This window comes from Delphinapterus leucas, chromosome 12, assembly GCF_059928025.1.
Source record: "Delphinapterus leucas isolate spDelLeu-1000000601 "Yukka" chromosome 12, BTC_Dleu_Yukka2, whole genome shotgun sequence".
Lineage (NCBI taxonomy): Eukaryota > Metazoa > Chordata > Mammalia > Artiodactyla > Monodontidae > Delphinapterus > Delphinapterus leucas.
Genome location: NC_143140.1, coordinates 83,781,558 through 83,842,505, shown reverse-complemented (window position 1 = coordinate 83,842,505; position 60,948 = coordinate 83,781,558). Strand labels below are relative to the sequence as shown.

General features: G+C 36.7%; 1 protein-coding gene across 1 annotated transcript; it reads right to left on the bottom strand.

Annotated features, from left to right (window-relative positions):
- Positions 1-4,949: 4,949 nt before the first annotated feature.
- OPRM1 (opioid receptor mu 1) lies at positions 4,950-41,403 on the bottom strand. The gene is given in 5 exon segments (XM_089922178.1): positions 4,950-5,365; positions 5,367-5,405; positions 7,062-7,582; positions 8,492-8,844; positions 41,061-41,403. Coding segments are annotated over 5 exon segments (1,350 nt in total). The 5' UTR covers positions 41,354-41,403; the 3' UTR covers positions 4,950-5,221.
- Between the last annotated feature and the right edge of the window lie 19,545 nt (positions 41,404-60,948).

The following is a 60,948-nucleotide window of genomic DNA, read 5'->3' as shown; positions in this document are numbered from 1 at the left end:
AGGCGATAGCTGAAAAGACTGAGTTCTTGCAAGATGAAGGGTTTCCTCCATCACATGCTGGTCAGGGGCAGCACGACAACTAGAACATTCAACCGACTCCCTGTCCTGGTCCCTCTGGCACCACCAGCCCACCAAGCTGCCTTCTCTAGTAGGATAGATGTGATTTTGGACTCACAATCCTAAAAGTCAGTTTATGAAAATATTAAATGAACTTCTCTGACGTTAATCAAAAATCTTAACTGTGGAAAAGAAAATTCTATCATTCAGTAAGAGTCAATATGACTTTACTGACAGCAAAAGATTTTAGTCAAATAATTTGAGCTCATATAATGGCAACCACGATCCCCATTATTGGATTTCTAATTCCCCGTGATAGTCATTAATCTATGTGAGCGTTTACTTTTATATACAGATATGCAAATACACTAAGAATACATCTAAACAAGCCCATATAAAGGCCTTATGGCATTCAAACTGTCAGTATATAAATGTTAAAATTTAGTTCTAGGAGGCACCACTGAGCGTAGTGAAAACCAGACTAGGGGGATAGTAGGGCACATTAATTAAAAGTCTGGGTTATAATATCAAATTCAACTGGGTTCATTCCTCAGCCACTGCTCTTTACCTATGACCTTAGGCAAGTTAATTCCTTAAACATTGGTTTCCTCAGCTGCAGAGATAATCCATACCTCATATGATTAAATAAGACATACTGGATACAAACCAGTCAATAAATGTTATTACTAAAGTCTTTTTTTTTACATAAACCTAAATTTATTCAATGCAAATATTGTAATTCCTTTTTTTAACCATTTTTTTATTGAAGTATAGTTAATTTACAATTTTGTGTTAGTTTTAAGTGTGCAGCAAAGTGATTCAGCTATATGTATATATATATTCTTTTTCAAATTCTTTTCCATTATAGGTTATTACAGGATATAGTTTCCTGTGCTATACAATAGGTCTTCTTGTTTACCTATTTTATGTATAGTAACGTGTGTATGTTAATCCCAAACTCCTAATTTATCTCCTCCCTCCCATTAAACCCTTTGGTAACCATAAGTTTGCTTTCTATGTCTGAGTCTGTTTCTGTTTTGGAAATAAGTTCATTTGTATCATATTTTTAGATTCCACACATAAGTGATATCACATGGTATTTGTCTTTCTCTTTCTGACTGACTTAGTATGGTAATCTCTAGGTCCATGCTGCAAATGGCGTTATTTCATTCTTTTCTCTGGCTGAGTAATATTCCATAGTATGTATGTACCACATCTTCTTTATCCATTGCTCTGTCCATGGACATTTAGGTTACTTCCATGTCTTGGCTGTTGTAAATAGTGTTGCAGTGAACATTGGGGTGCACGTATCTTTTCGAATTAGAGTTTTGTCTGGATATATGCCCAGGAGTGGGATTGCAGGATCATATGGTAACTCTATTTTAGTTTTTTAAGGAAACTCTATACTGTTCTCCATAGTGGCTGCACCATTTTACATTCCCACCAACAGCGCAGGAAGGTTCCTTTGTTTCCACACCCTCTCCAGCATTTATTATTTGTAGACATTTTAATGATGGTCATCCTGGCTTGTATGAGATGATACCTCATTGTTGTTTTAATTTGCATTTCTCTAATAGTTAGTGATATTGAGCATCTTTCCATGTGCCTGTTGGCCATCTGTATGTCTTCTTTGGAGAAATGTCTATTTAGGTCTGTTATTACTAATAGTCAAATATTTTGTGGCAATAAACATATTTCCAAGTAAACAATATTTTCTCATCCCAGATTGTAGCCAATTTACAGAAACATATTAAGCTCTTCTGCTATATTTATGAAAGGGATAATTCATTTTAAACTTAGATATACTCTAGTGCTGCACATGCATAGAAGCACGCCTATATCATGCACGTGTATGCTCTCTCTCTCTCTCTCACACACACACACACACACACACACTCTTAACTGGAACTGTTTTCTTTTTAAACCAAAGAATTGAAAGAATAGCCACTTTGGCTTCATTCACAAAATATGCATTAATGTGGTCAAACCTGGTAATTTTGTGAGCTATCCTCATTTGGGACTTTTGTCATGGAATTGAAATGCTTTTCCTTCTCAAATTGGTTCTCCACAGATGTCTTGTAAAAAAGTCGAGAGCCAACTTTTGGGAGTGATTTGACAAATTAGGCTTCTGCTTTTAGTTTAGCTGGGGATAATATAGTTTTTTAGTTAACGCAAATGCAAAGCATCTCCTCATTTCTTGACCTGCTACCTTGATCAAAATGTCAAGAAGCTGCTTAAAAAATAGTAACCTAAGGGTTTAGGAATGGGCTTGCCATATTGATGTGGAGTTAGCAGGAGGTACCATAATGTTAGCTTTATCATTGTTATATTACTTTGTTCTATAAGACTCACTGATTGATATATTAGAAAGTTAAGGCTTTGTCACAAGATAACTACATTGTTTTGCTAAACACAAGATTCATTTGGTGAAAAAAATTAGTATCAATCAGCTTGACCGAATGGGTTACTCAGGTTAGACAAAACAGTAACTTTGGTAGTGTTTGGATGAAGTTACCTTTTAAATCAGCTTTCAGTTTAGTGTTTTGTTCAAAATTCAGATTATTGGACCCTACTTTGGCTCAGTGAACCAGATTTCTTAGAGTTCCTCAAAAGTTACAGTTTCTGGAGCTCACTGTAAAGCCTGAGGTCCTCTGCCTGAGACCATATACTAATATTCGAGTGCAAAGTGGTATTTTGTGGGATAGCAGAGAAAAGTTTTGGATTAATATGAGAAGTCTAGATATTTGTCTGGGTTCTGCCTCTTACTGGTGGTTTGATCTTGTATAATCATTTAACCTCCCTGAACATTTTTTTTTTCATGTTTACCCATTAGGGTTATTATAGGAAGCTGATGTGATAAAAGCACTTTTTAATCTTCATGCTATCATATAAGGGAAAGATAGCATTATTATTATGGTTACAGTTAATGCAAACTCTTTAAATAATAATCTAACTGACATAACAGAGTTTTCTTTTCCCATATAATGTTATACATTAAAAAATAATCTAGGTGTCAAAAGTAAAAATACATTAGAGAACATGATCAGGGTGGAAACCAAGCAGTGAAGGCAGGCCAGCATCTCAGGTCTGAGTTGGACCTGGACTGATTTGAGCAAATGATGGAAGTGTTTTGAAGCCAAGTGGAATCCAATGAAGACAACAACAGGGTACAAAGAAATTAAATTGCATTGAGAGCAGATGGAAAATGAATGCCTTTGCCTAAGTCTACCTACCAAAGATCAAGAAGACATAAAGACAACAAGCTGAACATAAATCAGGCATGGAACACTACAGCTGGAGCAGTATGTTGGACCCTGGAATGCATAAAAGAATATGAGACCATCTTTTTTTTTTTTTCCACATTGAGCCAGGGTATGAGCTCTTTAGGGCACTGAGTCTGGTTCTTGACCTCCTTATCAATAACACTTATTAAAAATAAAATTAGAAGGCAAGCACCAATGTAAGAAAATTTTTGAAAAGTGTAACTTTGGATCAGAGGACTAAAGGCTGGAGAGAAAAAATGAAGAATCCCTCCTGTGAATATTATTTTTACTGAAAGGTAAGCCTGAAATAATGTCAGGGTATTACACAATCCTTTAGCTTGTCAATCAGTTGCAAGAAAGGGGTCATTCCTACCCCCTCCAGGTCTCCTGAAATATCAAAAGATATTTATTCAATCATTTATTTATTCAACAGATGTTTTTGGAGTACACTTTACTGTGCTAGGCAGATACTGGAGATACAAGAAGGAGCAAGACAGATATAATTTGTGCTCTCAGGGAGCTAAGGCTAACTTGTCCCATGCACCATGTGCCTACTGTAGATGGTTAGCAAAAGTGGCCACAATGACTTCCCTCCCTACATCCACACCCCTTTGCAATGTGACTGCAGCTCCATCAATAGGTGGAGTCTGTTTTCCCAGCCTTTGAACCTAGAACCTGTGATGGCCATGAGAACAAGCCTGGGCTAACACGGATGATGGAAGATGAGGATCCATGAGGAGCTAGCCATTCTTGCTATGGCCACCTTAGATCAGCTGGCTGACAGCCGATAGAGCAGCTCACCAGAGTGAGCCCAGCTAAGACTGGAAGAACTGTCTAGCCCAGCCCAGCCCAGCCCAGCCCAGCCCAAATTACTGATCTATAGAACTGTAAACTAAATAAATGGTTCCTTTCATCCATTAAATTTTGGAATGATTTGTTATGCAGCAAAAGCTGACCAAGTAGCCCTTAGCTATGTAAGTATGACTCAAAGTTTATCTTGGGCACATAATTTTCTTATATGATCAAATTACCTTGATAACTGCCAACTCTCCACTTGACTTTGCGTTGCATGGACATGATCTCAGTGTACAGTTTCAGAATACAGACACCCTGGGAAGGTTTGATATTGGATCTCTGATCTGCAGAATATGAAGTTGACTAATGTGCTTGACATGTGACACATACAGTACAACATGTTTCTTGGAGAAAATACAAATACATAGATAGGCAGGACATAAACATCTACAATGGTACAGATAGCAGTTAAACAGTTAATGCAAGTCCAATTAGCTTTGTTTCCTAACATGACGGTTCATGACTTAAAAAAAAAAGAAAAAAAGAAAATAACACCTCCCTGTCAGATACTGAATTTGTAAGCGAATCAATGACCTATAGACACAGCCGTAAAATCTCCAATTTTTCCCCCAAATAATTTTATTATTTTGATATATTAGTGAGAAGATCACCAAAGACCCATGTATTGTTCCAGATGTCTGTGTGTAACTGCCTTGATTCTAATGATGACACCTCAGTGGAGATTAGTGAAAGGGATATTTGATTTATCTTAATTTTCAAATATGTCAGAGTGTCTTTTCCTCTTTTCCTGGCATCCACTCTTCTGTGTCCAGCTCTCCCAGTTGGGCGTTTTGGGAAAGCAGCCAATTCCAGGGCTAATGTGTTTCTGCTGTTATCTGACACTGATGCTGCTTCACAGAGGCAGCAATGAAGATAAGCCCCATTTGGATGTATTTTTAAAGCGAACCTTTTAGTTGCTTAGACCAGAGCTTCCCCAGTTAGCTTCCTTTCTCCTCTCTCTGGCTGTGCAAGAACCACACATGTGGCTGTGAAGCTGCTGGATTTGGAGGGGAGTCAAGGGCAGTGTCGGGGCAGCCGAAGGACACTCATGCTGAACTCAGGAAAAACACTCCACCAGACAAGCTGGGAGCTGTACTTCCAGGAAAGCAAGGCAGGTGAAGGGTTCTGAGAGGATCAAATATGACAAGAGACCTCGGCAGTGGTACAGGGTACAATACCAGCAGCCACTCCCCGAAGTGCCTGAAAGGAGAGGGAGGGTATAAACAGGTGCTTAAGGAGAGAGAACGAATCCTTTACAACAGCCATCATTTTGCTCCAGTGGTAAATATTTTAACCTTAGTTTAGGACTGAGGGTTTTAAGTTGCATTCTTTAACGTATTATCTTCAGGTTAGAGAAAAATCTATTTAAATTCCTACCCTCTTTAAGTTATTCACAAGATTTCCAGAATCACCGAGAAGGAGACCTGCTTAGTAAAAGGAGCAGGCTTAGAGGTCTTGATGTGAAAAAAAAAAAAAATTAAAGAAGCAGAGTAGAAAAACTGTTCTTTCTGGCTTTTGTTTCTGAAATGGAATTAGAAGTGAGACATAATAAGTTAATAATTTCCCTTTGGTTGGAAATAGGCCTGCCATCATTACCTCATGCTCCCCAGGGCTTGCGAGTTCCTGGGTTCATTTTAACATTATTTAATATCAAGAGTATGAGGGTTCATTCATGTCGCCATGGCAGATCCTTCTGGACCATATTACATTGGTCCTGTGGTCAATTAGAAGGGGTGAGCCTGGGCTGGGTTGGGTGGCAGTAGTGGCCACCACAAGGGACAGCGAGGAGTGGGGAACAGGAAGCAGAGAGGAAGCAGCTGTATCCTAAGGGAACCAGGCTCTCTCTCTGGCTCCGCGACTTGACTTCCTGATGATTTTTAGGGAGCCATCTGTCCCCACTGTTCTGCTCCCTGACCCTAGAAACTTTACCTAAGATTCTGACATGAGGATTTACTTTCACAGGGAGTTTGAATTTGAGTTCTGTGTTATAAAATTACACAGGCTGTGATTTTTGGATGCTGGCACCATCATTCAGAAATTTACTTACTTAAGTTAATTTTAATAATTCAGTGACTGATTTACTTTACAGGCCAAACTCCAAAATTTCCAAACCAGTGGCTTAACAAGGCAATATTAACTTAGAGACAGACTTTTTTTCTCTTTCCTCCTTTTTGATTTCTCATGTGATTACTCTGTTGTGTGTAAACCTTGCATCTTCTGTGCAGGCTCCCATGTGTGCTCTTCTGTGCACAGGGCTATATCTTCCAACAGATAGTCACTCCTCATTATACTAACCTCAATTGGTGTGATGACTGTTGCAAAACTAATTTAGTTCTAATAATTAAGTAATAAATTTGATGTTTTCTCTAGAGTTCAGGTATAAAAATTTATAAATCAGTGACTCAACAAAGTTAAGGACGGGCCATTGAATCCTCTTTTCTCCTTTGGTGTGACAGTGAGTTGCTGGGAACATGGTCACCCATCACTACAGTGGGCAAAGTGCTGACACTTTCTCTGTAACCATAGATCCAGAGCAGGACTGGCTTTTGAGAAGTGACAGGGACATTGGAGTGATATGCATGAAACACCTAACATTGGGGGGAATGAGAAGAATTCTAGATTAAGATTACTTCCACAATATGCTGAAGTCATTAATTTTGCATAGAAGCAAAGGCTGTGAAGGTAGTAGAGTTTTAGTAGATTTATGGATATCTGATGATATCTGATTGGAATGTCTCTATATCTGAATGCATAGGTACAAAATACATAGAGCGCAGCCTCAATCCCCTCAATCCTTTTCCAGTGGATTCAAATCTTGGCTTTTAAGAAGCTCTATAATTTTTCTGTCATCCCCAGGAGGTACACCCAATCCTAGAAGCTGCCTACCTGATGGTTAGTCCTATCCACTGTGTTGGCCGTGGAGGGGAGGTCTCTGGTGTTCTGACGCATTCTAGTGGAGTTTTGCTGCTCAATGGTGGAGGACGTTGGGATGCAGAACTCTCTGAAGCATCGTTTGAAGTTTTCATCCAGAAACGCATAAAGGACTGGGTTCAGGCAGCTGTTTGTGTAACCGAGAGCAATGCAGAAGTGCCATGAAACAGTCTGGAAAGTAGTTTCTGGGATTGTGATCAAGGCTTTGACGATGACGTAAATGTGAATGGGGGTCCAGCAGACAATGAACACAGCCACAACCACCAGCACCATCCTGGTGATTCTTCGCAGGTTCCGATCCTTTTCTTTGGAGCCAGAGAGCATGCGGACGCTCTTGAGGCGTAAGATCATCAGTCCGTAACACACCGTAATGACGAGGACAGGCATGATGAAAGCAAAGATGAAAACACAGATCTTCAGCAGGTTTTCCCAGTACCAGGTTGGGTGAGAAAATGTTAGAGTGCAATCTATGGAACCTAGAAGAAAAGAAAGATAAGGAAGAATTAGCAGCAACTTTTAATGATGTCGTTAGGTGTTGCGTCTGCCATTTTGCTCTCTAATTTATCACCTTGACCTGGGTTAACTTCTGGCTATTACTACACAGGCCAGAAAAGGAAGATTTAAAGAAATCATGGAAGAAACTCAGTTCTCTTTTGATTTTCAGGGAGAGTTATTTTTTCCAGATACGTCATTTAGGTTCTCCACTTTGATGACGTTAAGCTTTCATTCAGTCAACAATTATGAATCTCTCACCGTGAGCTAGATCCTCTATGGGGTCTAGGCCGATAGAAAAATATAATCACTGTCCAGATTCTATAGGGGTTTCCAGCTAATGGATGTCTTCACTCCATTTTCTGGGGTTTTTTTTTGGCCACCCATGTGGCTTGGGAGATCTTAGTTCCCCAACCCGGCCACCACCGCAGTGAAAGTGCTGAGTCCTAACCACTGGACCACCAGGGGATTCCCTTAACTCCACTTTTTGATGGGTGATTTATCATTCTGAAATGAAGTCTAAAAAGATAAATTTGTCACATAGGCAGCCACTTGAGATTTTAAAACAAGCCTCCACTTAATGTTCTTTGGGTTTAAGCTCTAATTACTCTTGAAAGAGCCGTGTTCTTATTTTCCCGTCATTTTGGTGAAGTAAGTGCAGAGAAATCAGGAACCAATAGATTATGGTTTATCTTCTCTTTCAAATGTTTACTGGACTTAAAATTATAGGGGAAAATTCCTATTTCAAAATATTCAAAACTATTTTGCTAAAAAGAATCATTAAAATTACAGTTTGTCTACAGCATGGGACCACTCCATAACTTCTACTTGGCTTATGACTTCACTAACATATCTGTATTCTCTCTATCCCTCAGGCCTGCAGCCATACTCACCTTGCCGGTACTTTGTTGTCGCCATGAACATCACAGGCAGACCAATGGCTGAAGAGAGGGTCCAGTTGCAGATGTTGACGATCTTGGCATTGCGGGGGGTGCGGAAATCCAGGGCCTTGACGGGATGGCAGACTGCGATGTAGCGATCAATGCTCATGGTGCAGAGGGTGAATATGCTGGTGAACATATTATAGTAATCTATGGAGATCACGATCTTGCAGAGGATGGTTCCAAATGGCCATGTTCCCATTAGGTAATTGACACTCTGGAAGGGCAGGGTACTGGTTGCTAGGGCATCTGCCAGAGCAAGGTTGAAAATATAGATGTTGGTGGCAGTCTTCATTTTGGTGTACCTAAGAGATGAAGGAAGAGCAGTGGCACCGCCAGAAAAAAATAAAACCATCAGGGTGAAATGTAGTTAAGCTTTCAATTAAAAAGCAAAAACTAAAAAACAAAAAAACAGGACAAAACAAACCCCCCAAAAACCAAAGCAAAAACAATTGCAAGGATTAGTGGGAAGCGTTTGAGATTAGATACAGAGGAACCCTTTCACAGTAGTAGATTGGCCATTTAGAACCATGTGCCTATGGGCTATACATATAACTTCTCTACCTATCAGTTTCATTGTCTGAAAAAACGTTATAATAACAGCTGCCATACTGATTTATTGGTTTATTTGCTCTTTTAAAAAATGTGCCGGACACTGTGATAGGTGTAATAGACACAGGGAGCGCTCAGTCAAGTATCCAGACATGGGGTAATAATACATTTTAATTCTAAATATATGAGAAAAATTTCAGCTATATAGTTAAAATTATGGAACGATGTAATCGTGCAAGAGTGTATGTATATGTAGGTGTATACACATACACATGAACACACACACAAATATACAGGCTACTATGGAGTCATAGAGATGAGGGAAAGGGAATAGTAGGGTTATCATAAGGAAAGAAGGAATGCATCTTGAGAGTGTACATGCGCAAGTTTAATCTTACAGTTGGTAGGAGTAGGTCATTCAAGACAGAGAGAAAGCTCGAGCAAAGGCATAGAGGTGAAATGGCATGATGTGTATGTTTGGCACTGAAAGAGTAAAGATGCCAGAAGGAATGACAATGAATCTGATAGGGGAGGAATATAGAGGCCAGTTCATAGAGGGACTTGTATACCATGGTAAGAAGATTAGACTTTATCCACTTTGTGATGGGGAAGCTAAGGTTGTTTGTCTTGTTTTTATTATTTAATAACTTTATGGAGGCATATAATAAAAGTATACAATTTGATGTTTTGCTATATGTACACACTTCCGAACCCATCACCATAACCAAGAGCAGGGATTGGCTTGCACACTCAATTAGACTGCACCTGATTTTGTAAACAGTTCTATTGGTACACACTCACACCCATTTAATTACTTCTTATCTATAACTGTTTTGATGATGCAATGGCAGAGTTGAGTAAGAGACTATATGGTTTGCAAAGCCTAAAATATTTACTATCTGGCCCTTTACAGCAAAAAATGCCAACTCTTGATCAAGATGATGAACATGTCAATCACTCCCCCCTCAATGCTTCCTTGTGCAGCTCTCTAATCCTTCCATCTTGCCCCTCCCTGCCTTGACCCCCACTCCCACTGTTCTATAGGCAATTACTGATCTTGATCTCCCTTCCGTCATTATAGATTAGTTTGCATTTTCTAGACTTTTTATGTAAATAGAATCACCCAATATGTACTCTTTTTTTGTCTAGCTTCTTTCACTCAGCACAATTATTTTGAAATTTATTCACATTGTTGCATGCATCAACGATTCATTCCTTTTTATTGTCCAGTGGTATTCCATTGTATGGATATGCCATAACTTGTCTATCCACTCACCTATTAATGGGAATTGGGTAGCATCCACTCTTTAGATATTACTAATTAGCTGTTATGAACAGTTTTGTACAAGTGTTTGCATGGACTTATGTTTTTCTGTCTCTGGGTTAAGTATTTAGGAGTGTTATGTGTCCTCAAAGCCGCAGAAATTAGAACTACCAAGTAGAAGACAAACAGGTACGGCGAGACACTAATGAATTATATCTGATGGTGGAAGAATATCTTGCAAATATATTGTCAAATTGTCAAATATATTTGACACTCCATGTCTATCTGCTCTGCTGTTGGTAACGGGACCTCAATTTCACTCTAAGGAGCCACTCATTTCCCATTCTCAGTCCATGTGCTTTGCGATGGGCTCCATTGCTAGTCCAAGGCATGAAGATTTAAAGTGAATGCCCAGCAATCGTCTCATGTTTCAACTAGAGCCAGTGAGATTTGGGGGGGACTTCTGGGGAAAGAGTATATTAGTTTTAAATAATTAAACCTGAGAGGATGCAAGGCATGTAGTTGTTGGAAGAGCCTGTCTGAAAATGGATTTAACCCATAGCATGTGGATCTGAGAGAGTGAGAGAAAAACCCATACCTAAAGCCTGCATGATGTAAAGGCACACTCGACACTTCCCAGCCAGCAGACCTTACATTTCACATCTTATCTTTAGCAGAATGTTTTATGTCAAATAATCAGGTTCTTTACTGTCAGTTTATGCCTCATCATACTTTTAACATTTTCTTCAGGCTCATCTTAGCACCAGGTACTTATGGATGCATGATTGTTCCATTAAAAAAAAATCCTTTCCTCCCCCAGAATGAGATGTTTGTGAAGCAAAATTAGGTTAGGTTTCCACATCACAAAAGGAAAAGTGAATATTTATCTATAAAAGCTATGTCAATTGGCATTTTACAGGAATAATGCTGTTTTCCTCCATTTATCCAAAGAGCTTTCCTCTAAAGATAGCCAGTATTCATATCCCAATTACTTACCCTCTGAATCACAGCACCATATAAAAGAGGGTTCAGCAGTTTCCAAAATATGTGGAGGAGAATAATTATACAAGACTAAAGGTTTGGGAATTCCACTTGCCTCTGGCATATCTCCAAAGCCTTCCATCTGAAGGGATAGTCTGACCAGAAAAGGGGTCATGCTGTCCAGCAAACATAGGCTTTTCATTCTGTTCTGTTCTGATGTGGTGGGATGAACATTGCTCCAGGAAAGTTACAGGAACAATCAGAGTCACACTATAAGTTATAGGAGTATACGAACCAGAGTTAGCAAGCATGCCGAAGAGGTGAGCCGGAGGAAGGATTACCTTTGGGCTCAGTTTACCTGGGTGGGTCTGAGTAGAACTCCTGGATGTCAACACACAATCCTTTTTCCATCTTTTGTATCTATGAGTTCTTACTGTGTCATAGATGAGTTTAGTGGCAAAGTGGGCAAAACAAACTGGGAGGGATAGGTGACTCGTTCTCAGAGTGTCTCACCTGTACTACAGGACCTTTTTGACATTGACTGTTCCTGCTATGCTCACTGAATTAGATCTTTTCCTCTAGGCGGTGAGCCAAACTATTTTTTCCTTTCTAGTTAGCCCACTGAAATTTTCCTAGTATGTATTTAAAAAAATTTGTTCTAAATGACCGAGTGGTTTATTTGCTATATGAATCCAAATGAATTGCAATGCAACTATTAAAAAAAAAATTCTTCTCAGGACCTTCAATGCTTGACCCGTTAGAGTGATTTTATGAAGCCTCCAGATGCTGTGTTGGGGAAGGGGCATTATAAGCCCATTTCATTGGCAGCTCACCTATTCTCCTGTGTTCCATACATACCTTTGGTTTGTAAGTACCCTTCCTTTTTTGTGGTTATAATTCCTATTTATCTTCAGATGCATTCTTTATTCCATTTCTCCAAATATTACCACTTACCAAAACATCATTGATTTTTGACCCACTTGTGCTAAATGAAGCCAAACCGAATAAATTACTCTTGTATACCAATGGGATGGGCTTTGTAAACCTTTTGTTGTTGTTGTTCTATTTTGTTTTTGAGTTAATTCTTGAATTGTGATGACCCTATCTCTGTCCAGAAAAAAAAAACAGACCAAGGATGCTTGAAAAGAGGAAGAATGTATTCCAGAATCCAGCTTGTCAGTTTTGTACCCCATCATGTGCTTCACATGGCTCTCTACCTATTTTAGGAGTTCACAATAGAACCAGCTGGGATGTACAGAAGATTTTCACCTCTTTTTGGGCTGATTTCCTGCCCTTTGATGTTTTACCAAATGGAGGTTTTTTTTTTTTTTCTAATATCAGTGAAGAGGAAAGATGTCTAACTCAGTAAGGATTCAATGAGCCCCTTTTATATGTTCAGCATTGTGCTTGGAAAGATACCTTTTTCACATCTGTCATGACTTTTATATCCACTTACCCTCATATAGAGAAATTCACATTTTTAATGGAGAAGAAACCTCCTTAGAGTGTTGTCTTTTAATACTCATGATTAATTGGATAAATCCAATGAAATAAAGGCACTTGTCCTACATTTCAGTTATTATTTAGATGAAGAAAATGGTCACATTAGTACCTACCTGAATCTCTCCTTTATTATCCATTCCATCCTGTTGTCTCAGGCAAACATACGTGTGTGTGTGTGTGTGTGTGTGTGTGAAAGAGAGAGAGAGAGAGAGGCTGAAAACAACCAAAACCTATGATACATTCTCATTAGGTATTAACAGAGAAAGAGACCATATATTAGTTTATTATTCTCTGTTATCTTCTCAACTAGCTTAGTGGAGGGAACAGGGGATTTCTCACTTTGCTATAAAATATTCTAAAACATTTTACTTACATTTATTTTAAAGTGGTTTCTGTGGTCAGTGACCAAATTTCCAATGAGTTTATACTAGCAAAAGAGAAAGTAGTATTCTGAGATCTCTGAGCCCTGCAGACAGAAAAGTGATTATTGTTCACTAATTTGTCTCAGAAGAGAAGACAGAGAGAGGTTTACAGGAAATTAAACAGAGAGGCACCTCCTTCCAGAGGTCAGTTACCTCTTTCTGTCTCTGTGCCACCGGAGTGTAACAACCATCAGAGTCTTCTTCATGGAGTGGTACTCTTTTTTTTTCATCCATACTGCCTTTTTGTTGTTGTTGTTTTTCTCTATATTCCTACTTTCCTCCTACTCCATGCCCCATTAATGAAAATTCATGAAAAAAATAGCCTTCGGATGGAACAAGGACAAAAATCTGCTTTCTTCAAGCAGTGGATGAACTTTATAAATAGAAAATGCAAAACGAGTAACCGATCATATTTTTATTTTCGCATTTGGTGCTAGAAAAAATCAGAATAAAATGTGTGGCTCCTTTTAATAATTGCATAGAATTCTAATGGCACTAGAATCTAATATACTTCTATTGTGCTGAGCATCCTGTGAGCCTCATCATTTGATTCTCTTTTGGCTTCCAATTTGTCTATTTTCTTCTTTATTTTTCTTATTTTGCTGCATGCATTTTTGTAAGGCTCTTTAAATCCTCTTGTTAGAATTGGGAACTGAGGTGGAGGATGGGGAAAGAACAGGCCCACACATCAATGGAGAGGGAAGGAAATGAAAAGAGAGACTCTTCCATTATGGCCAAGAGACTTCGCTTGACCATTTTTTGCATTACACCTTTCGGAAGTGCTTGTTTTCTGCTTTATTTGATTTCTGAGAATTTTATATACTTCAGGATATTTATTTCATCAGAAGTTTATATGAAAAAAATAATGTTTTTTCCTTGATTCCTGTATTCTGTGATAAATAAAATTTACCTATTATAGAAACATATTACCATGCTAAATCCTCTGATGTACGTAAACCATTAAAATTTGGTGAAATATTCCTATCTGTGACTTTAGATTTTTGTTTCCTGAAATATAGATTTTTATCTCTTTAGACCAAATTGCTTCAAAAACAGCATCAGAATATCTGTCTCAGCCTTTTGCTTCTTAGATAACAATGTTTTATTTGTATTCTAAAGGTCTGGTTGTTAAAATTTAGAAATACTTTAGGGACTTCCCTGGTGATGCAGTGGTTAAGAAGTTGCCTGCCAATGCAGGGGACACAGATTTGATCCCTGGTCCGGGAAGGTCCCATATGCCTTGGAGCAACTAAGCCCGCAAGCCACAGCTACTGAGCCTGTGCACCACAACTACTGAACCCACGTGCTGCAACTACTGAAGCCGCACGCCTAGAGCCTGTGATCCACAACAAGAGAAGCCAATGCAATGAGAAGCCCACGCACCGCAACAAAGAGTAGCCTCAGCTTGCTGCACTAGAGAAAGCCTGTGAGCAGCAATGAAGACATAACACAGCCAAAAGAAAAAGAAGAAATACTTTAGCTTCCAAACTTGGGAGTTCTAAGAGAAAAGGAAATTCCTTTTATTTTAGGATCTGAAAGTTCTGAATGTAAAAAATAATCAAAGGTGAATTACCACTAACATCAAATAATAATATATCCCTAGGCATTTCTTTAATATTGAAGGGACAAAAGAGAAAACTTCAAAATATAATAAAACAATTCTACTAATGTCAATATTAGAAAATTGCTTTTTGAAGAAGCTCAAGTGTATGCTGTAGATTATAAATTTTTAGAGAGAGTAGACTATGAGTAGAATTATTATCTACTGCACTTAGTGCAACAAATTTAAGATTTCATCTATAGTTTTGGTGATGATGTTGTGCGTATAATCACTCAATACAAGTATAATATGAAAGATAGCATAAACAGAAAAGTTAAAAAGCTATAATTAAATTATCCGTTCAAAACAAAATCCAGCACAAGATGGTCACCAGTAAATGGAATTGAATACAGGAAGAAGGGTTTGGATTATAATTATTTTTCTTTATGATAACATGAAACAACCTTTTTTTTTTTAAGGAACCCGTGGCTTTTGAAGTAAACAGAGAATATTCCTTTTTGCCTTGTCATTTTGTTGTCAAATTAAAAAGAACTTTGGTCATAGAAGGTCATGGAATGATGAGGAGTAAGATCTGAAAGGGGTTTTCAAGACCACACAGTCTGATCACCTTTTTTTATGGTGGAAGAAACTAAGCACAGAGAGACGTACAAATGTTTGAGAACTTTTCCCCCCATTTCCCTAAGCTTCATTTAAAACAGAAATGTACCTTCTGTGCTGTAACTGCATTGTGGGCCATGTGTATTTCTAGATGTTCATTGCTGATATACTCAACCCACCGTGTAGCTAAAGCAAGGTAGGCATGCAAAGCTTCTTAATCTTCTTTTCAAAGATGCCCATGCTGGGAATATCTTGGGAATTTTGAGATATTTTCTCATTATATCGAATGTTGTAACAGAATCATATTTTTTAAAGGAGAATTGAGTTTGCTCCATTTCCTTTGCTTTACTCTTTCACAATCCATGATTTAAGCCTATCATTTCTATGTAGTTGACACACAACCTCTCTCTCAAATTCCATGACTACCTTTCCAACTCTCTTTGGGACATCTGTAATCTGCTATTGACTTCTCAAATGCAATACTTGTCAAAGTGTGCTTATTCTTTCTTACCCACCACCACCAACACTACCATCACCATCATCACAATCAATAATAGCAAAATAATCAATAACATCATTGAAGAAGATGTAACAAATGGAGAGTTGAGATAATTAGGAAGACAAAAGTTAATTAAATTTTTAGAAATAGGGAGTAGAAGGGGAAGGGTGAAATACGACTCCCAAATTCTAGCATGGAAGAATGGACAGATGGCAATATCATTGTTTAACAGAGAAGGAAGAGAGGAAAAGCAGTTTTAGTGTTGATAGAAAGTTCAGTTTTGAGTGTACTGTGTTGTGGGACAAAAGGAAAATGACTATTAAGTAGCCAAATATATGTTTGCCATTCAGCTGGAGCAATTTATTTATGTCATCAGCCTCTAGATGTTAATTCCAGTCAGGCAAGTGGATGAGATTGCCTTTTTGTATGTTGCAAAATGTGAAGAATGTTGAAGTCAGAGAAGAACAAATTTCCATAAAGGGACAGAAAAGAAGAGAAGGAGAGAACAAGGGAGAGACAGAAGGTGTGAATATGTTATCCATGATGCACCAGAATGTGAATGGGAGAGAAATGAGTTGTAAAATGTCAGAGCTAGAAGCTCTTCTGTGGAAAACTCTTCTAATCAGGAGACATACATTTCTGTAAATGGGAGGTTTGATTTTTATCAATAACCAACAAAATAGTTATTTTCTATCATGACTATATTTGATTATACAATGTAAAATGCAATTATTCATAGACTATAACATTGATGGCAGTTGCTTGAAATAGAATTTATCAGAATTCTTGCTTTTGAAAACACAAGTTTGTAGCAGTACCACAGCCATGAGTATGTCTATATGTGAACTCACATATTTTATATATTCTAATAGATTAGATCATTTCTTACTTATATGATACATATTTCCCTATAAATCTTATAGCTCATATAAGAAATTTGATAGAAATTTCCCCAAATTTGATCATCTTAAAAATTTACATTACAATTCCAATATAAATTTGTAGAATGGAAAGACATTTTTCTATAGTCCTAATAAAAATAAGTAAATTTTTATCAACTAGGATAGAGAAAAAATTAAACTATTTTCTACTTACCTATAAGAAATGACAATGCAAAATTGTTAAAAAACTTTAAAATATCTACCAATCTATGAATGACATGTAATATGTCATCATTTTAATTAACACTTTACTGATTACTCTAGAGGTTGAAAATAATTTTATGTATTCCTTGGTCAATTATACTGCCTCTTCTATTAATTTGCTTTCATTTTTTGCTCATTTTTTCTTATTAACTTGTCAGAGATTAAAATGTATACTGTAACTATAAATATTTATTCTCAGACTGCTACTGTTTAAAAATATTCACCATGTTTTGCTGTTCCTTAAAACTATCGAATTTTAACTTCCTTGATGGTGTGTGTATGTGTGTGTGTGCCCATTTTTCATTAAAGGCCTTTCTTATTATGAGGTTATTAAAATGTGACTGAAATTTCCTTTTAAAAATTTTAAATATAGATTTTTCAGAATATATTTTTAATTTAAAAAATATGATGCATGCTTATTGTAAAAATAAATAATACAGGAAAGCACAAAGGAAATAGAAACCTGGAACTCTACCACCTGGAGATAGCATTTGAGCCAACATCCTTCTAAACATCTTCTTATACGTGAGAAGAGTAACGTTTATTAATACTGGCTACTGACCTGGCATTGCACGAAGTAAATTTACAAAATTGAAGGGAGAGGTACTTCATCATCCCCATATTACAGATGAGCAAACTAAGCCTCAGAGATCAGCTACCTTACCCAAAGTTGTAAAGCCCATAAGTGACAGAACTGGTGTTACCTCAGGTCTGTTCACTGCTCCATGCTGCCCGCCTCTAATGTATCAGAATGTCACAGAGGTAGGATTTGAGTCTTGTTACTCTTCCAAGCCCAGCATATAGGAGATGCTCAAAAATGCTAATTATATTTGGTTATCTAAAACTATATTTAATCTTTTTTTAAAAAATTAAAATTTTATTAGTTTTTTAATTTTAGAATTTTATTTATATTTTTATACAGCAGGTTCTTATTAGTTATCCATTTTATACATATTAGTGTATACATGTCAATCCCAGTCTCCCAATTCATCGCCCCCCCACCCCTCCCACCACTTTCCCCCCTTGGTGCCCATACCTTTGTTCTCTACATCTGTGTCTCAATTTCTGCCATGCAAACTGGTTCATCTGTGCCATTTTTCTAGGTTCCACATGTATGTGTTAATATATGATATTTGTTTTTCTTTTCTGACTTACTTCACTCTGTATGACAGTCTCTAGATCCATCCACATCTCTGCAAATGACCCAACTTCGTTCCTTTTTATGGCTGAGTAATATTCCATTGTATATATGTATCACATCTTCTTTATCCAGTCGTCTGTTGATGGCCATTTAGGTTGCTTCCATGACCTGGCTATTGTGAATAGTGCTGCAGTGAACATTGGGGTGTATGTGTCTTTTTGAATTATGGTTTTCTCTGGGTATATGCCCAGTAGTGGGATTGCTGGGTCATATGGTAATTCTATTTTTAGCTTTTTAAGGAACCTCCCTACTGTTCATACTGTTAATCTGTATTCAAGAAACACCTGAACATAATTTCATCCTTGTGATGAAAAATGTCAGTTCCTCTTCTCCTATCTCATTCCTATTGCTTATGTGGTCATTTTCAGTATTTGTAACTGATTGTCTAATCTTTACTTCAATATCTCTAAATAACATGCTTCTAGAGTATGTTGAGGGAGTTACCTCTGAAATATCTACTTTGGCTTGACATTTGGCTCACTTTATTCCATCCGTCTTCTTCTTTACTCCAATGGTGTTGATGGAAAATTCTGGTTTTCTTCCTTTGCAATGAATTATCCTTTCTCTGTCTTGCAATTTTATCTCTTTTATGTTCTGGAATCTCATTAATATACGATGAGACTTTTTTTTAAAAGATTGATTGTGCTTGTCACTCAGAGAGTCCCTCCAGTTTGAAGTCTCATCACTTTCTTTAGTTATGGGAAATGTGGGGCTATTATTTCTTCAAATAGTGCCTCTCTTCCATTCCCTCTGTTGTTTACTTCTAATGGATAGCTTTTCTCCATCTACACTTCTGGTATTGCATTTGTTTTTTCATCCTTTCCATTTCTATCTCATTGACTACATTCTTCCAGCTCACGAACATACTCTTGATCTTCCCTCTTTTTGTGTTACACATAGAATATTGAATGCCAAATATTGTGGTTGTTATCTTCAGAAATTCAAATTTGGTTTCTTATGTAACAGACTTATATGTAGGCTATTGCTCTGAGTGCTCTACATTTGTTAAATAATTAGGTAAGTGTTATGATTATCTCCATTATACAGATGAGCAAACTAAGGCACAGACTGGTTAGATAATTTGCCCTAGGGACCCCTGACTGGCAATTGTTGGAGGCAGGGTTTGAGCTCACATTATTTGGGTCCTTAGCTGCTATGCTTTGCTTGTTAATAATCATCTCTTCTTATTTTCAGATGGCTTCTCCTTGTTTCATGGAAACAATACTTTCTTTCACCTCTCTGAAGATATTAAATATAATTTATTTTAAAGTCCTTATCTGATACTTTTTAATTATGTTTCCTCAAGTGTAAATTCTTCTGTTTGTTGTACACCCTCTCCCATCTCTTTCATGGTGTAGTCACTCATTAACAATATGGTGACCACTGATTTTGAGTTGACCCTTAAAGTTAATATTCCTTCCTAGACTGTTCACTGACGGGACAGGAGTTGGAATCAGCTCCTGAGGCTTGTGTACCATACTGTTCTCAATAAGAATGGAGGATGGGGTGGGCTTGAGGTCGACATAGTACACAGGTGGCTACCTTCTAATCCTCCAGAGCGTTGCTGGTCTCCAGGTGCAGCCTAGTATCTCTGTGCCAAGCACTGCACCAGTTTTCAAATGGACATTATTGCTTCTGTGTAGCTTGTAGACTGGAAAACACACAAGGGTCAACCCACATGGCCTCCACCATTGTGGACATCTACCCCATTATGGAACCCTCAGGGGGGTCTCCATGCCTGCCTCTGTACCAGGCATCCTTTTGGCATTTTAGTTTATTTGAAGTGAAAGGATCTCCTTTCTTCTGAATTCATAATTCAAGAGTAAAGTCGTCAGTAACAGTATTATGATCTTAACATTATTGATCTTTCTGTGCATCATTCACTCTTTTCAGAAGAAGGAATGACTTATCTAGTTTATGTTTAGGATAAAGAGTTGGTTATGTACAGCTCTGCTCCTTTTCCTGTTGCTTTCTGAGATTCAGGTGCTCAAAGGAAATGCATGTTACATCCCACTACTCCAGCTTCCAAATTTTAAAGGAGCTGGTCCCTGTATGGAGAAGTTGCTGGTGGTCCAGACCTGTGGGTTAGTGTATTTCATTCTGGGATTTAATTAAGAAGCCATTATTACTGTACAGCTATGTCACATCAGCAAAGTATTTATCAGTAATAAAGCTGACATGTTTTTTCTCTGCTGATTCATTTTGCGTTATCTCTCAGTTGGTTCAAACATCAGCAGAGAAAGTAGGAATGACATTGAATAAGACCATTTAGGGACTTCCCTGGTGACGCAGTGGTTAAGAATCCACCTGCCAATGCAGGGTACATGGGTTTGATCCCTGGTCGGGGAAGATCCCACATGCTACGGAGCAACTAAGCCTGTGCACCACAACTACTGAGCCTGAGCTCTAGAGCCCATGAGCCACAACTACTGAGCCCGCGTGCCACAACTACTGAAGCCCATGTGCCACAAACAAGAGAAGCCACCGCAGTGAGAAGCACGCATGCTGCAACGAAGAGTAGCCCCTCTCGCTGCAACTAGAGAAAGCCCTTGTGCAACAATGAAGACCCGACGCAGCCGAAAATAAATAAAATATAATAAATCTATTTAAAAAAAAAGACTGTTTAAGCATTCATATTGCCTACCAAGAATTTCTCTATCATTTTCAAAAATTTATGTATGGCTCTTCATTGATTTATTGATTTAATTTGTGTTCTTTTAAAAGATAATTTCTGAAAGATATTCTGGAGTTCAGGGGTCAGAAGTAAAGTTTTGTGCCTGTTCTCGATCATCCTGAAAATGAAAGATTGTTTCATATTCACTTTTAGTTTGAGTATTTAATAAAGGGCAATCTTGTGCTATTAATGAACTTAAAAAATGTCAACCTTTTGTATGCTTGCACATGAAATCTCAATGCTATGTAACACATGTGTGGATTATATTAGTATTATCTGTTTTGTTGGTTTGTTTGTAAACCTGTGGAGTATAGAGACCAGGACCAATCTGTACTCTGCTACGTGCTTGTCTGAATGACAGGATCAATTCTCCTGACCCTAATGCCCACATCTATATAATTTCTTTAAATATGAAATTCCTATTCATCTCATGTTCTTAAAGCATTCCCCACCCCTAAGAATAAATCATACCTCCCCATCCTATGTCATCTTATCATTCTCACACTGATCTACATTTTTACCCCTCCCCTCTTGCCAGAGGAGAAGAGGGTATGGCATGTGAGAGTAGTGAGGTTGAGTAATGGTGAGAAAGAAAAAAGCCCCTGAGAGCTTTTAGGGAACAAGTCTAGTTGCTAACAGCCAGGTTGTGATATTCCTTTGTGGAACATAATTCCATAGAATATCAACCTCAGATGAAGACTTTGTGACCGTGATGCCACAAGACAAAAACAAGTGGACTCTATAACCATGCATGATCAGAGATAAAACCAAGATCACCCATAACCATAAAAATAACAAACATCTCCCTTTCCTGATTAACATTAAGTGACCGCTGCTTACTATTCAATGACAACTCTAGCCCTACTCTATTAATTCTGTCTCCTAGATTAAAAAAAAAAATCTTTGATGCCCGTGTATCAAATTCCTCTTGCTTTGAGACAGTGACCTATCTAAACAGACCTCTGCTTCCTTGAATCCTCTTCTAAATCACGAAATATAAATAAAAATTCCTGTGATGTTGTCTTCCTTGTTGTAACAAACTTAACAAGACAAATTTTGTTCCCAGCAGTGTTCCTGGTGGCTTTGGCTGGTGAGCATTGATAGCAGAGCGTGCTCGCATCAGGAGGGGCCAGCAGCGGCAGACCAACAGCAATCAGCGACTGGCGGGAGGCGTTAGTACCTTCCAGTGGTGTCCACAGATGGGTATGGGCCACTTAGAGGGCATGGTGGCCACAGAAGCTGCCTGCACCACTGGAATCTTGGCAAATACATTCACCCAGTGTCTATCTGTAGCAGGCAGAATCTATTGCTGGTGGAACTGGGGGCTGTGAAAACTCACATTCCATACTATCTCCCCTTTTTGCAGGGCTGCTCCCCTCTTTCAGAGGCTACAACCAATGCTGCATCCTTAGCTGCATCCTCATCAGGCTGCAGGTTAACTCCCCTCACCTATTATGCATTCCATCCCTTCAAGTATTGCTGAATGTACATCTTTAGGTCTAGAAGTCATCAAAGCAAAGACCTGCTTGCTCCATTGTAGTCATCTGGTTTATATTTATTGTGTTTATTTTCAATATCTTTTAGAGCTATTTTGAATTTTAAAATGACTCTCTGATGTTCCCTTAATTAAAATCTTAAGTGTTAGGAGATTAAAGATCAAAAATCTTACCTTTCAAGGCAGGACCATTCATTCGTGACAATTCTCCAGTCATACCAATGCTTACTTAATCTTAAGAGCAAGGCCAACCCTATTAAAATGCTATGAACCCACACAGCAGTGAGTAACTAAAAGTACCTTGATCTTGTTAATTTTCTCCCACTTTGGCTTTTTAATCAAGTTAGGAGTAAAACTCTCCAGCATAGCCTAGTAGGAAGAATATTGGATTTGGAAGTACGATACATAGGTCTAAGTGCTATGTCTTGTGACCTTGGCCACGTGGCTGAGCTTCAATTTCGACAACTGTGAAGAGGTGATTATATCACCACTAAAAATTACCATTAAAACAAATTAAATGATGATGGTCATAGGTGCTGTTTTTTGAGGGTTGCGACTACAGCCGACATTTACTGTACACAGTTCACTTGATTACTTAATCTTCGTAACACACTTGTAAGTTGCACATTATCACTTCTTTTGTAGATGAATAAACCAACTTTTATGGAGGTGGAGTAACTTGCGCAAGAACAACAGTTGCAGAGGCAGAATTTAAGTCCACACCTATTTTTTATAGTTCATGCTCTTTGTTATTATGTTACACTACTACAGTATGCACCATGTAATATAAGCTGTCTGTATGATAAATAATAACTTTTATAAAGTGCAGTAGGGTTTACAAACACTTATATATACATTTGTGTAAACTGATGCTCACAAAAATCCTATTACTAGCTAAAACAACTGTGAGTATTATCCCTATTTTAAAGAGAACTGAGGTTCGGAACAGCTGTCAAGGACAAAAATGCTTAACATAGTAAATTTGAAATACTTGGGTGTTTGCTGCTATGAAAACGAAATGCCTGGATAGGTTGGATATTTTATTGTGTGTGTGTGTGTGTGTGTCCCGTGGATTGAACCATTAGCAGTGTTTAATATTAGCACAACACGTTGGAGAGAATTATACATTAGGATACTGTGTAGGGAGTTGAAATAAGAATGTCCTCATTGCTCCTGGGTTTTGCAGCAGAGATTTAATTAAGATCCATGAAGACTTAACTTCAAATTTATTTGTCAGAACTGTTGATGAGCATTCCCTGTTTATCTCTTTTAATGTGTCATAGCACCTCCTGATATCTAAATATTTTCACATTCAATTAATTCCTGCAGCAGAAGCTGTCCAAAAATCTTTTAGAACCAACTGAAGGAAAAAATAAAAGTAATGCAATTAGTGCCTGTAGATCTTGGCATATATAAAATCGTGTATTTATAATAACTGTTTTCCAGCCAAGAATTATATAATCCTTTATAACTTAACTATCATGCTGACCTGGGATTTTTCTAGGAAACAAAAAGCAATTTGTTGAGATTTTTTTTTTTTTTTTTTGCGGTACGCGGGCCTCTCACTGTTGTGGCCTCTCCCGCTGCGGAGCACAGGCTCCGAACGTGCAGGCTCAGTGGCCATGGCTCACGGGTCCAGCTGCTCCACGGCATGTGGGATCCTCCCGGACGGGGGCACGAACCCGTGTCCCCTGCATCGGCAGGTGGACTCTCAACCACTGTGCCACCAGGGAAGCCCTGTTGAGAAGTATTTCAGGCAGAGAGATTTTTTGGAACGTATTTTTCCTTCCCTTGTGGAGAATTCAACAGCACTTGTTAGGAGAAAATATGATTCATGAATAAACCAGTAATTTGGTAAAGCAAGGAAGTCCCTTTAATTTTTAAAGATTGAAATTTTAGACTTATGGTGCAATAAGGGTTATTAAATCAATATAGAATTGTTCTCCACTTGGAATAGAATCACTTGGCACTGACAACATTTTTAGTCACTAATTAATGTATGTAACAGTATTTTAAATAGGAAAACTGCAAACATGACCTTGATTTATATTTTAGTGAAAAAAACTCTCAAATGCAATATTTTATTACATTTCAGGATCATCTATTACTTTTGAAATGTTCTCCCCTTTTATTTTCATATTATTAATTGTGGTTTTCCTCATTATATCACTGCACTTCAATTTGTTTAGAATCTGAAGAATATAAAAAGTAAAATACAAATCACCATAAGCTTAATAGGTAGAGATAAACTCATAACATTGTATGTTTAATGCTCTAACTCTGTAATCAAAGTTATATTTCACATTTCTCCTAGCTTAATAATTATATTGGACTTTATGTAGGAAATAGAACATCTTAAGAATTATACACGTTTTTAATTTTCATAAATAAAAAATATTCACATTTGTATTTTTCTAATTACTTTTTCCATCATAAAACCCTCTAAGTGTCAACACTGAGTCAAGCATACCTTTATTTAACACCTTTTTTTATTTTTGCCAAGTACTGTGCTGGGCAGTGGTTCTCAACTGAGACATATCTTGGAAGGCCCTTCAGTCTGGTGAGAGACCAGAAACAAGTGCTTTCCAAACAGTATGTTAGGTATTATGGCAAGGTAATGGGTGATATGGCAATGTTGAAAGAAGTGCTAAACTTGTATTCAGTTTTCAAGAAAGTTGCAATTATTCGACATTTGTTTCATCACATGGACAGTGTCCGTGAAAGTATTAAATTTGTTTCTCGGAGTTATATGACGGGCCCAGGCTGCCAAGGATTTTGTCTCTGATGGTGGCAGGAAGGGATTAGTAGAAAGTTGACCCCAAATAAGTCTATCTATTGTCTGTTTTCCAGAAATAAATGTAAATCTAGTTTCTCCAATTAGTCTATCATGTACCTGTTTTCCAGAAACAAATACAAACCTCTGTTAAATACATTTAAATTGGCAAATTTTACTACCATTTTACTGATAGTGAATAATTATCAAATTTTACCAGTTTATTTTCTGCTCAGTGAAGTAGAACGTCTTTTTCTTGGCCTAAACTTTGTACTTTTAAATGTCTGTGAAATGCTTGGTCCATAGTCGAGACCAGAAAAGTTCCTTTAGTCACCTAGGGTGACTTCTTGTGTGACACATCGCTGAGATGGATCTGGATTCCTTAGTCACATGTTATCTTGTGATTTCTCTCTTTCTATGTCCTGGGAAGAACCCCACTCCTGTTATTCTCCTGATATTAGGGCTATTGTCACCTCGTCTTTCTTCTCCTGGGGAGGCATATGTCCGTTGATTTTTCAGGGAGAAAAAAAATCTCTCCACTGAGAATTCTTCTCCCAACGTTTGTCAGTTTTCATTTTATCATGTTGATGCAAGAAGCAAAATTCCATGTACTAGTGATCTCCCCAGATACCTCACATTTGCTAATCTGCTTTTAAAGCATGGAAAGGGAAATGAACTGGGATAGAGGCTATGGGAAGAATTTGGCATGGAAGATGAATAGGATAGGTTTCCACACTTTTCCTAATTGACTCCATAAACATTTGAGAAGCAAAGAAACTTATAGGTGAGAGTCATGAGTGAGAAGGGAGGATTTTTAGTACTTTTGGCATCTGTTGACCTTGCTTAGGCTCTCTGGAGTAACACTGACAAGCCTGGTTACTTTCACCTGGCAGTAATTCCAGCTGACTTGACCCTTGCTTGTTTGTCTGGTGTTTTGCTCAGGAGAGAGACAGAGGCATGAATTCTTCTCAGATTCTTCCAGAACTAATTCTTGCAGATCTAATTTTTCTGTCACTATTATCTCCTTATAACCCCCCTCTCATTTGGATTCCTGCAGACAATGAAGTTGAAGAAGGAGAAGGCAGGGACTCTATGGACTCAGGTGCTCATCCCAACTTGAATGCAGAAAATATTTTTGCTCTCAAATTAAACAAAAGATACCTGTGTTATAAGAATTTTACTTTTGGGAATTCCAAGTTTCTTTCAACTAGTAACACTCAGAGAAACAATGTTCTAAAAGTTCTAATTTTGCCAACCAGAAATGGGACACTGAAACACAGAGGGCTGAAATAAATACAGTATTAACAGAACAGTATAATCAGTATATTCAATGTACTGAAACATTTCAGCTACATTATGTTCTATTACCATTTGTTATTCTGTTAAATTCAGGGATAGGAGAATGTTAAAAAAAAAAAAAAAAGATAGTCTCATCCTCAAGAAGCTTACAATTTTCCAAATTGGAAATTTCAGTTTTTTTCAAAAATGTGAAAAAGGATCACTGAAATAAAGGGAAAGAGGAAAATGGCCTGGTGCTTGGCTGAATAACAGATCCAGAAAGCCTTGTTTGATCCGTCACTCTCAGCACTGAGTCTGGTGCTCTGGCTGGTTCCTGATCAGTTTGTTGATGTGCATTATTCCTATATGCTGGTCACAGCATAAAATTATGCGGCTGGGGATAAAGTCTAAGAGTACCTTTATATCACAATTGAGTTTCTGTAGTTAGAAGTTCCACAAATAATTAATGGATTCTGTTTTTTCCAGGTTGAAAGGCAGACTCAGAGACCTGAATCCAGTTAACCCAGAGACATAAGTTCAATTCAAAATGTCATGGCCTAATATGAAGGAAAAACTCCAGATTTTGACCTGTGAAAAGACAAGTTTCCTATTTTCTTTATTCTCACTTCAGTGGGAGTACAGGTTATCAATAAAGAAAAAAGTTATGAACAGGTTGTCAATTCGGGAACATTCTGGGAGGTATGATATGTAAGGTAAGGTAACAGGCTAATCAGATAGCCTAGCGAAGCCTCAGTAACTAGCTTGAAAATCTCACCTTGACGCAAGTAAATATAGCAGTCTTGAAAGACCTTAAGTTTCAGGGTCATATAGATCTTGATTTAAATCTTAGTACTATCATTTATGAGCTGGACAAATTTGGGCTTATTAATTAAATTTTCTGAGTTTTATTTTCTTCATCTGTAAAACTTGGAAGATATTGGTGTCTTCCTTAAATGGTTGGTGTAAATATGAAAAAATTTTAAAATAGTATATTTAAGGATTATTGGTTTGGAGTCTAATTTGTAGTAACTTTCAATAAATGTTAGCTAAGGTGGTCTTGATGATGACAATGCCTCTCATGGGTTTCAAATTTAATGAGGCAGATACCATTCTCTGACAAGACACAGCTTAAATGTTTATACTTATGAAAGTGTTACTTTTGCTTATACTAAGTTTTTTAGCATGCTTTCTCGTGTGCTAAAGATAACCGATGCGTCATAGCCTAGATTGTTCTAAAATCACAGCTATTTTCCTTCACCAATTATCTTCCCCACCCAAGGATTTGGTATGTTAAACTCCACCTCTTCATCTATTTTAACTAGAAAGTTGACCAATATATTATATTTCAAATATCAACTTAACTTCAAACTACTGTGTGGACAAAATATCTCAGCTACACCAAAGCACAGTTTCTATTATTATTCCAGAAGAGTACATTTTTTTGATAAAGGACATATAACTTTATGTAAAATATGCTTTTTTTTCATTTTTTTAAAACGTCTTCATTAGAGTATAACTGCTTTACAATGGTGTGTTAGTTTCTGCTTTATAACAAAGTGAATCATTTATACATATACATATGTTCCCATATCTCTTCCCTCTTTCGTCTCCCTCCCTCCCACCCTCCCTATCCCACCCCTCTAGGTGGTCACAAAGCACCGAGCTGATCTCCCTGTGCTATGCGGCTGCTTCCCACTAGCTATCTATTTTACATTTGGTAGTGTATATATGTCCATGCCACTCTCTCACTTTGTCCCAGCTTACCCTTTCCCCTCCCCATATCCTCAAGTCCATTCTCTAGTAGGTCTGCAAGGGTGTGTAGATGGGCACTTTCATTCATTCATTCATATGTTCTTATTTTTGAGTTTCTAAAGTGTTGAGAAAATAGTACTCTTGTGGAAGTTATCATTGGCGTGGTTTGTATTTTAATGTATGCTTTGTGGCATTGACTCGTACCAATGTATTTTGTGGGAATGTGACATATTTATTTATAGGCAGGAAACGTCTGCATTTTGTCAGAGTAATGATCCTTTTTCAAAAGATGGCATCAATTTCTCCTTTGATACTTGTATTCTAAATTCCACAAAATGGGTAGTAATTTTAAAGAACAGAAGTTTTGGGTCTGACTTCTAACTTGAGATTTCTGCTGCCTATGTTTATGTATGACAGGGTATTCAGAAATAAAATGGACATTGTTTCAGTGTAGGGACACACTAATGAATGTCCTACAGCAATGGTTCTTGAGATTTTCTTCCTGTGAATCCCATTAATTCCAGACTCTACTATTCCATTGCTTTATCCTTAGTATTTGTGGAATGTTTATAACATCTGCTTTGAGAAATACTTGTAAATCCTGGGCAATAGGATTCTGTTTCATTGTTCTATGAAAATTAACCAAGGCTCTCTCCACTCACTTTTCTCTATCTTGTATCTGAAACATAAATAATACCTTTAACGAAATTCAGAAAATTAATAAAGACTTAAATCAAAAGGTTTCCCATTGCTAGGCTTGGAGATGGAGGAAGATAAACTACAGTAATTGTAATAAACCTTGGGAATAGTGTTTGTCTGATAGTGTGGTTGAAGAACACTGGCTTAGTTATCCTGGTCCTATCTTTGGCATTTATCAGCTGGTGAAATGATTTAATTTTCTTTTCCACTAGACTGTACTTTTGGAGTGAGGTAGGACTGGGTCTATTTTGCTCAGTGGTAGATTTTGGAGCTTCTAGGAGGGTGCTTTGTAAGTAGTGCTGAACAAACAGCAAATAAATGAGCTTCAGTTTCATCTTCTTTAGTATTAGTTTGACTTACAATTTTTTTCCTTGTTTAAACTCACAAAAATTTTACAAAATCAAATTATTCAATGTAATGAAAAAATTAAAGTCCTATATAATTTTAAGGCACTACATTTTTTCTTTTAATATCTATTTTGCAAAGTGGTTAAATAAGCTTCCTTTTATCATCAGAAGGAATGACTGTTTGAAGGATCTCAATTAACATTGTCTGCTTTTAATAGAACCTCTTATTTTCGTGGCCTTGGATCACCAACATCATCAGAAACATGCTCATATATAAATTCCTTCAACCCATGTGGTTTCCTCTTTAGAGCTGATGGGGCTGAGTAAGTGTTAAGTTATAATGTTGATAAAAATTTCCCTTGTTCTTCTTGGCAGGCACAATCAAGTTCTGATGTTCAGGTTATACTGCCAGCAGCATTTTTCAATTAACATTAATAGTCCCCCACAAAATGCTCAACATTTCAGTGGCACTGAACCCAGTGTTTCAGTGAAAAAATGTTCAGAAGCAAAGGCCTTTTCTTTCACTGATCTCCTTGTTCCACAGTTTCTGTACTTGGAATACTCTCAGAGAACTCTCAGTTCTCAGTTCTCTTGAGTAGGTCTCAAGGATATTATTTTCTATCTTGTGCTTGCTTTATTTATAGAGTTTACTACTCTGATTTAAAAGTTGACAGGCATTGCCTTGCAAGTCCTGGAAAAATCCATTATGAAGGTGTTAGGAATAGACATTCACATGGACTCGCTGCACCATCACAAATGCATCCTCCATGAAGACCTCCATCTTTTTGAACAGTTTTACTGTGATTAGTGAGTCAGACTCATAACAGAAGCCAGGACTTTTCACAGGGATGGTATGTTAAATTCCTGAATTTTCAAAGCTCGTGTTCAAAGGACACCATTATTATAAGTTATTTCTTTTAATTCAAGTAAACTGCTCTGCTGAGTAAAAAGGAGTTTCATTATATGCAGTCAGCATTTAGACTTGGATTCTGCTTTAGACACTTGGACTATAACACCGATTTAAATGTGAAATATTTAAGTTAAAAATAGCTATTCTTTTTCAAAAAAAATAATTGGTTTGCGTCTTTTTTCTCCATTAACTTATCATATAATATAGAAAGACTTATCAATAGGGAGCCAAGTAAACTGCAGTTATGTGTCCTTAGAATTCTCTTCCCATCATCATGGTTGCTAAACAAAATGATATTGGAGCGATACAGTGCATTGGAATGAATCAAAGAATGACAACAATAACACCCATGCAACGCCTTGCCTTGCCTCTGCAGAAACTGTGATTCCAAAATGATAAACTGCATTTCAAAATGTAAGAATAATAATATGATTGATCTATGGTAAGGCAGGAGTAGTGGGTGAATGTTGAGATCTTGCATGCCGATGGTGTGAGCCCAGTGGGACGGAAGGGAAGAAATTCCCAGTGGGAGGGAAGCAAATAACAAAACGTGTCTCTCATATAGCACTTTTAGAATGTACCACCCATTTCCATATATCTTATCTAATTTGGACCTAAAATTTATGTGATGTTGAATATGATTAGTATTTCTCATTCCAGAATTAGCACTGTTTCCATGCCAGTGTGCCTGCTATGAAGGGAGATGATTGGTCAACTTTAGGAAAATTGTTAAAACATCCTGAGCTTTAGCTTTTCTGGGAGGTAGTTTAATTTACTATTTATTCTACAAGCAGCTTCATAATGTTCAGAGAAATGAAACACAGACAGATCTCTTAAACTTCCTTGTCAAACAGGACTGCTCCCTCATCCATGACATAGGTAGGTTGGTCCAGATCTGTGTGCCCCAATCTTGACTGCACATTAGACTCACCAAGGGAGCTTTTAGACCTACCTGCGTCCGGGAGTTACGCCCAGAGTTTCTAATTGAATTAGCCTTAGGTGGAAGCGGGTTTTCTTTCTTTCTTTTTTTAAAGGCTTCCCAGGTGAATCTGATGTGCAACCAAGATTGAGAACCACTGGAATGGAATATCTGGGAGGTCTTCTCCTTCTTTGTCTCTTAAGTGCGTTGCAAGGATTTATGCAATAGCTCTGATGTTCCGTGAGTTAATTGGAAGGAAATTCAACTTTTATTATTCATTTTATCCTGTCTGGGTTTCTTGCTAGAATTTAGATCCAAATCTCACCTAAGAGATTCTGGGAACTGTAGCATTCTTCAGCTGGACTCTTTATCAGCCAGTTAAAACTCTCCTTAACTTAGCTCTCCTTGCAAACTTGTACCTGGTGGCCATCCGGCTGATTTAAAGAATTTGTGTACATGCTAGAAAGTTTTCTCTGAACGCAAGTGGTCAAAGAAGCAGTCATTTGGATACAGATGGGGACTGAATTAAAGATGAGAAATCAGGCAGGGAGGAGATTTCAGTGAGTTTTAGGAAATGATTGAGGGAAACCATGGGCAGGAAGTCAAGGGATTACAAATACCACAGAACACCTAGGCTTACCCTAGTCCTCTTTATGCAGCTGGACAGTCTAAGTTCTAAAACACAGGGAATAACATTTTTCAAAGCGACTTTTGAGAACCACAGAAAACAAATTTTAAAAAAATGAGCAAGTTACGTAAGTCAAAAAGAAGATGAAAAAAATCCAAGCAATGAGCTTTTGTGCTTCAAAGGGCCTAAAGAGAGGTGGAGGGCAATGAAGCTGCCAGTCACCATCTGGGTGCATGGGGGTGTGTGTGTGTGTAGGCATAGGTGTCTTTGAGGACAGATTTCATATTTGCTAAGAAGTTAATGTGAATTTACAGGTGACAATTTCAATTTTTCCTGAAAGCTTCAAATGACTGAAGATGAAAGCACTGTGGAAAAGCCTAGAAAATTGCACTGATTTAAGATAACCACAAAGCATATTTAATAGATGGAAATTTTTAAGAACCGCAATTTTCTAAGCACTTACTCCTTAATCACTGGCCAAGAGTGGTAATGAATATTGCGGTTTGTCTGGGTTGGTTGAAGAGTTGGGGGTTGAAGGTGGACACCTGGGGTGACATGGAGATGATCCTGTGTGATTACTATTTTAACCATTTAAACTTCAACATCAGTTTCAGAAAAGCAGTATCCTCTGTCGTAAAAATCTATGACCACTTTTCTGATTTGTGTTAAACTTCATTTTGTATTGATATTTCCTCATGTTGAAAAATACTGCAAGGTGGTACTAGGTTATTTTTACAAAATGCTTTGTTTCCATCTAGTAAACAACAAAATGCAATCAAATTTGCCGAAGAAGGAGATATGTTCTCTTTTATGACCACTAAGTTTTATTTAGCACGTTTGTACCAGAGTTTGGCAAATGACAGCTTGTGGGCCAAATCTGTCAGCTAAGAATGGTTTTACATTCTAATTTGTATTTTAATTTTTTTATATGTATAATAATTAGTTTGGCTGTTTTTAATCTGAGGCTGCTACAAGGAAGTAATTTGTTAACACTTACTATGGAATAATTTGCATTGTATAATCAAGTAAACCAAAATAAAGGTTTGCATTTTTTTGTACTGAATGAAGAATCATTTCATTCTTGTAAAATGAGTTAACAAAAGAAGGTGTGGCATGATTATTTTCCTGATAATCAAATGTATGGCTTTTCATAAAAGTCAACTAAAAGATTAGGTAAAATTATTAAAAAATGCTAGTTAGAAAATCAATCTTTTTTTTGTCATTAATGAGAAATATTTTAGGAGCTAAGTTTTTACATGTCTGCCTTTTACATCTTCACAGTTAGAATAATCAAAAACCAAAAAAAGTTTGTAAGTAGTTATATATTTTTTAGTGGTTGAGAAAAATAATATTTTGAGGCACATGAAAATTATATGGAAATTCAAATTTTAGTGTCTACCTAAAGTTTTATTGGAACATAGTCATGTCCATTCATTTGTATTTTGTCCATGGCTACTTTTGGGCTACAGTGGCAGAGTGGAATAATTGTGGCAGAGACCATGTGGTTGCAAAGCCTAAAATATTTACTTTCTGGCCCTTTACAGTAAACATTTGTCACCCCCTGGTGTAGACTGAGAGGTGATCCCTCTTCACCTGATGGGTGTGAGTTGTATGTGCACCTAAATATAGTAAAATGAGGTGAGATTCTTATCTTGGAATCATTTAAATCCAAACTTTACATTGGCTCATGAAACCATCTTGGTATAAAATAGGTTTTTAGGTTCCAGATTACATCCCTACTTTATTTGAGCATTCTCACCTTTCTTAGTGTGGAGGGACCAGGCTAATTCACACACCTAGAGCCATTAACTTGTAGGCAGTTCAGTTTCTTATTGAAAACTAGAGTAAGAATTTTGTGACTTAAAAATTACTCCAAAGTTTGTTGAGTAAAAGTATCAAGTACACTATATATAAAATAGATAATCAACAAAGACCTACTGTATAACACAGGGAACTCCACTCAATGTTCTGTAATAACCTATATGGGAAAAGAATCTGAAAAAGAATAGATACAGGTGTATGTATAACTAAATCACTTTGCTGTACACCTGAAACTAACACAACATTGTAAGTGAACTATACTCCAATATAAAATAAAAGTTTAAAAAATAAAGTGATTAGCAAAAAAAAAGTATCAAGTAATAGTTGTGATTGTATGACTATAGTGCAATTACATACTACTTATTAGGTGAAAGTTTTCTTTCTGGAGTTTAGATCTTCACCGGAAATAGAAGCATAAGACTTCAGACAACTGAACTAAATCCTAAATTGTAAGAATAATCTAGACATTCACATGGGATTATTACATAATCCCAATTATATTTAAACTTCTATTTTTAGAAATATAAGGGAATCAATTTAATTTTGAGAATTTTATTTCAATATGCAAAATTATGAACACTGAGCTGTACCAGTGGATTGATATCAGCAAATAATAAATTCAAATAAAACACATATATACCTACACATAAGTCCACAAACTTTGAATGGGAAGTAGATTGTTACTCTTATAATTTAAACATAGAAAGTAAAACTTTAAAGAGTGAAAAAATAAAAAGTTATTACAGTCAATTCTCATTATTCATGGTAGTTTTGTTCTATAGACTCACTTTACCTACTGAATTAGAGAAGACTGAAGCTTTGCTTCTAGAGCAAATAAATACAGAGGGAGGTTCCTGTGAGCCTCCAATCACATTTTCATCAACTAATCAATACATAACATTCTGTTATGTGTGTTCCTGTTTAAAGGCATATTATTGAATATATATTGTTGATTCATTGGCTCTGAACTCATGACCAACACCCCTGTAACACCCGCATGAAGCTTATCTAATACGCCTCCTTTTTCCGTTAGGTACCTCACAGCCATCTTGTGCTTAGGACACTGCACAGCACTTCAGCACTACACCTGGGCTCATTTTAAAATTTTTATTTTATATTGGGGTATAGCTGGTTAACAATGCAGTGTTAGTTTCAGGTGTACAGCAAAGTGTTTCAGATATACGCATGCATGTATCTATTGTTTTCAAATTCTTTTCCCATTTAGGTTATTACAGAATATTGAGCAGAGTTTCCTGTGCTATACAGGAAACCGTCCTTGTTGGTTCTCTATTTTAAATATAACAGTGGGTACATGTCAATCCACCTGGGGCCATTTTATTTAATTAATTAATTTATTTATTTTGCGGTACGCGGGCCTCTCACTGCTGTGGCCTCTCCCGTTGCGGAGCACAGGCTCCGGACGCGCAGGCTCAGCGGCCATGGCTCACGGGCCCAGCCGCTCCGTGGCATGTGGGATCTTCGCGGACCGGGGCACGAACCCGTGTCCCCTGCATCGGCAGGCGGACTCTAAACCACTGCGCCACCAGGAAGCCCCACCTGGGGCCATTTTAAACAGTGAAATCAGCAACAACAAAAACATCAAAAACGCTAAAAATGTGGCCCTAAACAGATCTCAGAAAGGAAATATTTACACTGAGAGCTGAAACGGGAAGGCAGAGTGTTGTTTCGTTTGACCTCAGCTGGGAATTTGCCCATCAGGGCAACTCTGCACTTGTCTGTGACAGACCCCAAAAGCCCATGAATACGCATTTTAGGGTTACAGATAAATTTTAGCAAGTAAGCTTGTTTGCAAATACAGAATCTATGAATAATGAGGGTGGACTACACATGCAACATTCTTCAAGGGAATATTTTTAAAACAGCTGAAGAAGAAAATCCACAAGCTAAGTTCCATATTAAATATGACAGTGAGTTCATGGCATGAAGACAAGTTTATGTTTGTATTATCATTTATCAAAATTAGGGGGAATAGCTTGAAGACAAAATGGATATCCATATGTTTCAATTATCAGTCTGTCACTAGATACCTAGGTATGGCGCCCTGATTTAAAAACTTATGTGGTCCGTTTAATTCTGCATATTGAAATAAAATTCTCAAAATTAAATTGATTCCCTTGTATCTCTAAAAACAGAAGTTTAAATATATGCAAATGACAAACTAATACATGATTGAATTAAAAAAGCAAACTGTACTTGATAATATTCTTGCCTAGACAGAATCTGATATCTAGAATAGATTGATCTCTCTCTCTCATCTGATAGAACCCATCACGTGTTTCATCATGTGTAAAAGCCCTACCTGCCCTACCTATTGGCTTATAAAGGTTCACTTGGTTAGACTCGGTAGAGCCACTATCTCTCTGATCAGTTTTGCAATGCAACATCCAGAATGTGATTAATTTCTGAAGGCAAATATTCAGGTAATTTCTCTATGAATTAGGAGAAAATGAGAGTCTCATATTTTAAAATTCCACTCAACATTTAGTCTTCATATTTATCAATATATTTTAAAATGCTACTTTTTTTTTTTAGTGTTTAGCAACTTGTTTTAATTTATATGATGACAATTCTATAGCTAAGATTTAGAACAGAAGTTATAAGACAGGATTCTTAAGAAATATGTATTCTTTTTTTTAACATCTTTATTGGAGTATAATTGCTTTACAATGGTGTGTTAGTTTCTGCTTTATAACAAAGTGAATCAGCTATTATCTATTGAAATGAGTTTATCTTTTCCTGCTGACTGAAACAATTTGGTTTCAATTCATAACTAAAGTGCATTACTAGAAGAAATAACATTTCAGCTTTTATGTGTAAGGGGTCCTCCAAGGCTTACAAAACCCCAAAGTAAATATTGCCAGTATTTACCTTGAATGACATTTTGAAGTAGTCAGAAATTATTTCTATTTCCTTCTTAGAAGTGGAGAAATTATGCCTGGGTTATATTCATGAACAGATATATTTGTTGCAGCAGTTGCTGAAAACATTTTTTTGAATATTGTAGATAAGTAACATGGAAATATTTGTCACTATGGGAAAACGCAAAGAAATCTTTACATTAATTTAAAACACATCCTTAGAGATAAAGTAAAAGGATATAGGAGAGGTAATGACCTGAGTTTTTGTTTGTTTGTTTGCTTTTATGTTGTTTTGTTTGACGTTTGTTTCTATCCTTGATCTGCTGGAACTAGAACAACTCTGGGCAAATAGTGAAATTATGTCTATCAACATTAATATAAAATATAAATAATATATGCAGTTTGAAGAGCATGTTTAAATGATTACCCTTCATTTGTGGAAACACACATGTGAAATAAAAATTTTAAAATATGTATATGAATAATAACCACCAAATTTACAATAGTGATAGTCTCAGGGGAGGGAGTATAATGGGAGAAGAGAGGTGGCTTCTTATATATATTATATATTATTATGTATATACAATTATGTATTATATATTACACTATGTATTGTATAAAATATGTAAATTATATACAATTATGTATTATGTATATATAAATATATATTATATATAATATAACATATATTATATATTATTAGCGGTATCTATAATTATCATAATTATATATAATGTTTAAAGGTGAAGAATCATATTATTCTCTATACATTTCTTTATGTTGGAAATATTTCATAAAGTATAAGATAGCTCATTCATGAAAGGAGAGAAGGAAAAGAAACTCAGTGATAACTCTATGCAAATGACAGAGACATAGCTTACAATGGAGGAAATGAAAAACCATTTAGTGTTGTCAGGACACACTGAGAAAGAGGTGTTCCCAACAGAGTTAGCACCTGTACGGGAAACAGCAGTTACAGTTCACATTGTGATAGATGTTACTAGGAGCTCTCCACTGATCATTCTGTACTTTAAACCTGAATCAAATATTTAATAATATTTAATACACAGAGATCATAGGACATGTTTTAAAATTAGAAATACTTCTTAGTGAAATCAAAGATAATAACATCTTGCATATATTTAAATGCTCTTATCTGATAACTAATATTGAGAATTCATCTCGTCAAGTTAAGAAATAATCTTAAAAAAGAAGGCCATATAATTTGGCACTCTTCATTGGAACTTTATTTGGAAGGATGGCTTACATAGCCCCCAGAGATCTAACAGTTTCTAACCCTTTACTTTTTCCAATAGTGTCTGCATAGACCATAACTAAATGGACAAATCTCTTTAAAAAAAACTCACAAAATAAATACATCTGGGACTATATCAGTTTTTAGAGTTATGGTTAATTCTATACTTTGGTCAAATATTTTCAATAAGTGAAACACTCCTGGTGGCTATAACTTTGTGTATTATTTTGATTGATTTTTTTTCTTTAAAACCTTCTTGCCAATAATATACTATTATCCCATTTTAAATGATTGCCACATATTGTAATATTTTATCGCCTTATTTTTCCAGAATAGCTGTGGTAATTTTTAATATATAGTTACCATGCAAGTACTTTAAAACCAAAAAAGCTTTCAGATAATGAACAGTTATAACAGTCTATCATTTAACATCTGAATTTTAAAACTTTAGATCATGTAGCAGCATCTCTTTTCCTCCCTTATGTTCCTTAGAACAGCACTGTGTAAGAATGTTACTTAAGTTATATTATTTAATAATGTTGTTGATGAAGTTATGATGATGGTGGAGTTAAGATACAGAACTGAAAATCATTAATCATTCATGGCATCTATATTACCTGTTGTTTTTGTTGTTGTTTTTTGTTGCCATAGTCATCGGACCTCATGGTTCACTCAATGTGTTAAGACATTCTAATAAATGTAATCTTAATCTGGTTAGAAAACCGTAACTACTTGAAAATTCAAAAGTATTTGTTGAATTTTAAATAATTGCAGGAAGTAAGCGTTTCACCTCAGTACTTTAATAGATGCAGCATTATATTCATCTTTCTAACAGAGGCAATAATGTCCCTGAACTGATCATTTTGTAGTGAAATAACCACAGCCTGGAGACAGTCCAGTTAAATTTCTCAGCTAAATAGATATAGTTTCTTCACTCCCCAGAGGCTTTCCTCATCTCTTCATTTGTCACTGAACTATTTTTCTGTTTCACAGTCATATACCCAGAGGATTACCTGACCTTGGAATTAAACACCTGGCTTGCCACAGGTGGGTGTTTGGGGTGCCCTTTTTTTTATCTTCTTTTAACACGTTTATTGGAGTATAATTGCTGTACAATGTTGGGTTAGTTTCTGTTGTATAAAAAAAGTGAATGTATTTTGTTAAAACTTTAAGCACAGAAAAGTAAAGCATAATATCATGTTCTCAGAGACAGTGTCACCATCCTTTTCCAAGTCATCAAAAGTTCAGAGGTTTTACATTTTAATGCCTTTAGAACAAACTCACTCAAGTAGTAATCTCTTAAACACTAGAATAAAACCAATCTGCTTATTTCACAGCCAGCTGCTGCTCTGTTGGCTCTCACTTTATAGAAAAGCATAAACTAGAGAGCAGAAAAGTGAGGAAGGAAAATACCAAGAGAAGCAATAACAGAGCATAAAAGATTATGTTTGAGATGGCAGGGTTCAAGATGGTTTGGTAATTTCTATTTATCCTTCATTATCCAGGATTACAGACATAAATTTGGACTGATTTATTATTTCCACATTATTATCTAAACCTACTCTGTCAATCTTCTAGTTGAATTAACTCAAATCATGATTTGCCACTCTAATAAACACAAAACTATATTGGCTAAGAGCAATTCCATGGTACTGAACTAATGAATTATCTGTCCTTGGAGAAATCATTTATATTTTCTCTGCCACATTTTAATCACCTAGCCTAGAAAAGCTCTAGTTTCCCTTCTAGCTCTATAAACTCATGATGCTATGAATTTTCTTAGGAGAAATGAGAAACATTTTCTCTTCATGAGGCAGACCTTTAATTGTTATTTTTATTATCATAAATGCTAAAGAGACAGTTTTTATCTTTGATATGAAGCTTTATATTGAATTACATAAAGTAATGTTTTAAAAAATAAATTCTTCCATTGATTTTCTCCCTGCATTTTTCCTTTTGTTGTTAGCCTTCTTTGCAATAGATGGTGCTCTTTTCTCAGAGAAACTACTTATCTTATTCCTCATCAAAAGATCAGGAAAATTAGTTTTACTCGTTAACAATCATTAATTAAAGAAATCGTACATCAAAGTAGAAAGAATTGATAAGCAACTTGCAGCACATTGATAATGGAAGCATAATGGAGAAAATGATCGTTAAATGATTAAAGAGCTCCATGGAAACCTGCAATACTTGCTGAGTAGATGAAGCCAATATTGTAGCCAAATATGAAAATGCCATGCTTGCTACATACATAGAACCCCTAGTAGAAAGAAAATCCTAAATCAGGAGCCATTTTAAAGTATTAACATAATTATCTACTTCAACAAAAGTGAGAATATAGTATTCCATATTAACATGTAGGATTTGAATATGCACATCGACACTAACACAATGTATTTACATCAATCTCAATGATGAGAGTTTGCACACTCTTTGCCAGATAAACCTGGAACATCTGGGCAAATAGAAAGTGGGCCACGAACTCTCTTGAAACAATTTCATTGGATAGAGACACTTCTTAATTTTTCCAGAGCAACCATTACAACTTCTTATGTAATAGTTTATAATCCAGAATTATGCTGCCTTTGGCCACTTCTAACTAGTTTCAGCTTTTGGAGGCATTGAAAAACTGTCATGTCCTGCAGTTCTGAACCACCCTACCTATCCCCATTCAGTTTGTGACTCTCCTAGCAGGTCTGCAGCTGCCAACTGCAAACTGGTCTAGGCAACACAGCTGTCATGTTTGTTACAGCAAAACGACACTATTTACTGTGGAAAGACACCAGAAAAACTTCCTCTATGAGTGTGGCCTCAGGATGGAAGAAAGAGTGGAATAAGGGCTGCTATGACCAAGGAAGAGGAAGGTGGGCCAGTGGTGCAGCAAAATACCCTGGCGCCAGCAGGAGTAGGAAAGTTGCCAAGGTTCATCTCTGAAAAGAACTGAGCAGGAAACCTGCCCCTCCTCCCCCCAATTAGGGGTAAAATAACTAGAATTTCTCTTCCATTATTCACAAATTATTGTTTCTACAGCTCCTTTGGAAGGGACTGTGGGACACTGTGCTCAAGAGCTAAGAGCCCTCTTGGCTCAGTATAAGCAAGCTGTAAGAGAGACTTTTTTTTTTTTTTGCCAGAGCTTTATAGTTTTACCAGAGCAACTTCTCCGTTCCCAAAATTTTGGATTATGTCTTTATCAACGGAGCGAAGAATAGAAAAGTAGGATTTTGTACTCAAACAGCAACCATTCCATCCACTGTCACCTCCATACTCTCCCCTGTTCACCTCCCTTTTCTCACCCTCCCGCCGGACACCCTTTATGCCCCTATTAGCCACTGAAATCTACACTCGGAGCCCTGTAGCCTTCCTTACCTGACAATCACATACATGACCAGGAAGTTTCCGAAGAGACCCACCACGCACACAATGGAGTAGAGGGCCATGATGGTGATGGCCGTGATCATGGAAGGACTGCCGGTCGAAGGGCACAGGCTGTCGCTGCCGCCCAGCTCGGTGCGGTTCGGACCGCATGGGTCGGACAGGTTGCCTTCTAAGTGGGAGAAGTTGACCCAGGAACTAGGGCTGGGTCCCGGGGAGCAACTTGAAGAGTGCGTGAAGGGATCAGTGCAATTGCTGGCGTTCTTGGGGACGCTGCTGCTGTCCATGGTGCTGACGACCGGCCGGCTGGGACCGCGTTGCGAGTAACCGCGAGCACCCGGACTTTCAGGGTCTACGCGCCTCCGCTGCTTCCTCTCGCCACTGCCACAGCTCCGGCTATTTCTTATAGACCAACCCTGGCGGAGCCAGAGAGGAGAGTCAGGCAGAAGGAGAGAGCTAAGCATCTGACGGTATCCTCTGCTTGTAGCCCCCTCCCACCTTAGAAGTACAGAGACACATCGTCAACCCCACACCGCTGGGGGGAGGGGAAGGAGGGCTGTGCGGGATCCAGAGGCTGGAGCGGAGGGAGGGGAGAGAAGTGGATTTTGCGCAAAGCGATCCAACGACTTGGTTTCCTCACTCGGCACTCGTCTGTGCTAACACCTCTAAGGAGGGGCAGAACAAGGAAGGGAGTTGGAGAGAAGGGGTTGGGAGTGAGACAAACAGAGAGTTAGTTTTTGGAGGCTGTAAAGCGTAAGAAAGGGGGCTGACATCACTCTTTTTCCAGCGCCGTTTTCTCAGTATAACATGACAGGAAAGACATTGACTTGATGCAACTCTGACCACCCTAAACCCCAGCGCTCTTCCATCCTTACTGCCTAAGCAGTCGTTTGGGGGCAGGGTACACAAAATCTTCTTCTTTAGCCCTCCTTGCCTCAGACCCGCCTGTCCGCGAAAATGTAACCGTGTGTTTCCTATCACCAAGTGAGAATTTCCAACCCTTCAAACCTGCCTGAAACAAGAGTGATTCCTTCTCTGAAAAAGAAATGAAAAACAAAATTTTAGAAAGGAAACCTATTCCCTTTACTCCATATTCCTTTATTTCTCCTAGAGTAGAAGCTTTATTTGCATCTGATTTCTATCCTGGTGAGGAAGAGGCGTAGGAACTGGGTACAGAAATCAGGGAGTTGTGGTGTCCAGAAAAGTCAAAGAAAGACAACGGTGACATTCCATATATAAATCTCATACGTTGGAATTATTAATTATTGTTTTTATCTCCAGACTTCCTACATGTGCTTCTTAGTAGAAGACTGTGAAAACCAAACATTTGCATTATTTCGGTGTTTTCTAGTGTAGACATTCCAGGAGAAACTATTGATACATAGACATCTGGAACTGGAACGGCTTACACAAGGCTGAGGATTATTGATACATTTTAAAATTTGATAACTCAACTCTAAATCCACAAAAGCATCTACTTTATAAATAAATTCGTAAATCAACCAGGAGTAAGGTTTTGTTTTGTTTTGTTTGTCTTTGTTTTGGTAAAGTTAACACTAATTCTGAACTAATTCTCATTTCCGTACATGGGAATATTTGTCTATGTATATATATTTTAACAAAAACATTATCATTAAATATCCCCAATTGGTTGTAGAAAGCTATATTCTTGGGGAGCAGGGACGGGGGTGAGGTAGGGAGCTTGGTAAGAACATTTAATTCCACTATTATTTTTACCATTTGTCTTGAAAACAGATAACACCAGTAAACTCTACTAATCATAGGTGATTTTGCCAATGTTCAGTATTATTTTTATCTTTTTATGTTGAAGGGTATAATTTCAGCAAAAAAAAAAAAAAGCTACAGAGATCTCCTAAAGACAAATAAAAATGCTTTACCACATATTCTCCTATGGACTAGTATATTAATTCACTCATATTGAGCTGAAATTTATCTGCCATTATTCAATCTCTTGAGGACACACAGAATCAGTCTAAACTTACTTCATGTGAAAGACAAATAAGCACAGTATAATAAGCCCTTGCCTTGAAGTCAGATCATTTTGTGAACCTTAGATTTGTACGTTTTTTAAACTTTTTTAGCTGAGGGAGTTTGGATATGTTACTTTACCTGGCTGAGTGACAGTCTTCTCATCAGTGGAAAAAAAACGTTGAAAAATAATTAACATGTTTCATAAATGCTATGGACTGAATGTTTGTTCCCCTCCCCCCAATTCATGTATTGAAATCCTAACCCCCAGAGTGATGGTTAGAAGATGGGGTCTTTGGGAGGTAAGTTGATCATGAGGGTGGGAACTTTATGAGTGGGATTATTACCCTTGTAAAAGAAACCCCAGAGATCTCCCTAGCTCCCTTTTTGCTATGTGAGGGTACAATGAGAAGACAGCAGTTTGGCAGTCTGCAATGCAGAAGAGAGCCCTTACCAGAACCTGACCATGCTGGCGCCATGATTTTAGACCTCCAGCTTTCAGAGCTGTGAGAAATAATTTCTGTTGTTTATAAGCCACTCAGTTTATGGTATTTTGTTATAGCAGCCCCAAATGACTAAGACAATAATGTCATCTAAAATAATTTGAGTGATTTTTTAAATGGAACAGCTTAAAAACTTCAAGTATACTCTAATGATAACATTTTAATCTTTTTTTAACTCAGTATATTTTGTCAACCAGCCAGGACTTTATATGTAGACAAATCAACTGGTTATGTGACTTTTCTTCTAGAACTACTGTCAAAGAGCAATCCAGTTTCCATTGTCCTTCTCCAGAAGCATTTTTGGTTTTCATTCTATTTTATAAAAGTGTAGTTGTTCTATGGAGTAGGAATTTGAGCTTTAACTATATATTTTTAACTGAAATTTAATATTTTCCTTTTCTATTACTTTTCTCAATTTTCATTAAGGAGAATTATTATCTCAGCTTTGAATGCAGGATATTCTGGACACGATTTCAAGGCTTCCCTGAAGTTGTATTAACATCTATATCTCAGTGTGTACCATCTATTCAATATCCAATTTGGGAAAATGCAGAACAAATTTAATTTCTCTTTCAAATATCAAGACAACCTTGAGAAACCCAGAAAAGAGCTTTTATAGAAAAAAATACCACTTGGTATATCTGTAAAAAGACTTGAAATTCAAGTTTACATTATATCTTAGTTACTCTTATGAGGTGTTCTTTCTTTTCTCCATAATTGCACATTTCCTAGCTGAGTTGTCTCAAGTCTACGTGAAACCTCAAGTCTCTTGTGAAAGGAGGTGGACTGTAAATAAATAAGTCAATTTATTACAAGCCAAATTATTTTCTATAACATGGATTCTAACCACATAACCTTTAGTTTCCTTGAGCCTTACTATGTCACCTGTATACTAGCAATATCTGTGATTTTGTTGATATTTTTTGCTTAGCCTATATTTTCTATTTGAAGAAAGAAAAACTTATCTATGAGTCAAGATTTACCATTGATATAAACCCATATCATACATTTTTTCATAAAAATATTTGCTTCAAAGCAACGCATTCAGTAAAAGCCAAGCTGGATCTTAGACAAGTACTAAAAGTCCCTCCTCTTCCGTGAGCTTCAAAATATATTGGCTTTAGTTATTCATATAACTGCCATCATCATCCCACACTTATTTTAATAGCTTAGTCCTGATATTTTGGAGAGTGGCTGTTAATGGAACACATGATTAACAGCAGTAATACATCCAAGGTCATAGCTATAGTGAAGTCTTTGCTTAGCTGGGCTATTTTCTAAATTCAACATAAGCAGGTTGTAAATCACTTTACCTTCAATAACCATTAAATTTCCTTTAAGGTATTATATACATAGTTTTGTATATAGGATTGTACATGTAGAATTTACCAATTCCTCTTATTGTCTATAAGTGCATATCTGTCTATGGCTCTCAATTAATCTTTCAATTTTCATGACAACCACTAGTCTACCCAGCATTTCGTTAGTTGTAGTAAATCCCCTAAATATTAAATTATGTTTTGCCTTTTCTCATAATCTTTAAATGGCTTCTTATCTTACTTAGAGTAAAATCAAAGATCTTTCAAGGGCCTACAAGGCCCTGAAGGATCTTTGCTCCAATTCACCTCCCTTACCACCTCTGTAACCTCGTATTCTACCACTTCCCCTCATTTTCTCCATTCTGCCTCATGGCCATTTCACTTGAAGTATTTCTTCTAGATATCCCAGTGGCTCACCCCTTCACCTCCCTAAGGTGTCTGATCAATTGGATCAAAGAGATCAATAACCTCTTTCTTGACCACTCTTTTCAAGTAGGCTCCACACTGTAAATGTACCACTGGCCCCTTTTTTACCTCTCCTTGTATCCATACTGTTTACTCTTGACTCTCCAGTTCTCTCTCCTAGTGGCTGGGATGACCTACACTGTTCTTTGTGTCTAGGTTCTATAATATGACTTTCTTTAGCCAGTAGAATGAATTAGAAGTGACAGTGTGCCAGTTCTGAGTCTAGGTCTCAAGAAACCTTGACTGTCTGCATTTACTCCCTCACACCCCTTCCAAGTCCCTGAGAACCTGCTCAGACTGGCCTCCCGGAAGTTGAGAAACACGTGGATTAGAGCTGAGTTGCCCCAATCATCTCACCTGAGATCAACTTCATCATCCTACAGCCAGCCAACCCCAGCCAGATCAGCATAGTTGACGCATGTGCAATAAACACCTATTGCTGAATGCTGCAATATTGTGGTAATAGATAACTAACAGACACACCATTGCAACTTTATTTTACTACATAAAATAAAGTTTTATTTAGCACTTATCACCAGCCAACCTATTATATATTTTATTTGGGTGTATATAGTTTTTTACTATTTAATATTAATTTCATGAATGCAGGGAATTTTTCCGGCATAAAATGAGTTCTCAATAAACATTTGTTATATGAATAAATTCATAAAACTTATTTTCATAAGTTTTGCCAACATGCATTGATTATTTCAGGCTCTTGAATGACGTTGTTAATAGAATTTTTCAAATTAATTATTCTCTCATATACACTTGCACTGGTGATTTAAATTAAATGTACATAGCTGTCTCTCAGTTCTCCTTAGAATTTCATACACAATTCTTTGAAAGTATTCTGACTGCAACTGGTTTTTGACTCTTTATATAACTCTCTTCATCGTCCTTGTTTTCTCTGGATTTGGGGCTGCCTTAAAAAGGCAGGAACCAAAATGTTTAGAGTTCAAGGATAAACACACTGGAAAACTCTCCTTCTCTCTTTTAAAGGTGTAAATGATTAAGGATATTGAGCAATAAATATTACTAAACAAGTTTACTCGTATTTCATATATTTCTAGAAAATATTTCATAGAGCCTATTTTTGTTTTTAAATATTATGGTTGAGGATGAATAGTTTAAAGAAAAAAAACATTTTAACTTGATTGAAATGTAATTAAAAACATACACCCATCTTGACTAAAAAACCTGACTTTGAATGTAAGATCCCAGCTTGGCTCCCAGGTGCTAGAATGTGGCATTATTTGCCACTTTAACCCTTTGGAAGTATGATACCTAAGAAGGGCTCTGGAAATCAGATATTGTCGTATATGCCATTGTTCTGCCAACAGTGGGAGCTCTGCAAATTTGTATTTTCTGTCTTAATGTACCTAACAACTCAGAGGAAGGAAAGCAATGTATCCAAGCTATGATCTAGACCAAAGGTCGGTTATCTACCTACTGCTCCAGTCTGAGGAGTATAATTCAATAATTTATAAGTTATGGAAAGTTTTTTATCATGACAACAATTAGAAGACAAATGTTTATTTCTGTTGAGTTTTACTTGCTTGAGATTATTTCAGAAGTTTGTCAAATATTCAAGCCCACCTCTAAGAAATCCTAGCTTGTTATATTTTTTATTATTTAGCCCATATGAAACCATTTGCTGAAGCAATAATGATAAATAGTCAATTCCACTGGTATTTTTGAGTAGATCCCATCAAACAAGTGCTAACGATGCAATTATTCCTCTCCTTTACCAGTGTTCTTGAGATGAAGACTCCATGGAATAATGAAAAGAATTGTAGGAGATATTTAAATTTTTGCATTTGGAAGAGGAAGTTCAATAACGTAAATTATTTTGTTGATAGTTGAAGTATTGCATAAATTATTTGGAAGGTTGTCTTACCTTGACTCAAAGTATCACTCTTTTTCTTTCTGAATGAACTTTTTAAAATATTTGAATTTAAATCCCACTTTTCTGTGAACATTACTTTGACATAATTTTAATAGCTCCATCTGTATTAGTAGTCCATCTGAAAAAAATAAATAAATGGGCCTATTTTGTTCCCCATTCCAATGATTGCCAAATCATTTTCTTAAAAAGAAAAACAACTGTTCTAAAATAGTCTACACATGATTGAAATGGAAAACTAAAACAATTATAAAATTTATTCTGGTCAGAATCATTTTTGCTTTTTCTTGTAGCGTCCAGATAATTGAGACATATGTATTATTTCAATTCAAATTGCTTGGCTTTAAATTCTTTGTGCGTGTGACCATGTGTGAATGCACACATATATGCACATGGGTAAACACACAGACAATTATGAGGTAGTTTATATTTATATTGGAAAATGACACTTCTGTGAAACTTTTAATCTGTTGAAGCTTTTCTCTCTTCTCTTTTGCCTTTAGCTGATTTTTCTAAGTATTTAATTCCCATAGCTAGGAGCTTTGGATTTCCCTTTGTTTATCAAACTTCCAAATATGTAATAAAATTTAGGAGTAACCACAAGAACTCTGAAATAATTTCTATAAAGCCATACTTTCGCATAAATATCATTTATTCCCCAGCCACTCCAGGAAAACACGGACATGCACACGTACATGTCAGTATCATTTTATCCTCAGATTGTTGATTCCCTTTTTTCTGTTTGCAGTCCCTCATTTTTCTGCTCTTCCATCACAGGGACAAGGCAGGATGCATAATATTCAAAAGATGAGTGTTAAGTAGCTCTTCCTCCTGCTTTTCCAGCAAATTCAATGGAAAGGCTTTCTACCACAAAACAGATCTGCTTTACCTCCCTTGGACCATGGTATTTCAGTAATGTGCCTGTACTGCTGCTGTTCTGCCACAATATGAGAGAATACCAGAGTTCTATGCTCCAGGTTTCCTGGAAAGATTTTGATGGGATGTAAGGGCTAGTCCTCTTAAAATGACATTTATTGCATGTAACAACCACAAGGCCAAAAGGCTACAATTATATAAAAGACAGGAGTCTTTTTCTGTCATCTTAGAGCAACCCAGTTCTGACACATCTACTCGTCTGAATTCTGTTGTTTGTAGGAGAAATGGGCAACGAGTGTGGGCAAAGTCATTACCATGCAATGAATAGAGAAGCCCGCTGACCCAGCTGTTCCTTCCTGTTTGCTTTCCTTTTTCCCAGTGAGTTTTTAGAATGCAGACTTAGTGCAAACTTACAATATTGTGACAGATCACATATCTCTAACTCTGTGGAGTATTCTGCAAATTAACTTGGAAGCTTTCCCAGCTTTGGTGCTGCTGGATTTAGTCACTGTCCTTTTTTTTAACAGGAAGATAAACAAAGACTTACTGGAGGGTGGGGTAGGGAAAGCTTGAACAAAAAGCAAATACATAAGCAGTGATGGACCGAAGACAATTTTGTCAGAATTTTGAAATTAAAATTCTGGTTGTCTGTGTTCAGATATAAGATCAAAAATAGTTTAGGGTGATTTGACTGTGAAGCATCTTTGCTCACTAGTTACTAAGAGCACTCTTCATAAAAGGGTAACCTTACCAAATAGAGAAGAACTGTTTTTCTTAAAAGAATGTTAGTGTGTTAATGGCTGTCATTTACTGAGGTATATGGTTCAAGCACTGTTTAAACTCATTTAATTCTCATAAAAATCCTATGAGATAAATATCATTATCCCCATTTTATAAATGAGAAAACTGAGATAGAGCAGAAGAAATAACTTGCACAAATTCACAGATTAAAGTGGAGTGGAGTTAGGGATTGAACTCAGGCAGTCTGGTTCCTAGCCTACGTTCCTAACCACTTCCTTCTGCTGTAGGTCATTATGCTATATCTTTGGAAACATTGGCTTTGGACTTGGAAAAGCTGGACTTAAACCCTAGCTCTGATACTTACCAGTTGTATATACTTAGGTAAGATGTTTAACTTCCATAAAACCTAGTTTCTTCATCTGTAAAATTAAAATAATAAGATCAACCTCATTGTGTTCAGCAAGAATGAATGGAATATGCTGGGCATTCTTGGATAGAAACTACTAAATTAAAAAACAATCCTTTCCCTTAAACTTTATATGTTTTTATATTAAATAATAAGACTAGTTTCTAAACTGCTCCCTTGCAATTAGGGGCTTTGCTCATTTCTTCATCTATGCTTATTTATCTACTCTTCACCTATCCATAACTCACACAATATGTGGGGAAAGAACTGAAAAATTCTCATGTTTGCTGGAAATGTCCTGTGAGTTTAGCTCTTTTTGCAGTAAAATTGCAGGCAAAGCAAATCTTGAAGTTAAATTTGAGGGCAAACCCTCTGTCTTAGGTCCGGTAGTGCTTAGTTTTATACAGTCAGAGAAAGAAAGCTTTTCATAGCTACACATATATGAATTACTGCAATTTTACAAGGATCTGTGTCAAAAATATTTCTTCTTGTTAAACAGAAAGGCTATTTTTGATTGGATAGTTGTTTTGTAAAATTGTGTTGATACTAGTAAGTTTTTTAAATACGTCGCTTTGTACAAATATTGATAGAGTGGCTTTCCACATACCTTTCAGGACAGTGAACTGTCATGAAGACTTCCATCCTTGATGATGCTAGGTAACTTTATTTTTTTCCCCTAACTTATTTGTATGTTTCAAATTGGTACCAGGACAAATATTCAAGGTCTAATTCAGTAAGAAAAATGAGAAAAGATATATCTATCTATATCTAAATCTATACCTACATCTACATCTATATCTATATATAGATATATATCTCTTTACAAACTCCTTCCTTAACCCCATGTCACCCTCTATTAACCACCCCACTACACTGATTTCCTTCCAAATATTTTTTTTCCCAAGTTATTTGTCACACATGCAGTCTCTACTTCCTCACTTCCTATCTCTTTTCAACCTATTCAATCTGGCTGTTACTTCTAATGTTTCATAAAAACTGTTCTTCACAAGAGCGCTCTTGACATTTGAAACTAATTGACACATGCCTTTCCTCAACCTACTCACATTATATTCCTTAAAACACTTTCCTCCTTTGGCTTTTATGATACCACTCTGTCCTCTTTCCCTCCCTTCTTCTATGGTAGTCTTCTTCTTCTGCCTGAAATCTAGATGTTGGAGTTTATTGGTGTATTAGGGTTCTCCAGAGAAAAAGAACTTATCTCTATATCTCTATATCTATCTATCTATCTATCTATCTATCTATCTACCTATCTATTTATCTATCTATCTATAATCTATTTATCAAAAAGGTATTGGCTCAAGTGATTATAGAGGTTGAAAAGTCCCATGGTCTACCATCTGCAATCTGGAGACCCAGGAAGACCAGTCATATAGTTTGAAGGCCTGAGAGCCAGAGATTCAATGGTGTAGATTCCATTCTGAGTCTGAAGGCCTGAGAATCAGAAGTGCTAAGGGCAGGAGAAGGTCAATGTTCCAACTCAACAGTCAGACAGTGGGAGAAGGCAAATACTCCCCTCCTCCTCCTTATTCTATTCAGGTCCTCAGTGGATTGGGTGATGCCCAACCACATTGGGGAGGGCAATGTACTTTATTTAGTCTACCAATTCAAATGCTAATCGCTTCTGTAAATCTCCTCACAATCACACCCAGAAATAATGTTTAATGAGACATCTGGGCATCCTATGATTCAGTCAAGTTGACATATAATATTAGCTATCATACTTGAGGATAAGTCTTAGGTTCCCCTGATTACATTCTCTCCTTAGCTAGTTTATCCAATCTCATGTCTTTAAATATGACCTAAATTCTAATAAGTACCAAGATTTTATTTCCATTTCAAACTCCTCCTCGGAATTATTTATTCAGCTGGCTACTTAACATCTTTATTTTGATAACCCCTGGGCATTCCAAACTTAATGGCCCAAAAATGAACTCTTGATTTCACCTCTAAAACTTTTTCTCACTTAGACTTTTCCCATCTCAGTAAACAACATCATTGTTGATTTAATCATTAAATCAGAAACTTGAGACTTAAGGTTTATTCCTCCCCTCCCTTACCCTCAAATATCCATCCATAAGCAAATTCTCTATCCTAACATGTAGTCACCCACTCTCTAAATCTCTACCACCACCACCATCTCAGTGTATTTCACTATCTTCCTCATCTGGACTCCTGCATTAGTTCCCTAGTTGATATCTTTGCTTCTACTTTTGCTTCCTCCAGTCTGTTATACATATGGAAGTTAGAGTGATCTTTCAAGAGCATAAAGATTACTCTTTTTTTTACTTAAAAATTTTTTTTATTGGAGTACTGTCGATTTACAATGTTGTGTTTGTTTCAGGTGCACAGCAAAGTGATTAAGTTATACATATAAATATATTCATTCTTTTTCAGATTCTTTTCTCATATAGGTATCACAGAATATTGAGTAGAGTTCCCTGTGCTCTACAGTAGGTCCTTGTTGGTTATCTATCTTGTATATAGTAGTGTGTGTATGTTAACCCCAAGTTCCTGATTTATCCCTCCCCCCACCACGTTTCCCGTTTGGTAACCATAAGTTTGTTTTAAATATCTGTAAGTCTGTTTCTGTTTTGTAAATAAGTTCATTTGTATCTTTAAAAATTAGATTCCACATATGAGTGATATCATATGATATTTGTCTTTCTCTGTCTGACTTACTTCACTTAGTATGATAATCTCTAGGTCTATCCAAGTTGCTGTAAATGGGATTATTTCATTCGTTTTTACGGCTGAGTAATATTCCAAGAACATAAAGATGACTCTGACATCCCCATGGTTTAAAGTCTTCAATGACTATTGCACTTAGGACCCTGTGTGATATGGCATCTGCTTATCTTCCAACCTCATCTGGTTCTGCTCTCTCCCTTGCTGCACTTCAGCCACAATGGCTTTATTTCATATCCTTGAACACAACAACTTTGTCTTTCCTTTCATAATATGTAAGTACAAACATATGTCTCTGTCAGCTCTCTTTTGTGCTATTGCTATGATTAGCTCTCTTCCTTCAGTGGGTCACTTACATGATACTGTCTTAGATAGGACCTCCCCATGTTATCAGAATTGATTGCTTTTTATTCTCTAGCATAGCCCCTTGTTACTTTCTTTCATAGCAATGAATACAATTTGTATTTAAATACTTATTTATTTGATAACCTGTATTATCTATGTCATCACTAGGTTATATACTTCATTAGTACAGAGACTATTCTTTGTTTCATATTTTATAAAATTAGTGTCTCACACAGTGCCTTGACATAGTAGGCACTCAATAAGTATTTCCTAAATAAACATGTAAGCTAAATGGAGTGGAAAATTGCTTTGAGATATGGGTATGAATCAGCATTCCTTACAGCAGAGCAAAATAAAGAATGACCACAGTTGTAGAGTTTGGGACATGGCTTATGAGCTCCCTGGGTTTACACTTATTAAAACTTCTATGAACTTCAACCCAAGTATGATATGAAGTCCATAAAGCAACAGTAAAAATGAAACACCATGAGCAGAGTTCATAGTCTCTGCTTCCCCAAATTATTGCCAGTATGATTCTCTGTATTGTTCTAAATGCAGAAAATTGTGTCCATGACAGATGAGAGCTATCCAGTCACTCCTTTGATGTAGCTGATGGGAGAATTAATAGACCATAACAGTTTAGAAAATAAAAGTAGGGGTAGACTCGGATGCCTTTAATGGGAAACATCTTTCTTCTTCACTTTATTGTGTATGAAATAAAAAATATTAAGGAAATATCAATCCTTATCATTCTTAATAATCATTCATATCTTGGACCAATAATTACATACTTGGGCAGAATCAGGACATACTATATCAAACTTGGATTCTTTTTCCTATTTGGCATCAGTATTTTGTCAATTTAAAGCCTCAATTCTGCTCCCAGTGGGGATGCAATACAAGGGACTAGAAATAACCTCTGAAATAACTAAACGTATACAAAAGTGGTTTTAAAGATACTGGGCATCAGGCAACAAAGGACAATGAAGTCTGGGAGATTGTATACAAACAAGATGAACTTGAACACTGCCCTGGTTTTTGCCTGGAGGAAGCTCTGAGGCTGTGTTACAGGCAGAGAAAACCCAGATAGAATCCAACGGTCTCCTTCAACCAAGAAGAGAATGTTGTGAGTCCATGGAGACCAAGGTGGCTTGAGTTGGCAGGGAAAAGCAGCAGAGAAAAGAGAGCTGCACATAGAGAGAGCTGAAGAATTCCCCCTCAAGTCTTTCTGTGTATACTGATTAAATACTTGCATGTAAAGGAAATATCTGAAACCAGAGGAAGAATTACTTGAAAGGATTAAAGAAAATAGTACTTTAACTAAGATTGAGAATAGTCCCTATTCCCACAGCCAGAGTGGAAAGCCTCTTAATTCATAGGACATCAAGGAAAGTACTCAAAAGGCTTGCATCTCAGTAGTAGGGAAAATTCATCATGGATTACATACTGCTCTGGTCCTGCCTAAGAAAGTTGAAAAGCAAGACCCAAAGTAAGTCTACTGTTTCAGAGTAACTTATCTCTGTCCCAGAATAAAGGTAAAGAGTATTTATAGAAATACAAAAATATCCAACATACAACGAAGTGAAATTCATAATGTTAGCATATAATAAAAAAATTACCAGGCATGTCACAGAAGCAGAAAATATGACCAATATTGAGGAGTAAAACTAAAAATCAACTAAAACAACCCCCAAATGCAACACATGACAAAATTAGTAAATAAGAATGCTAGAACTGTGATTGTAATCCATATGTTCAAGAAGCTGGGAAAAGACTGAGCATATTAAGTAGAGAAATGAAGAAAAAATATATATCTTCACATCAAACTTCTTAAGATGAAAGCTACAATGTCCAAGATGATAAATACATTAGATGAGATTAACAGTAGATTAGACATCAGAGAATTACAGATAGAGTAATGAGAGTTTTCAAAAGGAAATAGGTGAAAAGAATGACAAAATGAAGATAACATCAGAGAGCTGTGGGAGAACTTCAAGCAGCTTAATAAATGTAAACTGGAGTCCCTAAAGGAGAAGAGAATAAGAAAATAGTATAAAGAAGTATTTTTTAAAATGACAGAAATAGATAAAAGTAAAATGAAAATATGCCATTGTAAGAGTAATCAAAAGAACCTGGAGTGGCTATATTGATATCAAAGTAGATTTTAGAATGAACATTATCAGCAATAAATAGAGTCATTTTATAGTGATAAGGGGGAGAAATTCATTATGAGGACTTAAAAATACTAATTATTTATGAATTTAATAATAGAGCCTGAACATACATCAAGCAAAAACTGAAAGAACAGCAAAGAAAAATAGACAAATCCACAATTACAGTTGAATATTTCAACATCTACTCTTGATATTAATAATACAAGGAGACAGAAAACCAGTAAGGTTGTAGAGAACTTGAATAATACTCTCAAACAATTTGACCTAATTACATTTATTGAACATTCTCCCAAACCAGTCTAAACTGCTCAATTTTTTAAATGCACATTGAACATTAAACAACATAGATAATATTCTGGAACATAAAATGAGTCTCAATAAATTTTCAAAGATTCAGTTCATAGAAAGTATGTTCTGTGAGCACGATGGAATTAAAATAGAAGTAATAAAAATAAACTTTGGAATTTTAGAGATCTTCTAAATAACCCATAAGACAAAGAATTAAAAAGGAAATTAGGAAGTATTTTGAAGTGAATGAAAATGAATGAAAAACACAACATATTAAAATTTTCCTGATGCAGCTAAAACAGTACTTAGAGGGAAATTTATAGCACTACACTCCTATATTAGGGGAAAAAAGTGTCTCAAATTGATGACCTCAGTTTCCAACTTTAAGACACTAGAAAAAGAAGAGTAAATTAATCACAAAGCAAGCAAAAGAAAGGAAATGATTCAGGTCAGAGAAGAAATCAATGAAATAAAAAACAGAAAAACAATAGAGAAAATTAATGAAAATAAAGACTGGTGTTTAAGAAAATAAAATTGCAGGAACATCATTTCCCTTCTTAACCAATGTACGTGTGTGTGTGTGTGTGTGTGTGTGTGTGTGTGTGTGTGTGTGTTTGCCGTACGTGGTCCTCTCACTGTTGTGGCCTCTCCTGTTGCAGAGCACAGGCTCCGGACGCGCAGGCCCAGAGGCCATGGCTCATGGGCCCAACCGCTCCACAGCATGTGGGATCTTCCTGGACCGAGGCACGAACCAGTGTCCCCTGCATCGGCAGGCAGACTCTCAACCACTGCGCCACCAGGAAAGCCCGAGTGTGTTTTTTGAATATTAGAATAGAGGACTGTCTGAATACTCTACCCAATGCTCCATAAAATACAATGTTTTCTCATTTGGTTGGTAGGAACGGGCATTGTTTCAGCCCTGTATGACAGGTAATCCTTTTGGGTGATTTTTTCCCTGACCTCTGATATTTTCTTCATACATATGCAATGTTCAGTACTATGTCAAATACTCAAGAAGGATCTTCTGCAGATTTCAGTGTCCTTTCTCTGTGTAGCCCTCTCCTCTTGAGAATTCTGTCTGGTTAGTTGCCTTGCTTTACCTGGGCTCTTAGCTCCAACTCCTTATGACTCAGATTCTCTGCCTAAGTTCCCCCTTCCTGTTTCAGTGGTCTAGAAACACTTGAAGGCAAATTTTAGGGACAATTTTAGGACTCACCTCATTTGCATTTCTCAGACATCACCATCCTTTGTTGCCATAGTCCGATGTCTTGAAGACTTCTGTTTTACTTATTTTATCCTGTTTTTGATTCCTTCAGTAGGATCATTAATTAAGTCTCTATAACTCCACTTTTGATAGTAGAAGAACTTTAAATTTGTTTTGTATTTTTATACATTTGGATTTGTTTGTCATGTTATTTTCTGTTTTCTCTCTGTACTTCTTTTCTGTGCTCAAATTTGTTTGGTCTTTTTTATCATTTGAGTTTGTAACTGTGTCATTCCGTTACCTCCTAAATTGAATTGGAATTTATAATCCTACATTTTTTCTTTTGGTGGTTGCATTAACAGTGGCAGTTAAAAAGTATTTGCTATAGAATACTCATAACACCTAGAATTACAATGATTATAAATCCATAGTTTTCTTCAGGAAAAGGAAACAATATAGCTACTTGAGATTAATTTTATACTCCTAGACAGCAATTTGTAGAGTGCTTTTGATATTCAGCATTGGATTATAGCCATAATATACTAAAATAAACATTGAAATCAGCAAATGTAGCATTGAGAATGTGTTTAGAATACAAAACTATTATTGGCTTTTTAAATTTCACACTTTGTGTTGCTGTTGCTTAAATATTGCAGCCACCTTGATTTGATCCAGAAGTAATTGAAGGCAACTAATGATACATGATAAGTTGTCAATGCTCTCTAGCCAAAGACCATCAGAAATATACTTATGGTTGAACAAGTTGGGTTTACTGCTTGTTTCTTCAAAAGAAAATGCACACCATCAAGAACTGTGAGTCACCTCAGTAGAAGAGTTTTAGAAATAACTTTTTAAAGGGTTTGGGTTTATCAATTTTGAATAGAACTGAGGAAGCAGACTTTGTTCTGAATTGGATGCTGTCAGAGAGTGGGACTAATTCTATCTTAATAAATATTATCTAAAAGGAGAAAAGACTAGACTGAGGCTAAAATTGTAGTCATTCCTACTAGCCAGGATAGGGGGATGTTTAGACATTTTTGTGGTTCGGGCAATGGTAATATTGTTGTTTGTATTCAGACAATGATTATGATCTTGTCCTTGATCCATCAGAGTCACAGTTGGCCTTGTGTGACATTGATGTTCTCTGAAATGACTTTCCATAGGAGAGCGCCAAGGTCTAGCTATGAATGCCAGATTGGCTCCTGACTGTCAGGGACTGCATTTCTCTGTCTCTAGATAAACTAAAATGAAACTTGGTAAGAGAAATCAGTCAAAGAAGGATTAATGATAAGAAAGCCTGTGAAAGCCAAAAGAATACACAGTATCTAAAATGTGCACCATTGTATTAGGGTTCTCCAGAGAAACAGAACAGATAAAATATGTATATAGAAGATATACACTTTTTTTTCCTCAAAATGTAGATTCTCTTTAAGAAAAAAAGTTCATATTTGTATTAAATTAAATTAATCAATTAGTTAATTTCTTGGTTGCATGGCATGTGGAACTTCCCCAACCAGGGATAGAACCCGTTACTCCTGGAGTGGAAGGGCAGAGTCTTAACCACTGGACAACCAGGGAAGTCTTAATTTAATTTTATTTAGAAGTTCCTGTACTTTATCTGGTTTTAGGGCTCATCATAATTTTCCTGTTCTTGGGCTCTTAATTTCCTTTTATACTCTGAATTACTATAGAGCATAAAAACTGCAGTTCTCAGCATGCACTGCTACCAGGATTCTCTTGTTTCTACCACCTCAATTGTGGACCACATCTCAGGATAAATAGTTTGTGTCATCAGTTACCTGCTCTCTTTCTGCCAGGGTTGCCCTTCTCTTTGTGGATGTATAGAAATGGTTGTACCAGGTTGTGTCTTTAAAAAATTGTTAATATATTTTATTTCCCCCAATATCTCCAAACTATTATCATTTCAACAAGTAATCAATATAAAAATTTGAGTTATTTAACTTTTTTTCATACTAAGTGTTTGAAATTCAGTATGCATTTTATACTTACAGCACATTTCAAATTGGACTAGCCATATTTTAAGTGGTCCATAGCCACATGTGTCTAGCAGCTACAGTAGTTATTGATTAGCACAGGTCTAAACTATAAATCTCGTGAGGGCAGGGATCTTGTCTGTTTTGTTCACTGCTTTGTACAGAGCCTGGCATGTAATATGTACTCAAGAAATAAATATAATAAGTATTTATAATAAATAATAAATATTTATTCTAAGGATTGGCTCACATGATTATGGAGGCTGGTGAGTCCAAAATCTGTAGTGTGGGTTGGCAAGCTGGAGACCCAGGAAGAATCAATGCTGCAGTTCAAGTCTGCAGGCCGTGTGCAGGCAGAATTCCCTCTTGCTCAGGGGAGGTCAACATTTTGTTCTATTAATTCCTTCAACAGATTGGGTGAGGCCCATCCACATATAGGGGACGATCTGCTTTACACAGAGTCCTCTGATTCAAATGTTAATCTTATCCAAAAAAATTACCCTCACAGAATAATCAGAATAATATTTGACCACATAACTGGGCACCACACTCCAGCCCAGTTGACACAAAATTAATCATCACAGTCGTGAAATATTATACACTTGCTAAAAAAGGAATATAAGCAGTTATGTGTTTCACAAAGTTCAATACCTAGTTTCTCTGTAGAAGCGCAACTCTTCCTGCTACTGAGACCAGGGGTACCTTTCCCTGCTGGTTCTCATAAAATGGATAGGCAAGTCACGTGGCTGTCAATGGACAAGGACATCTGTGAGTGTACTGCTTTGGAAATATGCTCCACTCTGTTCTTATGACTTCTATTTTTATTTAGACACACCCCCACATGCTTTGAGGTTGAAATTCTACAGGAGAGGTTGCTCTGGTTGTCTGTGAATCAGCATGGCTTGTTAGATTTCTGAAGCTAATGATGAAAATATATGGGTTATCCTTTCTAGCCTTTAATGTTAAGCACAGTGAGCATGATGTTTGTCTGCAAAATGAGGCAAGTTTTGAAGTTTATTCAGTAACTAGACTTCATAAGTGTGAGCCATTTTGATAACATATTGCAAATATTTAGGTAAAATAAGTGGGTGAGTTGTCCAAAAGAATAATTATATATTCTAAAGTCCCTCAGATCTTTGTAGGGAATAGCTTTCCCAATAACAGTTGAGAAGCATCAATTCCTGGGAATGGTGTGAGAAGCAGTCTATGTCTGGGACCAGTAATAATTTGAGACCTTCCTTTAGGAGGTAATGAACTTTTTAAAAGTCTTTCATGTGCCCACATTTACTTTTGTTATTTTGCATTGTGGCTATTTTCTTGCTTTGTTCTTACATTGTTATGTATGTCCTTCTTATTCTTTCAGTTAGGCTTCAAATTCTTTTTGGGGAGAGCTTGTCCTTTATTTGTTTGGCGCAGGCGGCACCAGTTACAAAAGCATTGCACAAACAGGGGTTGCCTAGCACTTAAAGATATTGTTGAGTGGTCAAATGAAGGAAAGAAAGTGTGAATGTATTGATAAATTAATGAATACCAGGATAAGGAGAATCCCAAATCACTCCAGCCCATGTTAAAAAGCTCTGTGAAGACTATAATTTGTGCCCATGTGCCTCTGGTTATTGTCTACAATAAAGCGAATAAAATGTCAAGGAGCACCTTGCAACATAATTTTTATCCAGTAACTGAATTGAGGAGATAAGACAGCACACTACAAGTATAAATTGATACAGTTTATTCTTTTGTGATAGTCTGATATCTCAGAGTTTCTCCTATTTGAACTTTTATTATGAGAAAGTAGCCAGAACACTGAGTAAGTAATTAGAGTTGTTGCGTTTATGTTCTGGCTCTACCACTTACTACATCTCTGACATTAGACAAGTCACTATGGGTTCTTAAATTGAAAACTAGGAAAATAATTCCCAGTTTGCCTGTTAGTGCAGTGTTCAGGAGATGTGATAAATGTGATGGCCTTTATAGGCAACAAAACCCTAGAAGGTAATAGAAATGGTGTTTTTGAGTCTCTTGGTTCTGCAGGAACAATGCTAATTTCTTATCCACTCTTTCACCTGAGAATTTGTTTGGATATGCATTTCCTACAGTCCATCAGAGACTAAAAATGTAAGATGAATTAAAACATGGAAGCCATTGTGCAGATAATTTAGAAAACCAGTACACTTGTGTTTGGCATTTCCAGAGGGTGGCAGTAAATAACATTAGCGAGGTACCCAGGAGCAAGGTCATGTAGGATCTGGTAGGCCATGTGAAGGACTTTGAAATCTATTTTGATAGTCATGGAAATTTTTCTGGAGCATTGAGAGCAGAGTTACATGATATAATTTATGTTTTAAAAGGATCTCTTGGGCTTCCCTGGTGGCGCAGTGGTTGAGAGTCCGCCTGCCGATGCAGGGCACACGGGCTCGTGCCCCGGTCCGGGAGGATCCCACGTGCCGCGGGGCGGCTGGGCCCGTGAGCCATGGCCGCTGAGCCTGCGCGTCCGAATCCTGTGCTCCGCAGCGGGAGAGGCCACAACAGTGAGAGGCCCGCGTACCGCAAAAAAAAAAAAAAAAAAAAAAATGTGGCAGGTAGTCTCAAAAGATGGCTCAAAATGGGCCATATTTCCCAGAATTCATACACTTGTGTAGTTCTCTCCCACCACAATGAATATGGCCTGGCCTTTGACTTATACTAACCAATAAAATGTACAAAAGTGTTGCCGTACCAGTTCCAGGTCTAGTTTTTAAGAGGACTGTCACTTACTTTGGGAGTCTTTACCTACCATGTAATAAGCCTGGTTATCATACTGAAGAGATCACACGGAGAAGATGTTAGAGAGGGAGAAATTTCCCTCTCTATACATCTTGATTTTTTTGTGGCTGGACTAATAATAACATTGACACAAGACAGATTAACAGGAGAAAAAGAAGCAAATTTTAATTCTTGCACAATGAGGTCTCATAGAAGCGAAACTT